The sequence below is a fragment of the Calonectris borealis genome, chromosome 16, assembly GCF_964195595.1.
Source record: "Calonectris borealis chromosome 16, bCalBor7.hap1.2, whole genome shotgun sequence".
Lineage (NCBI taxonomy): Eukaryota > Metazoa > Chordata > Aves > Procellariiformes > Procellariidae > Calonectris > Calonectris borealis.
The window spans coordinates 19,166,905-19,236,289 of NC_134327.1; the positions used below are offsets into that span (position 1 = coordinate 19,166,905).

Genomic DNA, 69,385 nt, shown 5'->3' on the forward strand with positions numbered 1-69,385 from the left:
AAGCAAGGCAAGGTTTGTAGGGAAAGGAATATCTATTGTCAGATCACCTATTATTTCTACTCATATTTATTATGCCAAGACCGCTACAACCTCAACATGGGAAGATACTGATGTCTGTTTGAACTGGAGACTAATACACGGTGAAGAAGAAATAAAAGACTAGAGGTGGGTCAATGAAAGCTCTTCTCTCTTCCTGCCACCTCTGCCTTGTGCATCTCCTCAGACTACCGTGGCCACAGCAATACTTCCCAGCAGAGCACACAGCCAGGCCAGCTCTGAAGGATGCACACCAAGGCAGATGGTCACCTGGTGTCAGCTCAACAGAGATGGGTGGAATTATATCAGTTGGTACCAGCTGAGGATATAGGGACATAGACCTGGGTGGATGGACGATGATACACAGTAGCTCCGGTCAGCCTGTCCACTCCACCCCAGGTCCTGCTGGCAGGGCAAGCTATAGTCTTGGTGGACATAGGAGGGGAAAGTGGGTGTCTCCAGGTCTTTCCTGCGGGGTCGCCTGGACTGTGCACCAGCATAGGTAATGGGCCGGGGGTTGCGAAGTCTGTCCCTTTCTCTCTGGTGGACACAGCTCTGCCACCAACCCGCTGCCAGGGCCCGACTCTTCCCCATGGCACTGCAGCATCGCATGGGTCCTGTCCCAGGCGGCAGCGCTGGTCCGTGTAAACCAGAGGTCACCAGAGAATCAGGCCTTGCAAAAGTTCATTTGTTCTTCCTGGTGGAGCTCCTGGGGCTGGTCCCTCTGCAGCATTGGATGGTTTCCACTCAGCCTGCCCATACGCACACTGGGAAGAAGGACAGAAGACTCTGAACTCTGGTTCCTACCGGGCAAGGAGAAGGGCAGAGAGAGGTCTAACAGCAGCGCATTTTCAGAGAGCGAGGAAAAGGCTAGGCTGGAGAAGGGGGAGAGCTCAGACATCAACACGGGGCAGAAGACGACTTTGTTAAAGGGAAAAGCCTAGAAAACGAGCGCTACGAACAGCATGCCCAGAGCAAGACACCAATCCCCTTCAAGCTCCTTCAGGTGACGGGCACCCACAGGATCCTCCTCTGCTTTGCTCCTCATTAAAGGTTTGTCATTACTGCGTTATTTTTAATACACACGTAGAGAAAAAGACCCACACGCACACCCATGTGTGCACACGCACACACAAAGGGAAACCATTGCCAAAATATACACTATAGACAGAAGAGTCCGTTCACACTATATATATGTACAGAGTCTCTGGGCGCAGTCTGGCAGCACACAGCCGGGCTGGGGCTGAGCGCGGGGTGGGACGGGATCGGTGGAAACCCTTCAGGGCTTCACGCACTTCCCCTTCTTCTCCCGCCGCTGCAGTTTCCGAAGGCGACGCGTCCAGGCGTCCCGCCACTGGATGACCAGACTGTTCTTGTCGGCCATCAGTCCCGGCCGGTCGGTGGAGTTTTCGCTGATCCCCATGACCAAGTACTTCTTGCTGATCTGGATCTTGGGGCACTTGCAGGACAGGTCTTTCAGGTGGATCCACAAGAAGTTGTCGCCGCGCTTGACCCGCTCGTCACGGCACTTGTAGACAGAGAGGATGTTGATGGTGAACTTGGCCCAGTTGGCCACCGTCTCCATTTCCAGGATGTTCACCTGGACCACTGAGAGAAAAGAGGAGGAGGCACAGTGACAGGGGATGCTTTGTCTTGCTCCCCAAAGGAAGCTTTGGCCACGGGAAGTGCTCGTCCCCAGCAGCCCCACCTGCCTCATCCACCACACCATTGGGAGGACTGATTCGGGGACCTCTCCGTGCTGGGTGCTCCCCATCCCCTGGAACATCTGCATCTCCCCCACCCATGGCCAGCCTGTGGCCGGCCCTCGGCTGCCTCTGTGGCAAAGCCCAGCGTGGCCCAGGGAGGGAGGAGGTCCTTACCGTAGTCCTTCTTGCAGTACTTCTTCATGTTAATCTTGTAGTTGCCCTTGGCTGGCTTGCAGTAGGAGTCACAGTCTGCAGAGGAAGAACAGAGAGTTGAGCACTGAGGGGCTTGAAGCATGTGGGGTCCCGACTCATCGCAAGGGAAGGGGGAATGGAGTGGAGGGGACGGCAGCAAGACCCAGCCTGGCAGAGGGCGGTGGGTACTCCACGTCCCAGCGCCCTCCAGAAGGCTCCTGAGCCAGGGCCTGGGCTGCTACTGGGGATGGGGGTCTGGTGAGCCCAGCTGCCCCCTGGCAACTCGCAGGGGCTGGGGGCTCAAACCCTGGCACGAACACCACATCAGCTGGGAAGAGAAACCAGGTGGCTTTGGGCCCATCAGGCAAGCTGTGTCTCCTCCTGACTGACGGTGACAGTGTCCTGCAGGATAAATCAGCATAGGGGCAGTGGAGGGAGCCTAGGGATCCTCCTCCAGGATGCAGAAGGGAATGGATGGGAGAAATGCAGGTGAGGTGGTGGTGGCCACCAGGGAGAGAAGGCAAGGGCCATGGCCAAGGAGAGTCAACCAGGAGAGCTGTGGCCCTGCAAACCTGGGCGACGTGGGGAAGAGGACTCAGCACCAACCCCACCACCAGCCCCGCAGGGAGGGGACCCAAAGGAAGGTCTGACCCCATATCAAGAGGGTCGTGATCCTCAGGAGCGACTCAGCCCTCAAGGGCCAGGGTGGTGGGAAGCATCCTCATGAGGCAGCCCCTCCAGAGACCTGCGCCTTGTCAGTGTCCCAAAAGTGGGGAAGGGGACTCAGGCTGGGGGAAGCAGGCGGGTGAGGGAAGCGGCTCTGCTCTGGCAGGTCTCTCCTGCTGCCCGAGCATCCCCTGCTCAGGCTGCTCCAGCACAGCCAGGGAGGCCACCAGGCTGTCCTCCGCCCCACACAGCATCCCTCCCTGCTCTCCCCCAGCTCCAGGCAAGGCTCATGTCCTCAAGGAGGCTTTTTTTCTGTGCATTTCTAAAGACCTCAGATTTGCATCTCAAGCAGAGGGAGGGCAGGGAATGCCTCTTTCCTTCTCCCCAAAGGCTTTGATCCCAACAATTGCCCGAAGCAGCCCTGTTCTCCTCCTTTCTTTCCCCCTGCCATCTTCCTTTGAACATCTCAATTTGTCTCTTTCCAAATGGCATGTTTTTCTAAGCCCATCTTTCTTCTTTTCTCTCCCTCTCGCAGGTTCTCTCTCTGGCTTGGCCCCACGTCCCGGGACAGAGCCAGCAGTCCCTGAAGTTGTCTTTGTTTGTGGGTTGCCACAGCGATCACTGGGGATGGAGGCGAGGGTCTGGGGGAAGACACGGGAATAACAGCGCCCTGTGCCAAGGGGAGGAGAAAAGAAGAAAGAAAGAATCCCCGGTGCACAAACTCGCCCTGGGCTCTGCTGCTTTCCTTTCTGTCCGACTCCTTTTTATCTGGGACTTTGTGCCGCCTGTTCCAAATTTGTCATCGATAGAAGTGGCGCAGCACGAAGCTGATTCTTGGCAGAGGGGGGTGAGCCCTGATGCCGCACTGCCCCTCTGCCTGGGCTGGCAGAGCTGCCCCAGCCCCGCTGCATCCCCGGGGACAGCGGTGGTGCCTGGGGGGGCGGCGCAGGGCCCCTCTGTGCAGGGTGGCTGCTGAGTGCACTGAAGAGCTCAGCTGTGGCACTGAAGGTGCCCCCATCCGCTGCATCCCTGGGATACACTACAGCCCCGTCCTGGACCTGCTGTATCCCCTGGGACACGCTACAGCCCCGTCCTAGACCCTGCTGCATCCCCTGGGATACGCTACAGCCCCATCCTGGACCCTGCTGCATCCCCTGGGACACGCTACAGCCCCATCCTGGACCCTGCTGCATCCCCTGGGACACGCTACAGCCCCATCCTGGACCCTGCTGCATCCCCTGGGACACGCTACAGCCCCATCCTGGACCCTGCTGCATCCCGTGGGACAGGCTACAGCCCCGTCCTGGACCCTGCTGCATCCCCTGGGACACGCTACAGCCCGTCCCTGACACACTGCTCTGTCCTTTCCTGCTGCGTGAAGGGGACTCTAAAAGGGAGCTCCCGCCTTATTTTGGGGAGCGCCTGGCAGGACAGGTGACCTTTTCCTCCCCAAGCAGAGCAGAGGCAGCTGTCGTCTGCCCAAGCAACCACCCTGGCATGGGGGGGCTATACCAGGCACTTTTTGGGGACGGGTGCCACCCCATTGCAGGGTCCACCCCAGGTCCTGGCCCTGTGCGAGCCTTCGGTGAAGATGCAGGATTGTATGCGTTTGCGGTGCCCTCACCGCTGGAGCTGGGAGCCGTGCCACCGCAGCAGTTTGCCAGCGCCATGCCATGCAGGGCCAGGCAGCGAAAGGAGGCGGCCAAGGGGCACAGAAATCATCCTGCAGCCGGCATCAGTCGCGGCTCCGCCATGGGCCTGCCCACGGACACCGGATGCCATTAGTGGAGGAAAGCAGCACGAACCGGGGTGTCCAGGAGGATGGCCAGGGTGGCTGCTACACGGTGCTGAGGCCACACCGGCGCTGAGCCCATGGGTGGTGGGGTGATGGGTGGTGGGACCGGGCTGCAGGGCAGCCTCGGCCAACCTGCCACCCCCTTGCTTGGCGATGGGGAAGAAAGAAAAGGAAGAAAAGCAGAAAGAAAAACAGTAACTGCCCTGGGCTCCTGCTGATGATTAACGTCATATAACTGTGATTCAAAAGAACCAGAAAATAGTGTTGGGAATTAACAGTTTGGGGTTAGTTTGGGGATTTTTTTTAACCTCGGCTTTGTGCTGAGGAACATTCCTCAAATATAAAATCAATTCCTGTTCAATTTATGTAAGAAACTTGGGAAGAAAAAAAAAAAGACCGAGTAACTTGAAGCATTTCCCTTCCTCGCCTTTGAGCACATGGTCTCCATCGTCGCACGCGGGGCGGGTGTGGGTGCTGTGGCTGGGGAGTGGCCAGGAGGGTGCTGGGGCTGCCACCCAGCTCGGTCTCCACCCGGGGGACAGCTGGGTCCTGCCCCCACCTCCACAAACCGCCTCTCCCTGGGCACCCCGTCCTGTCCCCGCAGGGTCCCCCCGCGGCAGGGCTCTGCTCAGGGTCTCACCTCTGTGCCTCTCACCGGGACATGGCTATGGACCGCAGCTCCATCCTCCCATGCCCCCTGGGATGCTGCGTGGCGGTACCGGGGGACGGGTGGCAGCTCTTCCCACAGGCAGGCCCCAGGGAGCCCTGCCAGCCCGGCTGAGGCAGCACGCTCTCTGTCTACCCCATAAAACCATCAGGAGAAGCTGGATGGCCATCGGAGAAGCCGATTCACAAGTGCCTCTCCCCTGGCAGCTCCCAGAGCATCCCCCACTTTCCCAGCTCCTTTTTAAACTTCCCGGACGTGGCATTACACGTGCTGCAGGGTAGTGGGAAGATGATCAAGTTTAGCCTCCGCCTGCAGCCACCCTCCTGCCCACCCCTCCTGCTGTGTCCGTGCAGCCTGATGGGGCAGCCGAGCCCCGTGGAGGGGCTGAGGGATGGCAGAGACGTGCCGCAGCCCGAGGTTGTGAAAGTGCACCCACAAACCCTGAGATGCTGCTGCATCCCCTGGGATATGCTACAGCCCCATCCTGGACACTGCTGCATCCCTGGGATACACCACATCCCTGTCCCAGACGCTGCTGCCTCCCTGGGATATGCTCCAGACCCAGCCCAGCCACACTGCTCTGTCCCCTGCTACGGGAAGGGGCCTCCAAAAGGGAGCTCCCACCCTGTGCCACAGCTCGGTCCCGTTTATGTCCCAGGGGAGCTCTCAGCCCCTTCGCCCCACGGGACCCTCCACAGACACGGGGGGTGACGACTGCCGCGGGTGTGTGCCCACCGAACTGCTGCCTGCCGATGCCGGTCTGGCACCGGCCCGTGGTGCAGGCAGCAGCACCCCATGCACGGGCAACGTCTTGGCTGCTGGCGGGGGGGAGCCGGCACGCGGGAGGGATGGATGGAGCGGGGCAAGCACCGGGCGATGCCGCACGGATGTGGAAAGAGGCGGATGGCGACTGGTGAGCCCAGCACGGGCATCCCCCGTCTCCGTGGGGAGAGCATGTGTGAGAGGCGGCAAGTTTGCACATCTGGTTTACTTCTCCTCGCCTTGAAAAAAAGAAGGAATATTTTGTTTTAAGAGAGATGTAACTTAATTAGGTGTTATGGCTGCAAATCTTTTACTGCTGACTTTGAATTCCTTTAAAGCCCTGTTTTGCGCTCCACGAGTTTTGTTAATTCTGCTAACGGGGAACAAGGATTTTTTTTTTCCCCACTAAGTGGAAAATATTTTAAGATAATAATAATAAAAATCATGAGAAGTGGACCCAGGACACTGCCGAGCCAGTCGGCCGCTCGGGCAGAGAGATCAAAGCCGGACCTCAAAGGCTCTGGAGGGTCAGAAAGGCAGGAGAAAGCTGGGAAGAGCGATGCAGAGGATGGCAACGTCAGCAAAAAGCCCGGACGCACCCGGAGACAGGACCCCAGGAGGGAGGAGGATGGGGAGAGGAGGGAAGCCCAGCACCTGAGCACAGTGGTCCCGAACAATGTCCCCCTGTTCCTGCAGTCCGGCACCTGCTGCCAGAGGCAGGAAGGGAGGATGGGGAAATGGAGGGAGAAGGGACTCGGAGGCTGCCTGGGGTGGGAGGACCGTGGGGCGCTGAGGGGCTGAGTGTCCCCTTGGGGAGTGCCCTGCTCACGGGGGAGCGGGGGGGCTCCTGGGGCAGAGTGATGCAGGCAGCGGGGCATGAGGGTGCAGGCAGCGGGGCAGGGTGCAGGCAGCAGACAGGATGCGTCGCCGTGGCCAGCCCTGCCTGCAGCACAAGCATGCTTGGAGGCAGGGCACCCCAGGCAGAGTTGGACAAGGCAGGATCACCTACCCCATCTCTGATCCCCCCCAGCGAAGGGGACAGCAGGACCCCAGCCGGGTCCCCTGCTCCCCCGGCGCAGACTCTGGGCAGAGGCGAGCTACTTTGCATTAAAGGTATTTGAGCTAGAAACCAGAAATCTTAAAACAACAAACCCACAGATAAAACTAGAGGCAGTTTAAGGCAAACCTGCTCCACTAAAACAAAGTAAACACCCGGGGCTCCAGCGAGTGCCATTTATTTTTATGCAGCTGAAAATATCAGACGTCGCTCTAAGACTGTTCCTATTTATAAAGCACTGGAGGGGAGTCACCTTGATTAACTCTGCTCCATGTGTCACTCTCTGTTTGCAAGAAAAACGTCCAAATTCCCCTTTCCCCTCCCATTTTTTTCCTTTTCCCAAAGCCTAGTGTTCCTGGCTCCCTCCCTAGCAGCAGGCAGGGCAGCAGGAGCAGAGGTGGTGGTGGTCTGCCCTGTCCCACGCAGCCTCCCCAGCAGTGTTACCATCACAGACAGCTCGGCTCTTACGGTCATCCCATCGTGCAAGACATGCGCTGCACAGAGGACCGGCTCCCTCCACTGCCACAGTATGGAGCGAAACCTCTGCCAAATCCATGCAGGGCTGCTCAACTCGCGTCCCGATAACACCTCCCGTTTCCCGGAGCCTCTGTGGAGCAGGGCCAAGAGGGCTGAAACGTGCCTGTGGGCGCTGGGTTGGTGCCGGGCTGCGCTCCCAGCTCCTGCATCGATACATGGGGTCCGCACGTGCACAGGGGCCAGCGCTGCTCTGCGAGGAGCCGAGCTACCAGCCTCCTCCCATGCACCTCACCCCTCCATCCCCAGCCGCACGCTCTACTCCTGCCATAGCTCCGTATCTTCGACACCTCTTGTCCCCGTCCCTCTCCTACAGCAGCACGCTCGGAGCTGCACACGTGCATGCATGTGGCTGCAGGGGCCATGCTGGAAGACGTTCCTGAAAGGCTGAGGAGCACATCACAGGCATGCACCAGCCTGGGAAGGGGCTGCTGGCATTCTCCACACCCCAGGTGGGGCGGCTGTGAGAAGGACAGCTGGGGAGAAGGGTGCACGCAGGGCACCGGCTCTCCGAGGAGCGTGTAGGCTGCCCGGGGATGGACGTATCCTGAACAGGGCACAGGGAAGCTCCTCATTAAATATGGGCGTGGGGAGCTGGAGGTGTCCCTGCTCTCTTCCCAGGATCATGCGCCATGGGATGGGGATGGTGCAGGATGCCTATTCCTCCACACTGGCATGCGGGAGAAGATCAAGGTCTGGGGGACAGCAGGGTGAAGGGTGGCCCAAGGAGGGAAGGGGCTGCTTCTTTCCTTAGCTTCCTCCCCTCAACCTGGCTTGGGATCCCTACAGAGGGACAGACAGTGGGATGGCTAGGAACAGCCACGCTACAGTGCCAACAGAACTGCGGAAGGAGAGGAGGGGAGAGAGAAAAGCCCTTCTACAGCCCCCTCCGACGTGCGGCCACGCGTGCCTCTGAAGAGCTGGCCCGGCAACAGCACAGCCCATCTGCTGCCCCCACCGCTGGTGACCACCGTGTAGGGCACAGAGTGCCAGGAGGATAGATGAGACGGCAGAGCCTGGCTGATGGAAGAGGGGCGGTTGGGGAGGAGATGCAAAGCAGATGCTTTACCTGTCTGCCATGGCATCTGCTGGGCCACATCCTGCAGTGCCGGGGAGGGCTGAGCGTGGCGGCGGCGGCACAGGGTCCGGAGGCTGGCACACCACTGTGTGGTGCTATCGGCATGTGCCATGTCAGGGTAGGTGCTGAGGGCACCTCGGTGGGGCCCTGGCAGCCGTGGCTGGGCTGGAAGAGGGGCCCTAACCCCTTGGTGCGGGCAGCACCCCGGCACCCACCAGTGCCCAGCCCCAGCCGAGCCTCTGCAAGAGCGCGAGCAAACCCGCAGCAGGCGCGGAGACGCAAGCCTTGCTGCTCCCGCCTGGGGAAGCCAGGGTGGCTCCTGAGGAGCTCTACGGACAGTGGCAAAAATGCCTCCCTCGCCTGTGCAAAGCCTGCAGCCTGCCGATGCCCCCCGCTCCCGCTGGGTGACAGCAGCAGTGACATCGACCCTCCCATGGTCCCATCAGCCCGCAGAGCCGGGACAAGCAGCTCAGACCCAGACACTTCACTCCTCCGGACCTGGATGGGGCGAGTCCCATGTCACCCATGTCCCAGGGGAGACCTGGCAGCCCACGCCCCGGCACAGGGGCTCCTGAGCCTCCCTGCCTCCCGGCAGCCTGCCGGACCCCACCGCCCCGGCGCTGCTCAGAGAGCCAAGGCCCTGCGGAGGTGAAAGGCACTGAGAAACCCCTTGCACTGGCACCGATAAAAGGAGATTAAAAAAAGCCAGCCCCCAAGCACCCACTGAGCCAGAGGTGCCGTACGCCACAACCCCTGCCGTAACCTGCCGAGGGGCGGCGTGGCCCTGGCAGGCTGCACCCCCGCTTTCCTCCTCCTCAGAGATGGAGAAACCCTTTCCCTGAGAAAGCCCCGACAAGTTTTGTCGGTCCCTTTCCAGAAACACACAGGATTTCAAATCTCAGTCACTTTTTTTGCCAAAACTGTTCGCCAAAATTGTTTGCCATCAATCTTTTTGTCAAAGGGTTTGGCGGGGCTCAGCCCTTCTCCCTGGTGTGCTGGGGAGAGGGGAGGTGGGATGGGACGTCTCCGGGCAGGGCTGGGGCCGTGGCTCAGAGACACGGAGCACTTACCTGCTGGCGCCTCCGTGCTGGTGACCAGGGAGGTGGGGTTGATGGCAGGGATCTCTGGAAAAGAAAGGGAGAGACGTCTTAAGGAAAGGGGTCCCCAGCTCTGGGGGTGACACCCGGACAAAAGCCTTCTGCAAGTGGGGTGCAGAGGAGATTTTGTGGGTCACCTCCAGCAGCTCACTAAGAAAGATGGATGGGATGAGTCTGACCTGAATATCACAGGCCATTAAATAGACCCGGAGATGCCCAAACTGAGCTCAGTAAATTGGGACAGGCTGAGACGCTGCAACCCCCAAGAGCCGTAAGTCACTGCTGCAGAGGACACATGCTCCAGGGGTGGACAGACGAACGGATGCTCGGCTGATCTGAGCGTGCTCCACGCTGCACAGCACAGGGATAAGTGTGGGCAAAGACAACACTTTCTCGGGACTCCTGGGGGAAATTCTGTCCTAACCCCAAATCTGGGGAACAACAGAGGGAGAGGAGCCAGCCCCGCCAGCGGATGCTGCAGGGTGGCAAGTTGTTCCTCTGCTGCTTGGGTCAAATTCAGACCCACTGCAACAATAAACACGGTTTTACGCTGACCACAGGATCTGGGCTTGCCCCAGACCTGACCATGCTCAGCTGAAGACATGTCCCAGCAGAGCTGTTTCAGCCGGCTGGAAGCACTAACCCAAGGGGTCTTTCAGAGCCTCCCAGGCTGGGGGTCAAAGCATGGGTGCCCCCAGAAGGTGACCCAAGCTTTCTGCCTTGACCACCTCCTGCCCACCACGTGGACGGGCAGCCCCTCGGCTCAGCCTCCCACCCACCGCAAGCCAGCCCAAGGAGAGCATCCCCTGGCACCAGCGAGGGTCCCTGGGCGCAGGGCAGGGCGTAGCGGCACTCACTGATGCAGGGGGCCACTGGCGAGCGGCTCTGCTGGTAGCCCTTGGCACAGCGGTTGCAGGTGAGGCCGGTCACGCCGTCCTTGCATGGGCACTGCCCCGTTGTCTGGTTGCAGGTCTTGCCAGCTGCACCGACGGGGTGGCAGTCGCAGGCTGGGTGGGAGAGAAAAGGTTACATGAGAGGTGACGCACAATGCAAATCCCAAACTGGACCCAAAGTGCCACCCCTGGAGAGGCGAGGAGGAGGTGGGTCCTTCCAGCGCGCCACTGGAAAGCAGCTGCTGGGGCCAGCACAGCCAAGTCCCACGGATCCAGACCACGGCCCCATGTGTGCTGCGAGCAGCACGGGCAGGAGGTTGAGCAGACGAAGGGCTTGGCCAGGGTACGGCCTCTGCGGATGGGGATGTTCAGGATGAGCCCCTGGAGACCCCACAGCTCACACAGGCACCTGCAGCTGCCAGCTGGCATTTAAGGTCTGGACACCAGCGGAACAGTTTTTTCCCGCCCGCTTTGCAGGCAGCTGCTCCGGGGACAGCCCGGCACGCGTGCAGGCGGGAGGAGGGATTTCCACAGGCAGCCCTGCGCCCGCTGCCAGCCTTGTCCTGGGCAAGCAAAGGGAGCGGGGCTCACAGGGGGCCATGCAAACCCTTGTTCATGGCCAGGGTGGGACTGAGGGCACTGCAGGGACAGCAAGCGGACAGACACACGCCCGAGTCTGCTCTTCCGCCACCTCAACCCCGGGGCGATGCTTCAGTTGCAGCAGTAAAAGGCATTTTCTCCACTTGCTCCCCCACCTCTGAGCTTTCCAGTCCACAGAGCTGAAGCAACACTGAGCTTTTACACAAACCTCGACCTTGTTTTGGTTTTAGGACGGTCTGAAGTGAATCTTCATGACGCTTCCCACACTCATGAGCCTCAACGCCCACCCTGCCTCCTGGACACCCCAGCCAAAGGATGTCCCCATGGCTTTCCAGCACAGCCTCTCCAGGGGAAAAGCCTCACCTGAGGTGGGTGAAAGTTGGGTCTCCATCCTCAGGACAGACCCAAAGTGACTCTCCATCACAGAACACTGGATGACAGACCCACCAGGGGTTGCCTGCGAGGAGGGGTACGGGAAGGAGATGCTGACTCAGGAGAGGACCTTCCCATCTGCCTGCCCAGCGCTGGACTGGCTACAAGCTGGAGGAGGTTATCTCGGCCTCCATCAGTGTAAGAGTTGAACGTGATTCCAAAGCAAAACAAAAACATCCCCCCCCGCCTGCCCCCGCAGCCCCCTGATGTTATCGTTTCCCTAATTTTCACCAGATGGGACTGGTGGGAGCACCACGGCGCTGCTCCTCAGGCCCCCTCCCGCACAGCCAGAAACCAGAGCGAGCAGCCTCTAATGGGGACCAGATGCTTCATCCTTATCAGATCTTGGCTCAGACTGGAAGCGGACGTCTTTCTGACAAGGATATTTTGGGGGCTCAGCTGTGATAACAAATGGCAGCAAGCGAGGGAGTCTTGGCATGACGTAGGGCTGTCGGAAACACAGGGTCTTTCTTCAGCCACAACAGGCTTGTCTCCTGCCAGGGCGGCCGGCTCCCCCCAGTGAGCTAGGCTTTCCCGGCTCTCCTGCAAACACCCGCTGTCAGGTCATCGAGAATCGCCAAAGGTCCTGAGATCATGGGATGGTCCAGCCCTGGACTGCGAGAAGCAAAGCCAGCAGCGATGGTGCAGTGCTTGGCCAGCCTCGGATGACCCATGGGAACAGCACTGCTGCTTCACCTGGAGGAGAACATCGGGTTTACCACCCTCTCTTGAACCACCGTGCTCCGGGACATTTCAGCTGCTTCAGATGCATCTTGATGGTCTCCCTATGCCTACTCCACAGGGCTCTTCTGCGCGGGCTCGGCTGGATTCTGCGGCACTTGGAGGAAGCAGGTGCCTTTGAGGAGCTGGCAGGTACACCTCTTGGAAACCATCCATTGCTTTGTCTCTTTTCTGCTAGCAAAGGCTTGGATTTCTGTTAGGGGGGCTGGGCACGAAGCATCACCCATCCTCATCACCACCCATGCTGGAAAGAGTGGCCCAGTGCCACCAGCATCACCCCGGTGCTGCCCTGAATGAGGGGCTCTCAGCCCACCTCTGGTGCTCGGAGTGCTCCCAGGGCCACAGCTCCTATCTCCAGCCGGCCAAGTCCAACCCACCCCAGAGCAGCTGGGCACAAGCCCTGCCAAACACCCGCTCGCCTGAGAGACGTAACCGTGCAGGGAGAGCTCAGAGGTCCCTGCAGCCATCCCTCCTGCTCTGCACGCACAGCGACAAGCAGTCCGTGCCCTAAAAAATTTATGGCCAAAGGCACGCTTCCAGCAAAGATTTATACAAGCGCTTAGCTTCACACATTGTGGATAATCTCTTGGGCCCCAGCGGTGTATTCCTGGTGTAAAGTCTGAGGATGGACATAAATCTCAGCACAATCAGGATCCCATTCATCTAAGCGGATCCCTCCTCATGAGGTGGAAGAAGGCTTTCAATGACTCTTGATGTTTTATCTGGATCAGCAATTAAGGCAGTTTTGCTCATCTCACATCTGCAACAGAGAGGTGTCTTTGGGAGAAGAGCTTGGTCTCTGCCAGACCACCCTCTGACCCCTCACCCTTCCGTGGTGGGATTTCCTGCGGTCCCACAAAAATCCATTGCTCCTTCCCACTCCGATGGGAAGAGTATCCCAGGCAGCACTCAATGCTTACCCTGACCAGCCCCACATCCCAGCACGGCCGCATCCCACCACTCCAGCTGTAGCATCTCCATCCCTCCTCGTCCTCACATCACCCACAGAAGGGGGCTGGCCGGGGGACCCCATCCCGGCACCAGGGAATGCGGGCGCCGGGAGCACAGCACAGCTCCATGCCCGCTGCCCACACACCGAGCCCTGCTGCTCGCAGCCCTGCCGGTTGCCAGGATCTGGCCCATAGTGCTTGAATGGTGGATTAAGTCACTAGCTTGGAGCTTAACTCATCGAGCTGTGCTTGCCAGAAAGCATGTCTTGCACCTAATATTGAGGGTATTTTTGCGTCTTAAGGCTTAGCTGCTACTGCTTCACCAATTTTCATTGGAGAAAGCTCACGGTTTACAGCTTTGTTTAAATTACAGGGATTAATGCACAGCCATTCTTTATTTGACTTTTCAATTACCACCATTGAATTAATCCTCTAGGTTGTTCTGCCTTTTCCATCCTCCCAGCTTTTCCGTCTCACAGCGTCCAGCGGTGACGCCGGCTGCTGGCGGGCTGGCAGCTGGAGGGAAGAGCTTGCCTCCCTGCTCGCCAGCCGGTGGCCGAGGGTTCTGCGCAGTTGCCGGCAGGAGATGCGGGCTTGTGCAATCTGCAGTTGATATTTTTGTGCCTATTTCAAAGATGTTGCATCCATGGTTGGATAGTTATTTAGTAACATGCTTTGGGGTTTGTTTAAATAAAATGTAATAGTTCTTGGCCTCTGGGCTAGTATTTCACCTTCTGAATACGAACCGAGCTTCGTTCCTAGTGCCTGCAAAATCTGCCTTTGCTGGGATGCTCAGCTTCTGCCCTGGACCAGTGCTGCGGTGGGTGCAAAGACCTTCATTCAAAGCTGCAGATGTCAGTTCACGGCAGCTTGCTCCACGCCTGCTTTTAAGATCTGCTGTCACAAGTCTTGCTTTTCCTTTTCTTTCTTTCTTCTTGCAGGAGTGTAGGTACAGGACACATCTTTGGAAAAACCAAGCCCAAAGTGTCTTGTCATCTCCATGTATTTATATATCTCTCCGGCAGCACCAGCTCCCATTCATGGCACCGGGCAGGCAGGCTCCCAGGTGCTGGTCCTGCTCCAAGTAGCTCCCAATCCCAAAGGATCCACCACTGGATAAGCACACAAAAGGGGTGGAAACGCTCTCTGCTTTAGTGAAGGAGGGGCAGCCAAAGAAGCAGAAGCATCAGGGATTTTATTATTAACTCGGTTCCCTGAGGCAGAGCCAGGAACTGGCTCCCAAGACCCTGGGTACCGCCTTTACTGCCAGATCCTCCTCAACATATGCACCGTAGCGGGGGACGGCCCTTGTGCACATGTTCATCTGGCTGGGCTGAACCTTTGCAGCATTTCCAAACCATGGGCAAACCTGCCAGCCCTTTGGAAGTGGCACCTCCAGACCGGGCTAGCAGAGACCTGCCCGTGGCTTGGCACAGGGACGAGCACGGGAGGGAGGCTTGTCTGCGAGGGGGGACCTGCCGCAGCACCCCACTCCTCCGCAGCCCGGGCATCGCTCGCTGGCATTTCTCCTGCACAACAGCATAAGCCCTCGCCCCGTCCCACCAGCTCCTGAGCACCCCAGGATGCTCTTGCCCATCCAGTTCCCTCCAGAGGAGCCACCTGGAATCTGAGATGCTTTCCATCACCTTAATGCTCCACAATTACTGCCCTGCGAGGACGGTGGAGCAGGACTTGCCCTGACAGACCGCAGGCTGCTGCCTGCATTAGGCAGGCGCAGGCAGATGGAGGCAGCCAGGGCCCCTCTGCTTCCTGCGTCCTCAGCCCTGACAACGGAGGGACCTGAGCCACAGCCTGGGGAGGAAACGCTGCGCCCACAGCGTCCCCGGTCCCACAGACCCGTACCCAGCTCCGACCCACACGACGAGCCGGGCCATATTCAGTTACCCTCTTCCCCGCTTCCAACACCTAGCCAAATCCTGCTTGCTTTATTTATTATTATTTTTTGGTAAATGCTCTCTTCCCTGGCAGAAGCAGAAACTGCGACCTCAATGCCCAGCACAGAGGTGGCACTGGGGACCCAGGGTCCCACAGGGAGGCAAATGCCTGCAAGGCTTCCACTTTGCTTGGGATTTTGTCAGATAATTTTGGTAGCAAAAGTAGAAGGAATTGGTGAACCGAAGAGGAGCAGAAACCCCTCGTTTAGGGAGGAGTGGGGAGGTTGGGTGCTGCCCGCAGAGGATGCGAGGCGAGGTGCAGGTGGCATAGCCACCCCAGTGCCTCGCGAGCCCTGGTGCCAGTCAGGGTGAGACGGGGCTGCCTGCGAGCCCCCCTCTCTGCAGAAAAGAGAATTTTGCTGCAGCTGCCCCAGTCCGGCGGTGCTGCAGCAGGAGCCGGGGGTTGCTGCCATCCCTCCCTGGCCTCAGTCAGAGCCAGGACCCCTCCCAGGAATGGGACACGACCCGGGATGCTGTGGTATAGACCTTTGGGATGCATGCCTTGTCCTGCCTCCTCCTCTTCCACTCTCCCAGTGCCTCCCAGTGTCACCCCAAGGATGCTGGCACCTGGCACAGCTTTGGGACCTGGCTGCCACCTGGCATGAGCCCCGTCAATGGGAAACCCTTGCTGCTGCCGGGGGGCTGCCATGCCCATAGCCATAGCTGTGACACAGCTTGGTCAAGGCCGTGGGGCTGGGAAGCAGCGCGTGGTCCCCTGGGGACATGGGCTGCTGAGGTGGGACTGTCAAGTCAGCTGCTCGGGTTATTAAAAATGATTAGCTCACCATTTGCTAACGAGCTGGCTGCGGTCAGGGCTCCCACTGCCAGCGCCCGCTCAGCTGCGCTCCCGCTGCCGCTGCGGTGTCGGTCAAACGTGGGAAGTTTTTCTCTTTGCTCTGTCCTCTCGACTGCTCCCATGGGAACAAGGATGGGGAGAGGCAGGGGCAGCTCACACAGCACCGGCAATGGAGGGATTTTACCTATTACCTCCGGGACCCAAATGAGCCATACCTACAAACAACACCAATGCACCTGAGAGGGGAACCCCAAAGGCCAAATCCTTCAATTCACGTCTGTGGCCACTATGTTAATGGTCTGAAACCAGCTTCAGCAGTTCCTGTAGGCCCTACGTAAACACGCTAGCATCATGTCCTTGCAGCAGCGAAGGTGCCTGGTGCCCACGCGGCTGCACAATGCACTGGAGGAGGACGCTGTGCTCCCTTCTGGGAGGTACTTGCAATCTGAGCTGGAAAAAAAGGGATCAGGGATGAATTCCCGGCCTCAGAGCAGCCATGGCCAACCTCCTGCTCGCTCCAGCGTTTCACCTGGATCCTGCCAGTCCTTGGGGCCGCGCAAGGTGTTTTCTTATCTCAACTTCTTTGGTGAAACTATTGTTTTGAGGCTTCACAGAGGAAAAAGGCTCCTGGGGGAGCTGAACAGGGAGACATAAGTGAAACCAAACGGGCTTGGCCAGGAGCTAGAGGAGGGAGAGGAGAGGAGCAGGTCCCATGACATTTGGCACAGGCTGGGGACCTTGCAAGGTCAAGCTGCAGCTTGATGGCTTGGAGCCAGCATGGCTCCTGGCCAGCTCGGGGACAAGCCACCCTGCCTGCAGGCACTGGGAGCCATGGTGCTTAGTATGGCCCCAAAACCAGCCACCCCATAGCCGAAACACACGCCGTGGGGTCCTGCACCGCAGCCCAGCAGGGAGATGGAAACCTCCGTCAGCATCCCCAGCCCTCCAAGGCAGGGAAGCCACCGCGGGTCATTTTGTGAAGCAGCTTGAATGCTTCCAAGTGTGTCCATGGCCCAGACAACGACAGTGTCAGAGACGGGTTTCCAGCACATTTAGTCATGCGCCTCCTCCAGCACCTGCACAGCATCCCTCCAAACACCGACTGCGGAGACCGTAACTGCGGCCACACCAGCACCCTCCTGGGATGGACAGGGCTCCTGGGAGCCTGCCCGCTCCCTGCCCGTCATCCTCCCCATCCCTCGAGGAGATGCTGGGCTTGAAGTGATGTCCCTGCCTGGTGCCCTTGGTGTGGCAGAGGTGACCAGGGTGACAGAGGCTGGAGGTGACCTACAGCTGCCAGAGGCAGCATCCAGGCTCCGAGCAGAGCAGAGGGATGTCCCAAGGATGGGAGGGAAGAGCAAGAAGACCAAGAAAGATTATACCACGCATGGAGACCCCCCAGCTTACCTTTGCAGGCCTTGCGGTCCGTGATGGACTTGCTGAGGTCCCGGTAAAAGCCCTCCTTGCAGTAGTGGCAGTGCCGCCCCGCGGTGTTGTGCCGGCAGTTGAGGCAGACGCCGCCACTCTTCCTGCCCGAGAGCTTGTACAGCTCCATGTTGAAGCGGCAGCGCCGGGCGTGCAGATTGCAGTTGCAGGCTGCAAGGGAAGGGGAGAGGGTGAGGGCTGGAGGCGAAACCTGGGAGCCCCCCTGGGTGGGCTGGAGCTGCCCCGGTGCCCTCCGCTGCTGCTGGGGGCTGGGGCTGCCTGCGCCGGGGGAGCGGGACGGGCAGGGCAGGGCACAGCTGGCCCCAACGTGCCGTCCAGATGTGCAGTATCCGCCGCCCCATGGGACCGGTGCCGGGAGGTCAGGGCGGAGAAGAAAGGGCAGATGTAGGGACGGGGCACCGCTCGGCTGAAGGCAGACAAGTGTGAGATGGAGGGGTGCAGCCGGGGGTCCGGCCGCGCCAGCCGGGCACCTGCAGCCCCGCCATCCCCCCTGCCCTTTCCCTGGCAGCCGGCTCCCATGACAGAGCCTGGCTGGCCTTTCGGCAGGACCTTGTGCCAGGGGGTGCGATGGCATTGCCCCTGCTGCCTCACAGGGTGCCATCCACAGCGTCAGCAATGGAGCCCCCAAATTCCTTATATTTAAGGCTCTACCCTGTGTGCATGCGCACACACACAAAGAAGCCCACATAGCAACCCATGCGTGCACATGCACACATGTGGGCACACACAAATGTGCACAGGCACACACACAAGCTCATGTGCACACGTGAACATGCATACACACAAATGTGCACCTAAATATCCACATACCATTACATGTGCACACATATGTGCACACATGCACGTGCATACACACAAATGTGCACAGAAATATCCACATACCGTTACATGTGCACACATATGTGCACACATGCACGTGCATACACACAAATGTGCACCTAAATATCCACATACCGTTACACGTGCACACACGCAAATATGCACACACACGTGTGCACAAACATGCATGCTCACACATGCAAGCATGCACATTCATACGCATGCTTACATGTGTGCATACATACACATGCACGAATATGCATGCACAGATGCTTGCACATGCGCACACACACACGCACACTATTTTTTCATTAGCCACAGGAACCATGCAGCCCCCCCAGCCCAATTCCACGTGTGCGAGATAAAAAGGCAAAGCAATGCCCGTTCCTGCTTAACACTCTTGCAAAAAGATAATGGGAACAAGATTTCCTTTGGCAAAACGCAGCACCCTCCTCCCCCAGCCCCGGCCCCCTCCCCGCGCCGGTAAATTGAGGTTGGGTGAGAGTTTTTCCAGGCGTACTGTGAAATTCATTAACGTGTCAGCCCAGATTTAACTGCTTAGGCCTGGCTTGGCGGTCGTGTGAAGTTGCCTCCCCCCCGGCCGGCAGCGCCGGTGGGAGCTTCAGCCCGCGCAGATCAAACGCTCCCTCGCCCGCCTTGTCGCTCTGGCCTCAGAGATGCTGGGGAAAGAAAGCCGGAGCAAACCCCAGCCCTAAAAAAGAGCCTTTTCGGAGGCTTAAATGAGTTGAGCGAAAGGTTGGTGCCGGCCTCGGTGCTGCCGGCACCATGCACTGGAACCTCAGATCCCCCCGGAGCTCCCCTGCGTTATGAGATTAGTGTAAAAATCACATGGCAGGCATCAAAATAACACTCCAGCGTGGCGGTAGGTGCTTTTGGCGGCTTGTGCCTTTTAAGCTCATTGTTTTTGCCCCGGCGCTGGTGAAAAATAGGGACTTTTGAGGCAAATTCTGACACGGGGCTGGACGCTGGGATGCGGCGCCTGGAGGGAGAGCAGCAAATACTGCCCGTGGTCCCAGGCAGCCTAGGACGCTGCTGTGCCGGGGACGCTGCTGTGCCGGGGACGCTGCTGTGCCGGGGACGCTGCTGTGCCGGGGATGCCGACACTCGGCCAGGACCAGGAGAGATGCCCCAACATGGAGGCTGCTCTTGCACTCACCAGACAGGGACAGGGACAAGCCGGGGCGGTTTGTGCCGCTGAACCGAGGCAGCTGCACGTAACTGCGGCAAAGGAGCAACTTTTTTGGGGGTAGAAGGGCCTCATCATTCCCTTGCACCACTGAAAGGCCAGTTGGGCCACCCCAAAAGGCAGCTTTGCTGTCCCACTGGGAATGCTCAGGGCCACCCCCGTGAGCCCCCGGCATCCTCTGGGTAAGGAGAGGGGACGGCAGCCCAGAGGGGAGGTGATGGGCAGTGGAGGAGAAAGGTCAGGTAAATGATTCGCCGCCCTCGGCGCGAGTCCCTCTCTGCCTCCAGTTTAATTGGTGAGAGAATAACTGACCGGCGCCTTTTCGTGGCCCTGCGGCGGGCTGGGGGCCCTTTCCCTAGCCCCAGGGCCACCTTTTCCTGGGAACACGCTGCAGATGCTCCCGGGAGCCAGCTTTTGGAGAGAAACCTCCTCGTGCTGCCCAGCATCGTCCCCTCTGCCTGCAGGCAGCCATGCCCCGGCTGGGTGTCAGCAAACTGCCGCCGGCTTAGCAGGAGCCAAGCCGGGACTTTGGCGCGATCCCGGCCACCAACATGGGGACCTGGCTGGGCTTGGCCACGCCGGGATGGGTGGCTGTCCCCTGCTCGGGGACAGGGTCACACCAGCACGTGTGACCGTCCCCTCACCCCCCGGCGCAGTGATCCGATGCTAATCGGGGCGGACGGGTCCCCCCTCTTACCCGGCTAAATACTTGCACTGTTCCTCAGCGCTGACTCGGTTGCAAGCTCTGTCTGTCTCCCGTTAATCACTAATTAAAGGCTTGAATGTTCCCTGCTGTTTGGGGTATTAATAAGAATTTAATTGCACAGTTTGGGGCTAATTACGTGGTAGCTCGCTTCCGCCCTTGTACAGTATGCCCAATTAAACAATCATATGATCAATTAAACAATCACAAGATCTAATAATTTGCAATAATAGACTAATTAAATGTTGACACCTTGCAATGGAGGAACCTTCTGTCCCCCTTTTGATGGTGTTTGAACCCCTGCCCAGGCCCTGGCCGCCCCACAAGCTCTTCTCCTCCGGGCTGCTGTGGATGGAGGAGCCCGGGGCGACGGCACGAGGGGGTTTGGGGCAGGGACCCCGGCACAGGACGGGCAGCGCCATGCACCGGGACACACGCATGGCAGGCGATGGAGCCCGCGGTGCAGGAGGGGGGCTCGCCACCCCTACAAGTTCCCTGGGAATAATTAGCAAAGGCAGCCGGCTCAGCGAAACCCTAGACCAGCCGCTGCTGCCAACCCGCAGCAGATTCGAGCTACGCCCCTGCTTTGGCTGGAGGAGAGCCCGGCCGGGACAGTGGGGCAGGACGGGGCTACACCTCTGCCCCAGGGACGGGAACCAAGACCAGAAAAGCCCCTTCCCTCCCTCCCATCCACACTGCCCCTCCATCATGGGGAAGGTGTTTGGAGAGAGGGGCCGGGGATCGCACCTCTACTGCCAAGAAGCAGGAGGAGAAGCAGAAGAGGGGAGCCCTCCGAGGGGCTGTGAGCTGAGAACAGGGGTGCAAGGGACAAGGCTGAGCCACTCCAGCCCCATCCCGGGAGGAGCAGGACTCAGGATGGTCAGACAAGTGTTAATCTCCTCCAGCGTGGTGGCTGCCTCCCCCCTGCAACCCAGATCCGCTGGGATGCTGCACCCCATGGGGAGCAGGTGCTCAGGCAGGGGTGGCAGGGGGATGCTGCCCGCTTGCCCACCTCCAAAAGCCATCACCTACCCCGAACCACTCCCCCCTGCTCTCCCTGGGGAAGGACCGTGGCCGGCGCTGCTGGAAACCTGCTGGTTTCCAGCACATCTGCTGGGGAGAGGGCGAGGAGCAGCCCGCGGGGGGGGATGCGTCAAGGGAAGGGGCTGCAGATGCGACTGCCAACAGGCCACCGGCAGCACAAATCCTGCTCCATGGGGTAAAACAGCCCAGGCCAGCTCACTGGGGAGATTTCCGAGATAATTTTTGCATGGGAAGCACCGAGATAGAAAAAGAAAGCAAACATGTACAGGAAGGGACAGAAGACACATGGGATCCTCTAAATCCCATCACCGCTCCGGGGATCGGTGTTTTCAGGCACCGGCATCCCGGATCGATCGCCACAGCCCCCCAGCCCGAAGCGGAGGGAGCAGCAGCCAGCGAGGTCTGCTCAGGAGAGCGCAGCCCCTTCCCTGCCGAGCCCCCCAGATCAAAGTGAGCCCCGTGCATTATCCCGGTGCTCCGGGGAGCGCTCCCGCCGCGGCGGCCACAAAGGGAACAAGAGCTCCCGCATTACCAGCGAGTGCATCAATTACTTCCAGTGGCTGCCTTGTGCTAATCCGCTCCCCCCCTTCCCCAGGCCGGGTGTTTCGGGGACAGCCTGCCGAGGGGGTGACCGGGCTGCCCCGAGCAGCTCCGCGTCTGCAGGCAGGGACCGGCAGCAGCGGTGGGGAGGAGGAGGCGGGAGTCTGCAAGAATAAAGCTGATGTATCACCTGGGGGGGATCGGGATTTCGGCGATCGTGCTCCTGCCAGCCGCTCTGCCAGGATTATCCTTCACCGAGCCTGATCCGGGCTAAAAGCTGGAGGGACACATGGGTGGGGACACGTCTCTCTTTCCTGCCCTTCTCTCTCCCCTGTTTCGGGCAGGGCACACCAGGTACACTGAGCATTCCAATATTGGCAGGGCAAGCTCCCCGCGGGACACGCAGCCCTTTTGGGGTATCGGAAGAGCCCCCCATGCCCGTGGACCGATGGCACCGCTCTCTAACCACTAGGCACAGGGCCACGCACCCTGCAGCATGGAGCTGGCACCATGCCCTCTTGCCAAGCTGGCAGCGTGGCAAATCCACTGTCACCTTCCCGGCTGCGACATCCCCAAACCTGCCTGCTTGCCAAAGTCACGCTGACCCCCGTAACACCGCAGACGGCGACGTCTCCACAAACGCCACGGCCACCCTGCGGCAGCCGTGGTGGGGTCACACCCCACGCTGATGCTCAGACCTCAGGCATCACTGGGCTGTTTCACCTCTGCGTTTCCCCGCACCGTCCAGAGGCAGAAATTCTTGGGAAATAAGAGAAGTTTGTCCTCACCTCCAGCTGTGTGGATGGACATACCAGCACTCTGACATGGTGCAGGACACCAATTTGTCCCCGTGCTGGAGCAGGCATAAACTCCTGTGTACTGGAGGGGGACAAACTCCCATGAAGGGCGCTGGGGAGCACAGAGCCAAGAGGTGACATCCCAACATGACCTGAGGCTGTACCAGCCCCAAGGCTCCATCCGGATCCACTTTTGGGGTGCTGCAGCCCCCTGGCCCTGCCCCTCAGTTGGCGCTGGGCTCCCAAGCTCCCGCATGCATCCATCCACGCTCCTCCTCACCCCTCCCCAGCCACGTACGACCATCCACCACCACAAGCCAGCATCACCGATGCCCGGCCGCAGGACTGGAGTCCGAAACCCCGCAGCCCCTGGGCTGAGCAAAGGGAACATCCCGGGCGGCCTCTCCTTTTAATTGGTGCTAATTGCTGCGTCTGTTCGTGCTGGCTGGGGAGATGTCATTGTTGAAAGGCACAGAGGGGAAGGCTCGGGGAGCTAATCCAGCTTTCAGCCGCTAAGCCCTTTGGAGGCGGGTGATGGAGAAGCTCTTTCAGGTCCCTTCAGAGAGGGCACAAAGCCCGAGAGGGGAAAGGGAGAAAGAAGGGGAGCGAATCAACAGGAAAAACTACTTTCACACGCAGCTCGGGGAAGGGTCTTTGTGCGCGGGGCTTGTCAGGAGGGAGCTTGAAGGGACCGCGCTGCGCCCCCCCCTCCTCTGCTCTCCCTCGTTTATCTTTTCAGCCCCATCTGCCAAAAGGGGGATGCAGCTGGGGGCAGGGATGCTCAGGAGCACGGCCCTGCGGAGCAGGGCCCTCACCCTGTGATGGACAAGATGGACAGACGGACAGGAGATCTGCGGATGCTCCCCCAAAATGAGCTTCCTCTGGTTTAACCCCTTTTGTGCTGGCAGAGCCACCTCTGCTGTCATCGCTCTGTGTAACCGGAGGATTCGGCGGCGAGGAGGATGCGGCGTGGGGTGCCACAAGGGAGGCAGCCACTGGGTCGGGGTCCTCCCTTTGTCTCAGGGGTTTCCATGGGCTCGCCCACCAGCCAGAGCCCTCCCCTGCCCCATCCGCCAGCAGCTGGAGGCAGCAGCCACGGGCAGGGTGTGGAGTTGAGGGCTTTTTTTCTTCCAAGTTTTGCTCCAAAACTCATCTTTCCGAGACAAGAGGGAAAACGCAAGGGCTGACACATTCCCACAGGGCATGAGGTGGTTTAAAGCACTGGCTCCGGCACTTGCTTTGAATGGCTGCCTTTTTAGCCATTCTTAGAAGAAATCCGCTGTAACGTATATATATTTAAGCCGACAGCTGGGATCTCAACAAGACATCGATCACAAATACTAACAAGTCCCTCTGACCTCTGGCACATCCACTGAACCTTTCAGGGGCTGATTAATGGTACGGCTTTCCCTTGTCTCCATCCTCCCGCCGCCCCCTGGGACCCGGGCTCCGGTCCAGGAGGAGCGAGAGGCTGTTTCTCCCTCTCCCAGACCTTCACAGGGCTCTGGCATCCCCCAACCGCATCCCAGATCAGGACAAAAGGCAAAATCCTCCACCAAAATCCCACAAAGAGTCATGAGCGGGACAGCCAAGCAATGCCAGTTTGATGTTTTGGAAAAGTTTCATTTCGATGACGATATTTTTAACTCATGGAAACCTGTGCAAGGATAGACAAGGTAAAACGCCAGGCGAAGCACCATGCCAGACCGAATGTGAATGATAAAATGTTGCATCGAGGTATCTCAAATATTTCCTTAATCTCTGCCAGGTTTTGCTGCCTGCTCCCTGCCCCAAAGCACGTCTTGCAGGGCCGCGCCGTGACTCCCCCTCCCAGCCCAGGGACAGCTGGTTTGCTGCCCAAGGGAAAACCCCCCAGCCAGGCATCCCGCATCCCACACCGAGGTTTGCTGATGATCTGGAAGGCACCGGTGATTTTTTGGCGGGTTTTAGTGCTTTGGCTCATGGCCAAACCACCGCACCTCCAGAGGGGCACCCGCAGCAGAGACTGGGCAGATGCTTGAGCCTTTCCCAGCCCTGCGGCGATGGGGATGTTCCCCAGCATCTCCAGAGAAGCACGCTCCATCGCTACGGCTCAGCACCCATCACTTCCTCCCCCAATGACCCGCTTTGGCATTTCAGCCCTGGGGGGAAAAAAAAAAAAAAAAAAAAAAATTAAAAATCACTTACCCAGACACTCGTTGGCCTCGCGGGCGCTGGCCCGCTGCCAGGGCCGGTCGTAGTGGAAGGGCTTGCAGCGGTCGCACTCAGGACCTTCTGTGTTGTGCTTGCAGTCGCACACCAGCTTCTGCTCCTTGTCCTTCACGCAGCGCGCCGCATGCCCGTTGCACTTGCAGCGCCCACCGACCTGCAGCTCCCCCACCGCGTAGTAATAGGGGGTCGAGCCGGTGCCCCCCTCCTCCTCGCCGGCATCCCGACCACCCAGGTCACGGAAGAGATGCGGGCGGCTGAAGACCACGCGGATGTCGGTGGCCGTCACCCAGTCCTGGAGCACGGGGCTGCTGTCGAAGTCCTGGGCGGAGGGTCGCCCATCAAGGGTGCTGAAGGCGATGAGCCCGCCGGTGAGGGGGTAGAGGTCGGTGAGGCCGTCAGTGCAGAGGGCCTCCTGCTCGTTCTGCTTGGTGACGGTGGCTTTGCTGGGCTTGCCGTAGATCTTACGGCACTGGGAGGAGTAGTACTGGTACGGCACCCAGGTCTTGCCGTAGTCCATGGACTTGAGGATGGCGGTGGACTCGGGCCGGGGTGAGCAGAACTGGAGGCTCACGTAGACCACCTCAAACTTCTTGCCGAGGGAGAGGGTGAGGGTGACGTTCTGGGGCGAGTGGTGGAGGGTCTCCGAGCGCCAACACGTCATGTTGGAAGCGGTGTTGAGGTCGGTCAGGTAGGCGGGTGGGTGGGCTCGGCGGGGGTCTGAGGCATTGCAGTGCCGCGTCGGGGGCTTCCCGCATGTGCTGGAGGCTTGAACCTCCTTCCCGAAGGCGGCGTTGACGAATTCAGGGATGCAGCGGCGAGGAGCACCGCTCTCGTCGTAGCAAGGGTCTGGGGGGGTCTGCTGGGCCACGAAGGGGTTCACCGTCTGGGAGAGGCCCAGCATGGCGGTGGTGAGCAGCAGGCGCAGGAGCTGCAGGACCTCCATCCTCCCGGGGCGAGGGAAGCGGCTCCTCCCTGGGCGAGAGCAAACAGAGTGAATGGCGCCGGGAGCGGCATGGCCGTGGCACTGCCCATGAGGGGAGGCTGATAGGGGATGGGGATCATCCCCATGTCTGGCCCTCGTCCTGTGCCCACCTTCCCACCCCACATCTACTGATGCAGCACCCTGGGAGCAGGGCAGGGAGGCAAGTACTTTGTGGTGCCTTACCCACAGCAATCCCTCGCCGCTTGTGAGCAGGAGCAAAACACTGTGGGAAATGGCAGAAGGAGCTGAGCTTTGGAAGGAGGAGGTTGAAATCAGGGTCCAGCCCTTCCCTGGCCTCCTACAAACTGTCTCGGGGGCAACAGGAACGCCCACGCCTGCCCGAGGCCCTGGCTGTCATGCACAGCTCAGAGACCCCCGTCACCACACAGCTGCCGAGCAGAGGTGGCGGGGAAGAGCTGGGGAGACCTTTCAGTGCAACAGTAGCCGCAAACCCCAAGTCATCCAACCGCAGCCCGAAACAGCTCCTGCCAGTGCGGGAGAAAGGAGCAGCAGCAAACACACCTTGCAGGGTGTTTTGCAACAGGCAGGAGCTCACCAGGATGAAGCCCCAGGGCTCCTGGGTCCAGCACCACTTTCCCTGCCGTGCCACAGCCCTGGCAGCATCCTGCTGGCCATGGGCTTCTCCGAGCTGGGGGCTGGATCCCCTCCAAATCCCACCACTGCACTACCCAGTATTCCCACTGGCAAAAGGAGGTTATTCTGGCCTCACCCCCAAGAAACCCGGGTCTGGGTCTGGCCTGTCTGTTAATGGAGGGAAAGGCAAGGACCAAATGCAGGGCTTGGCTGGGCTCCTCTCCCAGCAGCTGCAGCACAGGCCAGGGGATGCTGGGTGGCTCCCAGGGGACATGGTCCATCTCCCACATCGCTGGCTTTGAGGGTGGAAGAAGGACCGGAGGTCACGTACCCTCCCACCGCCTCTGGCTGCAGCAGGAGCATCCTGAGAGATGCAGATCAGGCGTGCCCCATCCTGAGCATCATGCGAGCAGCCATGGCTCACCCCTTCGCCGGAGAACAGCCCTGAGTGCTGCAGTTGGCGGCAGACCCCTGAGCTGCCCGGCTGGGCGGAGGGCATCAGCCCTGACATCCCACGTGCTTGGCTGGAGGGGCCGTGCTGAGCACTGCCCGCCCCAGCCACCAAGCCGGGTTCTCTGGCCTCTACCAGCCCGTGCCACGGCCAGGGCAGGTGAAGGGGATCCCCCCATCGTCCCCTCTCACACTAGTAAATCCTTGCGGGATGACCTGGGTTTTGCACTTCACTCTCAGGAACGAAGCCCGGTGCTGGCAGCACGACCCAGCATGGCAGATACTCTGCTCCCCATCTACAGCCCCCAACACCGCTCCTGCCTGTCCAGCTGCCCACTCCGGCCGAAGGAGGCTGGCAGGGGACAGCCTGTTTGAAATGATCCAGGATTTTTGTTTTGTTTTGTTTTTTTCCCCTTTTGCAAAAAAAAAAAAAAAAAAAAAAAAAAGCCGTGGCTGTGGAAGAAAGCTGCCTCTCTCCTGGCTGCCAAACCACTAATGGGGGGAAGCTCCTCCCTTCCCAGTCATGCTCAGCCGGGCAGCCAGCACCAGAGCCCGTGCCCGCCGAGGAGAGAGCAGGGAGAGGGGTCTCAGCCCATCCCTGGACATCTCTCCCAGGACAAATCCTGGCCCTGCCACCTCCGTGCTGTTTCCTCACTGTTTAATCCTCTGCTGATGGAAAAGGAGATGCCCACTGCTGAAAAATTGGCGGCTCCCTTGGTGGTCTGCATCGCCCCCAGCTACCCGGCAGTGCTGCAGAGCCTTTCGGTGACATGCCAGCCCGTGGCTCGGTGGCTGGGCAGCCAGCAGGCAGCAAGACAAGGGATGCTGTCCCTTGAGCGCCCGGAGCGCCGAGAACCCCCTATTCGAGGAATGTGGCATGCAGGCAAGGGCTGCGGGAGCAGGGAGGGGAGCAGCAGGGACGTAGCAGCCACCGCAGCGGAGGAAGCACCAGGTGGTGAAGAGCATCCCCCACTGCAGGCAGTGAGCCCCGGCCCCGCTGCAGGCAGCTGCCTCCTGGGCAGGAGGCGAAGCCGCTGTAACCCCCCAACGCAATCCTGACGGGACCATCCCCAGCACCTGCTGGTGCTGAGCAGCGGGCAGCGAGCCAGAGCCCGTGCCAGCCCACAGGCAGAGTCCTGTACTCACACCCAGCACAGCAGGCTGTGAAATGCTGATGGACCCCCTTGCAATGCCCAGCAAGACCTAGCCACGCACATACCCGTGGAGGCCAGCACAGCCCCCTCAGTCCTATGATGCTGCCAGCTCCCCTGTCATCTCCATCCCACCATGCACCTCACAGAGGGGCACTCAGCCGGGTGCAGCCACCACCACCCCCAGGGCAGCACGTAGCATGGGGACAGCCCCGTAGGAATACCTCTGTGCTGGGAGGAGAGAGGAGAAACCCCCGGGGATGCCTCAGCAGCTGCATCCATCCACCTCAGGGCGACTCAGGGTGTACCCTGCCAAGGAGAAGTCTCCTCCACCCCCCACCTCCTCTCTGCCACATGGCAGCAAGGGGACACGAGTAGGGCCACGCTCAGGTGTGCCACCTGCAAAGACCTTTTAATTCCCCGTTCGGTAAGACATGAAGGTGCTGGGAAACCCCTGCCCAGGGGAGAGAGACAGCACCAGCACCCAACGGCAGCAAGGGGAGAGCCCAGAGGTGAAGATCTTATGAGCAGGGCTGAGGCAGCCGGTCTAGGACCCAGGCTGGGGTTACTGCTGCTTTTGGGGCACATGGGGAGCACGAGCATCTCCTGCCCGTCCTCCCTGCCCTGATGAGAAACTCCGTCCCTCCCACCAGCCGCACCAAGGCACAAACCCAGAGATTCGGTGCCCAACTTTTGAGGGCTCTGCTCCTGCCGGGGAGCAGCCGCCAGGGAGCCAACGCTCGCCCAGCGGCGCATCGGCGCTGCGGAGGCAGGGCATGAATGGAAATCATTATCATCCGTGAGACCACACACAGGCACGCACGCTCCGCGCTCAGCTCACCCCATTATCCTGCTGAAAGAGAGCCGGGGCCGGTGGTCTCCGTGGGCCTCACCTCCGTATCGGAGAGGAGGGCAAGCTGCAATCTGCTCCCTTTTATGCATATTCAGTGCGACCCCAGGACTGCCGGCAAGCTGCCAGAGAGGCCCGGGAGTGGGCCTCTGTCTGCCCCCCCTCTCCACTTCCCATCTTCGCTGCCCCCGGTTCAGATCAAATGGAGACGCTGCTGACTAAGCAGGGAGCGATGGGACGAGCCCCTTGGCACCAAATCCAGCCCAGCACCCGCCTGGATCCAGCATGAGGAGTGACATAAGCGATGGGGTGCGTGTCCCGGGGACAGCATCCCAAAGATGTCCCCCGTGAGGCTCTCGGGTGGCCGCCAGCTCCCGGCCACCAGCAGCACCCGCGAGGCTGGGGGGACGCGGCGGCGGGGCTCACCCTTCCCGAGGAAGCAGCCGCCCTCCCGGCTCCTCCCCAGAAGCGGCTGCATTTTTGAGGTGGGCGATTTCCTCACTCCTCTGCTCGGGGAATGCTAACAACCGTGCGGTTTGGAAGGAAGTCACGCCGCCGTAACGCTTCAGAAGTGCTTTAAAAAAATTAGCTACCGCATCCAACGCCTCCACACCCCTTCTCCCTACAGCAACACACTTCCCCAGGCGACCGGCGGCGTTTCCCCGCCTTGCGGAAGGCTTGTCGGGGCGATGCTCCAGCCCGCCGTGGGTTCCCCTTCCCATCGCCTTCCCGGGAGGCGGTGCTGCCGAGAGCGATGCTGGGCACATATGCACACCCAGAGCTCCGGGTCTTCTGATGCTGAGCCTTTGGGTGGGTGCTTGGTCCCCAAAATTGAATGCACGAGGCAGGTGCAGCAGGTGAGCCAGGGCAAAGAGAGCAAACTTCCCCAAATACGGATGCTGGTGCCTACAGCAGGCCCAGGGTCACCACCCAGCAGACCAGGGGCAGCGGCAGCTTTGCAGAGGTAATTACAGGATTAAGTGGAACAACACGGGGCGGGGAGGGAAGGGGGTTATTAGCCAGATTTGATCCCAGGACCTTTGCGGCCTGGGAGCAGCCTTCTCTAATTAAAGCGGAGGGGGAAGGTGTAAGCAGCCCGAGCGGTGCTCCGCAGCCCTGCCACCGAAAAACATGGGTTTAGAGGGCAGGCAATGGCTAAAGCTGAGCAGACAGCACTGCCTGTGAAGGGAAGGGGAAAGCCCCAGGGGATGGCAGGGAAATGGTGCTTCCCTCCTGCCAGGGACCTGCGCTGCTCCCCCGGGTCCTCTGCAATGCCGCTGGCACGGTGCAGCGGGCTGGGTTTCTCCTGCGGGCCAGGGCAGCACAGTGCAGGGGTGCTCAGGTCACCCGAGGAAAGCATATGGCCTTACTCGGAACTGGTTGAGATGGGGATGCCTGGTCCCCACAAGGTGCTGCATCACCCTATGCACAGGGACGAGGTCCTGGGTGCCAGCACGGGGCAAGGATGGAGCCACCCACCCCCCAAGTACTTGAGGGGATCCAGCAACTAGATCCAAAGTGCCCGGATAGGGCCGATCCGTGAGGACTGCTCATCCCCGAGCTGCGCCATCCCCAGTAAAGCCTGCCAGCACCTCAGGTACCCTCTGAGCAGGAGGGCACTGCGGGGACAGGAGGGGACCCAAAGCAGAAAAGGAATGATGAGCTCAGAGTGGCTGTAACTGGGCACAAAAGACCGGAGCGTGTCCCTTAACCAGGGTGTATCTGCTACCAGACCTGGCACGTTCCCACCTTGATACGGGCCCTTTCTAACGAGGGCATCCCCGCTCCCTTGCCACACGCGCTGCAGGAGCGACCCACTGCAGATCTGCCCAGGCCCCCTGAATGGGACCCACCTCGGGGAACTGCCGGCGTCCCCGGGTCCCCGCCACCTCCCTCCCCTGCACGGGCACTGGTCCCTCACCCACTGTGCCAATGCCAGCTGGGGGACGCTTCGTCCCCCCACCCAACAAGCAGAATGTATCAGGACCAAACTGTGCTCTGGCCATGGATAAATCATTCCATGTGTTGCTGGGACAAAAAAAACACAACCGAGAATTATTTAAAATGAAAGGAAAAACCCCTCGCAGCCAAGGCGCTGGGATGGGGCTCGGCTTTCCGGCAGGAGGGAGCGCGTGCGGCAGGGAGAGGCCGGAGGGATGCGGCACGGCGGGCAGTGCTAATCGCCTTCCCAGCCGCTAATGGAGCAACCCGTGCCCACTTGGGACGCGGCTAATGGCACCGAAGAGATGCCTCGCTTTTCTTTACCAGCTCCCTCCTCTCTTCTGATATTTAAGTATCAGAAACTTCCAAGCACGTACGGACCCACATCCGCGGAGCCGACCTCTCTGCGCATCCCCTCGGGTTTTCAGCCCCTGCTCCCCAAAGTATGCGCAGCTCACGTGGGCAATTACAAGGCAGCATCTTCCTGCAGCAGGCACTCCCGGCGACAGATATTGCAATGTACTCTGGCAGGCCGGAGCCAGAATTACACAAGCCATACGATACCCCAGCGGTGCCAGGAGACACATACAAATTACACTGCACGCAGGAAAGGATGGGCCAGATTCTGACCTCAGCCCCTTTGGCATCAGCCAGAAGTAACTCCATTCAGATCGGGCCAAACCAAGACGTAAGCGACTCCATTCAAATTTACACTGGCATACCTGTGGTCAGAATCTGGCCTGGCTTGAATTAGTTGCAGCCTGACATTACAAAAGGCAGAAACAGAGCCCAGATTTCCTAGGTTATCGAAAACAACCAAAAAAAAAAAAAAATCCACCATGAAGCAAACAGTCCCCGGGCTACTCAACCATGTGCACGGAGCTGTCAAAGGCTGGATGCTTGGGTGCGTCCCTGCTCACACGTTTCGGTAACTCATAAGCCACACTGACCATAGGAAGGAGGGACCAACATCCAGCACGGCGTCCTGCTGCGTCCCCTGTGCCTGCTCTGCTCGCCAGCAGCCCGGAGTAGAGGTGGTCCTGCTCCCGGGAGGGGAGATTTAAGCGTGGTATCACCCACATGCTGCGGAGCTGAATCCGTTTTGCTGCAAGGCTTCGTTGCATCCCCCGGCCAGCGCAAGCTGGAGATCTCCTCGTGCTCCCAGCGCAACAGCAGCTCAAGGAGGCACCTGGAGCCCCTGGCCTTGCAGGAGCAGAAAGCATGGCTGCCTTGATGCTACCCTATTTATTAACCTCTACTGCTGCTTGACTTGTTGCTTTACCCAACTCTAATCCCACCCCAGCTCCCTGAACCCCTTCGCACGCTCCTGCCACGCCGCTCGGCTCCATCGTGTGCTGCCAGGAGCATCCCTCCAGGGGCAGAGCGTTTTCCTCCCGCTGCTCCCAGCGGACGCACGGGACTCATGCGGTCCTGGCCCAGAAGTCCTCATCGCTTCAACCCCTTTCCACTCCATATGGGAATAAAGTGATCTGGTTTCCATAACGTCCCTTGTTGCCTTTTCACAACATGCCGGGCACAGATGTTGAAAATAGTCTGGATGAATATTTAAAATGGTATTCAGAGATGACAACATTTGGCCGGCTTTGAAAGATCTCTCACATCGGGTAGAGGATGGCTCACGACAATGGGGCCGGAAACACGCTGCACTTTGACATCTCTCCCCCCCCTCTCCGGCTATTGGTACGATATTTCATGCCCCTGGTGTCACACAGCCTGTTATTGCTTGAGTGCCAGCCAAGTCTGCAGCTTTGGAAGAGGCCGTCACGTACGTTTTTTAAACATCACGGGGCAAAGCGGAATATGGAAAATCTGTCGCGTTTCCATACCGAGCAAGTGTCCTGCGCAGGCTCAGGGAGGGGCTCGTGGGGGCACAAAATAATTGCTTCCTTATGGAGCAGGGCCTGACTAACAGGGTGGGGGAACAGGAGGCAGAGGTGCCGTGAACACCCTCGGCACGGCGGGCTGCTTCCCTGCTGAAGGAAGATGAAGCCATCTCAGCACGTGCCCCAAAGTCTGCGCCGATGTTCACCTCCTTCAGGGCTGGGAAACCCTGCTCAGACCCACACCTCCACCACCTGCCACCCAAGGTGGGACCTCTGTTCCAGCCGGCCCAGGCTGAAGACACCATGTTCTGGTGTCCAGGGAGCAGCAGCAATGCTCCTCAGCCTAGACTCCCAGCAGCTTGCATTTCTGCTGGGCTCCTCGTTTCAGGCCACAGCGTGCTCAGCTGCATCCCTAGGCCTGGCTTCTTTCTTCCCCAGGCTGCAGACTCACCTCGGCTCCTTCCCAACCTGCCGTTACACCTGCCCTCTTCTCTGCAGAGACCTGACTCGTGTTCCTCTTTCCACACGCAGGCGGAGGAGGAAGGGATGCTGGGACCTCCACAGCCCGCCCCGCGCTTGGACTGCTGGACCTCCTGTCCCCTCACCAGCTCACTCCAACCAGGTGGTCAGAGAAGCACGGCAGCTCCCTCTGTTTTATAAATGGGATATTGCAGGGGGAAAAAAAAAAAAAAAGTTGCCCTCCATCCATCCAAACGCCTTGGAGGGTGTTTTCAGAGCATGGCTCAAGCCACATCCCTGCTGCACTGGTTACAGGGAGCTCCAGCCTCTCCTGGCTTTGAGAGCAGGCAACAGCAAACTCGGCCGGGGAAGAATGATCTGCGTCATTTCCAGCCGTCCGGGGTTTGCACATCCAGGTCTACGCTCAGTATCATCTCAGACTGACTACAGGTCCAAGACAAACGGCACGGACAGAGGTGGGGATGCTCAGCCTGGCTTACGTCCCATACGTTCACGGGGTGAGCTCACCCGAGAGAGGAGAATCCATGCACGAGTACTGCCCGGCTAAGCAGCAAGCCAGCAAGACCACCGCGCTGCCGGAGGACCTCCTGCTCCTGCCCACGGGGCCTTCCTCACCCACCCTGCTCAGAGAGAGCCAAGCGAGGCAGCAGACTGCCGAGCGCCACGTCCCCCATCACGCCAGTTATTCCTTATCCCAAGAAAGGTATTTCCATCCACCCACTCTCCAGCGGGCCGGGGAAGCTGGGGGAGGGACAGCGTTTTGAAGAAACGAGGGTTTGGCAGCTCCGAGACAGAAAAGCAAAAGCAAACCCACCAAACGCCGCCCAGCTTCCCTTCTCCCTGTGCCACCACCCGCTCACACATGCCCTGGCCAGAACCACCGGCCCTCACCCTGGCTGTGGTTTGGGGCAGGGTGCTGGGGGGTGCCTGGGTCTCACCCAGCCTGGCCCCAGGCCTGCAACGCAGCTGAGTACATCGTGCGGCAGCTATTTCCAGAGGGAACCCACCCTCCGAGCCACCCCGCACAGGCAGCTGTGCTGGGAAGGGACCAGCGATGGCCCCAAGCCTGACTTGGTGGCAACGGCGGAGCCACCCCGCCAAGGTGCCCGGTGGCTTTGTGCCGGTGAAGACCTTCTGAGCGGATAAAGGCCTCTGGCAGGAGCTGCGGGCAGGGGAGAGCACGTGCGTGCCCCGTGCCTGGTCAGCCGGAGCTGGCACCGCAGGCAGCAGCCTGGCAGGGCTCCCACCGCTGCCCACACCCGCACCCGCGGTGGGGCCGGGGTTCAGCGCCTCGGGAGGCTCCGGCCCCCCCGGCAGCTCCGCGGCAAGGGCTGGGGGGGGCTGCGACACCACGAGGCTTCGTACAGCGCCGAGCACCCCCGCGTCCCCCCCGCCGGCTCTGCCGGGGCGGTGGCAGCGAGCCGGGCCGGGACAAAGCGCGGAGCAGCGGCGGCCGGAGCTGCCCGGGGCCGGGAGCGGGGCTCGGCCGTGCCCGGCTGCGGACGGGCGGCACCCCCGGCCCCGCCGCGGGGAGGTCCCGTTTTCGGTGGCGAAAGGATGGAAAGGGAAGGAAAGGGAAATAAAGGGGGGGGGGGGGGGAGGGAGGGAGGAATAAAAGGCAACGAGGGAGGGAGCGGTGGGGAGCAGAGCGGGGAGCTGCTCGGCCGGGGTCGCCAGCGCCGGGAAGTTGGAGGAGCAGCTTACCGCGGCCGGGCAGGTAGCGGGGTCGGTCCGGGCAGCAGGTCCGGGGTCGAGGCGGCGAGAGGAGCCGGGGCCGCGGCAGCAGCAGCAGGGCGGGCGTGGGGGCAGCTCCCCCTTCCCTTGGCTGATCGCAAGACCAAAAAAAAAAAAAAAAAAAAAAAAAGGGCAAAAAAGAAAAAAAAAAGGCAATAATAACAAATTGCCGGGGGGTGGGGGGAAGAGAAAGCAAAATAAGACGAAATAGTGCAAAGCGAGAGTGCTGCTCCCGGCGGTGCGGGCGGGTCCCCAGCGCCGTGCCCGCAGCCGGCCGTGCTCCCGCCCGCTCCGCCGCACCGCCCGCGGCTGCTCCGGCTGCGGGAGGGAGGGAGGCGGCAGGGAAGGAGGGAAGGGAGAAAAGGAGAGGAAAGGGAAACCCAAAAAAAATTTAAAAAAAAAGAAAAAAAAAAAGAAAAGCAAGAAGTGGAGAAACTGAGCCCCGACCGCTGCCTGGAAGCGGAGTAAAAAGGCTCCAATAAATCCCGGGTTGAAAAGAAGGGAAAAGTCACCTCCCCGAGGAAATCAGAAGCAGATTTCGAGCCATTTAATCACATGCAGGGAGGTGTGTGTGCGTGTGTGCGCCGCCCGCCGCGGCGCTGCCAGCCCTGCCTCCGCCCTCCCGCCGCCGCGGCCGCCCCGCCGGGAGCGGAGCGGGAAGGGGCCGGGAGCGGAGCGGGCCGGGAGGGGAAGAAGGGGCCGCCCCACCGGCGGACAGCCCTCCCCGTCGGGGCACCGCCGCGGGGGTCCCCCGGTGGCCGCGGGCTCCCACCTGCCACCCGGCCAGCCCCGCCGCGACCCCGGGAATTTGTTTTGCCCGAAGCGGGTCCATCACCCCGGGCGTGCTGGTGGCTGCCGAGCAGCAGCCCAGCACGCCGAGGGCTCAGCCGGTGCCGCAAGGAAGGCAGCCGATAATCCTCCCCCTGCTTCCCAAAGCAGAAATGAGGGATTTACCAGGCGGGGAGCAGCCTCCTCTTACGGAGGAGGACGGAGTCTCTGCTCCATCCCGTGATGCGGGGGCTTTTCACGTGCTGCTGCACCAGGGCCGGCCTTGGCCTCTGATTTTTGGTCGGGGGGAAAGAGAAATGGGGGCATTTCCACTGCGAGAGGCTGCCCAGCACAGCTGCCTCCGGGCTTCCCCAGGGGGGTCTGCTCCCCGCCATCCCCAGGCCACCTGCCAGCGGGGCAGGAAAAAAGGTGAAACTAATTTAATCAGCATTTGTGTGAGGCGGTGGAGAAGGGCAGAAAACCTGGACCTGGATCCCCTCGCTCACTGGGGCCGTGTTCACAGCACTGCAGCCCCCTCATCTTCCAACCTGGCCTGGGGAATGTCCTTCCCATTGATGCCCTCGCAATGGATGTGAGGACTGAGGAGGGTACTGGAGGTGAAGAGAAGGATAAGGTGCCAGTGTGGTGCTCACCCATTGCATTCAAGGCCCCCACCCTGCATCGCCCGCTCCTGGAGCACCCCTGGTTACCCACATCCTGTTGCTTCCGGCAGCAGGTTGCAGGAGAAGCGCTCTCCCCAGCCGGCTGGCAGATGCTTGCTGAAGGAGGAGACCCCAGCTGGCTACGAGTCCTCAGGGAAATGCTGTTTGCTGCTCTCAGCCTTGTTGCACAAAATGCATTTTCCCCCTACTCCAGCAGCAGGGACGTGGATAAACAAGAGCAAATCCACCGGGTGACAGGGCAAATCCACCGAGACCCAGGCCACGGACAGGGGAACCTCGAGGCTCTGTAAGTCCAATGCTGTGGGTGTCCTGCAGCCCCACTGTCTCTCTCGGGGACACCTGCGCATTTGGAGAGCCAGGAGGCCAAGCCACAAGCCACAAAGCCCCGGCAGCCCAGATGAAGATCCCAGAGGGGAAGCAAGTGCAGGGCCAGCGTTTGCCTTGCACGGGGCCAGATGGAAGCGTGGGGCAGAGTGAGGCCAGCGATTGTCAGGGAAGTGCGGGACTATGCATGGGGCTGAGAACAGGCTGGGATGACCAAGGCAATGGGGCGAAAGGGGGTACGGCTCCACGATCCTGAGGTGACACAAAGCAGGAGGTGTCCCAGGGATGGATCTGAAGGTGTTTTCCTCACCAGAAAGCACAAGGACTACCATGAATGTGAGCTGTGATGCTGAGCCAGGCTGGCCTGGCTGCTCCAGGGTGGTGCTGAGCTGCAGGGCTGTGCCGCCACCCTCAACCTCAGAGTGGTCTCAGTGCTGCTGTTTTCTTTCACGCTCAGAGGACAGTATTGGACCCCCTTGTCCTGGGACCCAAACATGACATTAGAGGTGCTGGCCACCATACGGGCAAGTCCTGGGACTTCTGTCCACAGGCCTCACATCAGTGAAAGCCCAGCTGAGAAGGGCAGAAGCTGTTTCCTGGTTCCCCATTTCCACTGTTCTCTGCACATTCCCTCTTTGCAGGATGGAGAGCCCGAGAGAAAAATATGAATCTAGGTTTGGCAAACAGGGGGATGGTGAGGACATCAGTGGGGCTGGGACACTCACTGTGGTGGGAACTGGATTGCTGAGACCCTGCTGGGTGTCCCTTGGCATGCCAACGTTACCATGAACAGGGTACCCAACGCTCACCGCATTGCACTAATTCCTGGGCAGATTAGCGAGGGCTGGGAGGAGGAAAGGGCGAATGCACTGTGTGGTTTTTGTCACCCTGGTGTCTGCAGGAAGCTCTGTCCCCTGCAAGCTCCTGTTCTTTGTCCGCATCCATTCCTGCTCCTCGTGCTACATGAAGACTCGTCGTATGGTGCCAGCCAGGTTTCTCATTTAATGAAGGATTGCTGGAAGGACACAGATATTCACGAGCTGCTGGAGCACAAGCTGTGGCTCCAGCACTGCGTCAGCCAGGGCGGATACAGAATCACAGAATGGTTTGGGTTGAAGGGACCTTTAAAGATCATCCCGTCCAACCCCGCTGCAGGGACATCTTTCATTCGATCAGGTTGCTCCAAGCCCCGTCCGACCTGACCTTGAACACTTCCAATGATCGGGCATCCACATCTTCTCTGGGCAACCTGTTCCAGTGTCTCATCACCCTCATACTGAAGATTTTTTCCTCATGTCCAATCTGAACCTATGCTCTGTCAGTTTAAAACCACTGCCCCTTGACCTGTCGCTACAGGCCTTGGCAAAAAGTCTCGTTCCATCTTTCTTACAACTGCCCTTTACATACTGAAAGGCCGCAGCAAGGTCTCCCTGGAGCCTTCTCTTCTCCAGGCTGAACGACCCCAACTCGCACACCCTCCCTGCGACCAGTATCTCACATCCTCCCGCAGCACAGGCGGGCGGCCGGTCCGCTCCTGCGGAGGACAACTTGGCCTTTGCTTTGGACCGGCAGAGCGCTCCGCACCACTCGCAGCTCGGGCTGCGAGCAGGGCCGGCGCCCCCAGCTCCGGCGCGGCGGGGGGAGCGGGGCGGCGGCGGGAGGGGCGATGCGCGGCCTTCGCTTGCCCTCTGCTGGGCGGGCCCCGCCGCGCCGGGCACCCCGCGCCCCGCCCCGGGGGAAGGGGCGAGAGGGGGGGCCCGGGCGGCGGGGAACCGGGCTCGGCAAAACGCGACTCGCTGCAGGCGATGAGCCCGACTGTAATTCAGTGTCTGGTCCAGCCGGGCAGACACCAGCTCGGGTCACCTCCCTGCCCTCCTGCCCAGCTGCGGCTGGGGTAGGACAAGGACAAGCAAGGCACGGCGGTGCAAGGGCCAGGCACCCCAAGGCTGTGCCACTCGCCAGACCCCGCAGCAGGACGGCCACAGCCCCCAGCCCCGCCGGGGCAAGAAGGTGTCGGCACCAGGCAGCACCTTCCCCCTTGCTGCTTCCACATCCCAGCACGTAGGAAAGGCTCCGAGAGGTGGAGGTTCATGTTCCTAGGCAGGCTCCTGCCACCTTGCTGGGTGGGCAGGGAAGAGACACCATTTACCACCTTTCCTGAGTCCTCCTTTAATCTCTTCACTGGGGACGGGAGACATTTGCTGCCAGAAGGGAGGACTCTTTCCTTTGGCTGGTCCCACAGGCCCCTGCCCCAGTGCAGTGAAAGAAGAGGATCCCATTTTAGCCTGGGTCGTCTTCAGGGTGATTCCATAATTCTCATGTTTCCCTTCTTTCTGTGCCATTTACTCTTCAAAGGGCACCTTACCTGCCTCCTTTGCCAGGCTACCAGTCTCCTGGCAGACACATCTCCCTTCCCACACTGTGTTCAGAGCCTGTCCCCCCAACTGTCCCCAGGAACTGAAACGTGGTCTTCCCAGGGCATGCAGAGAGTTATGAATACCCTGCCTCATTGGGTGTGCTTTGCACAAGCCATCCTGCCACTGCTCCATCACGCCAGCGTCTTGGGACTCGCCTGTGGCTCACCAACCCAGGGCATCTCTCCCCTCCAGCCCTGAGCCTCCTGCACACCATCAGCCTTCCTGCAGGCCCAGCAGACCCATGGTGCGTTTGGGTCCTTCCTCTGGCTCTGCATGGCCGGAGAACTGAGACCTCCCAGGCTGCCTGCCCACGCTGGGGCCCAGGTGCAGGCAGTGCCTGGGGTTCGAGCACCATGGGGGTACTGGGGCAACCCAAAGGGGCCTTTCCTGGGGACCAGTAGCACTGCTCTGTGCCATAATGACTCTTCTTTGCCACCTGGGAGGGTCGATGGGGGCAGCTCACAGCGAGGTTTTCAGGTCTGGGTGCTCCTACGAGCCTGCTTAAAATCGCACGACATTGCCACAGGCAAAAACACAGACAGACGCAGACCTTTGCCTTTGCCTGCCGTCTGCCAGGGGAAAGCTGAGCATCTGGGGCTCAAGTCTCATTTATACACGAGCCATTTCACCACTGACATAAATACCCGTTTCCAAGCATAAGCAGACACAAGAGCCAGACCCCGGTGGGGACAGGGATTGTCAGTTGAAAGATGTGCAATGAACATGGCTTGGGAAAAAGAAACAAGGTGCAACATCACAGCAACATCCAGCAATGTAACACCAGTGCAGAGTGATGTTACACGGACTTTTCCCTGCCCCGACCCTGCCCACCCCACTCAGAGGATGCTGTACATTAACATTGCACAGGTCAGGCAGGGAGCCGGAGCTTTAGCTAACAGCACAAGACCAGGCTGGGGCAGACCAAAGGCCAGCCTGCCCTGCAGCTTCCCCAGCGAGATGGAGCCGGGGGGAGGCTGGAGGGATGCTGAACCTGCAGCAGCCTGTGCTGAGGCCACATGCTGGTGCCATCGCCCTTCCCAGCCTTGGGCTGGGGGAGGAGGGTGCAGAGACCAGGAAAGATGTGCAACACCTCCCCAAACACCCTCTGTGCCCCCAGCAAGCTGCAGCTCCGCAGGCACCTCAGGTCCTGCTCTTCCAGCAGCATGTCTCCAGGTCCGCATTATCCCTCTGTGGCTGCCCTCGCCCCATGACGAAGGGACTGGCATGTCCCTGCTCACGCTAACTGCCATGGTGAAGACGTGCCCTGGGCAATGCTGAATGCGATGGTCCCCAGACCCTTCACCGCAGGTCCCCAGATGTAGCAAGCAGCTGTTAGTGGGGGGAATTGATTTTGTGCCTCTTTCCCTCTCTCAGCAGCTTTCTGAGCTGCAAGCCCTGAGCCTGGCCCTTTCCAGCCACGCTAAGGTTCATTTTTAACTATTCCCATTCCCGCATCACCGCTGTGACTGCGTGTGCAGATTGGTCAAGAATTTTGTCACCTCACCTTACAGTCCTCTCTGTGGCCACCCCCTGCTCTGCAGTGACTGCTACGGCAGCCGGCATGTGCCTTCCCCACGGCAGGCAAAGGGACACGCGTGTCCCGAGCCGTCCCCAGAGGCGCAGCAGCAGCAGCAGCAGCAGCCGCGGGCGCCGGTGGGGAAACCCCCGGCTCCGTGGGCGAGCGGTGGCCCCGCTGGCAGCGCAGCCCCTGCCGGGCAGCCGCGAGGTGGTGCCGTTTCCCCGCACTGCGGCCTCGCAGCCCCGGAGCAGCCCCGGCTCTTCGGGGTTTGGGCGGGGAGAGGCTCCGGCAGCCTGGGAGCGGGCGGCTCGGCAGGGTGGACTCATGAAAAACCCATCCCCTGGGACACTTGCAGCTAAATTTGTGTTTTCATCATCGGGAGGATGCTGTGCGGTGCCTTGCATGCCTGCGCGTGCAATTGCGGGAGCCTCCGGCACGCTCCCTGCGTGGCTGGGTCTCTCGGGGAAGCACGGCCGCCCACCAGCAGCATCTCTGCTTAGAGAGGTTATGTGGATTCAGAGCAAGCGTTTCTCCTGGAAAACATCTCATCTGACTTCTGAGCGCTGCTTTTCAGGGGCCCGAACACTGTCCACAGGCCTGAAGTCAGCAGCAAACCTTGGCTTTAGCACAAGGAGCTCTTTTAATAAGCCTCATCAGGTACCTCAGCACCTTCAGGAGCTGGGGACCCTGCTCCTGTCTGCTCTCACTTCCCAGCTCCAGCCAGGCGCCCACCAACCTTGGGCTTACTGCAGGGATCTGGAGGCGATGTCCTCATGCGCTGGAGGAATCTGAGCCGTGCCGGCTGGTGGATAACACCTCGTCCGCAGCGCTGGAGGAGCAGGCGTTCACCATAGAAAGCGGCTGCTGATGTTGCAATCGGAGCACAGCATGCTCCTGGAGCCGCAGGGGTGTTCCCAGCGAGACACCACGGGAAGAGGTCCACAAACCTGCCTGGCAGATGGAGGCTGTCCTGTGTGAGCCGGGAGCAGCTCGCTAGGCTGGCTCTGGCATGGCTGGTGTGGAGATTTGGCTTGTGTCTTGTTTGCTCCAAACCAATTCAGCCTTTAGTGTTTGGGTAGATCTGGGCTGGGATTCCAGAAAGCCTCAGCAGTTTGGGCTGTGCCTCTGCCGCTCAGTTTTGCGCGGCGCAGAGGGCCCTTGGTTTGCTCCCAGCCTGCTGCTGGACCACGAGTCGCAGCATGGAGATGCCAGCCCAAGTCCCCAAAGCAGCAGGGCTTGCTGCTGCTCAAACTTGCCTCGGGCAGCATCCCGCAGTCTCTGCTAGCAGTCTGTGGCTCCAGAACCTGCTCAGTTGCGAGCAGCAGCACCTTGCGTGATGTAAACAACTCCCTGGTTCTTTGAAGTGGTGGTGGGATTTAAGTGCCTGCTTCCTTGCCCTCTTCAGGAGTGCTGGCACATGGGCAGGCCCGTAGGGATGAAGGCAATTCCTGGGAGGCAGCAGCAGGAGTGTGAGCACCTGGTCAAATTGATGTGCCGGCAGGACCAGCTGCCTGTGCCACTGCCAGCGTCTGCACACCCAGCGGACACCGCGGAGCACATCCCTGCTCCCAGCAGCGGTGGGGTGGAGCACGACACTCTCCCAAAGCCTGCGCGTGCAATGGGGTGCGCAGGCATTTTCCAAGCACGGCTGCCACCGAGTTGCCAAAGCCACTCATTGAGGCACCCAGCATGGGCCAGCATGGCCCTGCCCTCAGCCCCCAGCGTGGCACTTGCTGGGGCTACAGACGGCCAGAGCGCTCACAGTGGGGTTCGTGCTGCTTCTCTGTGGCCACGCTCCTCCAGCTCCAGGTACTGCTTGGGAAGGTCACCTCTTCACCCAGCCTCTGCTGATGGTGGGGCTGAGCTCCTGCTGGAGGAGAGCCCAGGGGGGTCCTCTGGCATGGCCGTGTCACACCGAGCAGGAACTACAGCTCCTGTTGAATCCGCTAAAGGTCTTCATTCAAAGCTGTCCTGGAAATGAGTCTGGCTGGAAAGTGGTGGGGTACCCGGCCCCCAGCCACAGGGCGGGCTGGAGGAAGCAGGGCTCCGAGGGGAAGGGCTGGGGTAAAGGGCTGGGAAGGAGGGACCAGGGCGAATAGGGAGAGAAGGAAGGCAGGAGAAGGAGAGGAAAAGTGGGAGGGAAGGAAGGGGAAAGAAGCTCATAGGAAAGCAGAGCGTGAGGGGGGAAGAGAAGAAAGACGGGTTGGGGGGTTGGGGGGAAGAGACACACAGAGACACAGAGAGTTTTGTAACAACTTAAATTCATTCCAGACAATGTCCAAGGAGCCCTGGCAGCACGGGTTGAAACAAACCCTGCCTTTGATTTTATGAGTTCATTATATGTTGTTTGGGACAGTGATTCACGCGTCTTGGCTGCTTCACATTTTCCCTTGTGTCACAAATGAAGAGGGGACCACGAGATGGATTCTTTGGGTGGAAAATATTCCCTCAATTGTTAGGTAGACGTCTCTGTGCCATGCAGAGGTCCCGGGAGAGTGGTCTCCTGGGCTGCCCCAGCTCCCTGCACAGCACACACAACCTCTGTGCCTTGTGTCTCGCTCCCTCTTAAAGGGAAAGCACTGGGACCAGCTGGCAGAAGGAGGCAAGAAGATGCCCCGTGGTGGCCATGCATGTTCTGCACCCGTCCTTCGCTGCAAAACACAGGATGGGCCAGAGGACGGCCACCTGGGAGAGCTCAGATTCATCTGTGGAGGAGATGCAACCTCCAAGGATGGTCCTGTGAGAACAGTGTCCCAGAGCCCATCTCTCCTGAGGGTGAGGGAGGGTGACGCCAGGGCTGCAGCCCCAGGCTTGGGGACCTCGCCGTGGTCACACTGCAGCACTGCCGTGGGTGTTCCTCACCTCCATCCCCATCCCAACAGCATCACTGCGCTTACTGGTTGTTGCTGCCTGAAGGTGCGAGGCGCTGGATGAGGTCCTGGGAAAACCATTCAGGAACGGGTTAGTGGCTTTCCTAGACCATTTTGGTTGGATATATTCACAACCCTAATATAGGCCCTGGTCAGAAAAATAACAAATCCTGCCCGAGCCAACACCAAAGTTTGCATTGGAGCTGATTGAAAAACACCGATGTCTTGGTTGGGTATTGTTACTATTTTTAGCTTCCTGTGTCATTTCAGGTTTTCCAGTGAAAGGAAGAAAAAAACGCACTGATTTTTAAAACATGTTGTTGGTAGAGAAAATACAAGCCTCAGAAACTGAACACCAAAAGCTTTTTGCCCGGCATTTTCTGGTTTTGATTTACAATTTCTCTTCCAAACCCAGACAAAGTTCAGTAAAATTTTTCATTTTGACCAGAAAGCCATTTTTACGGTGTGGTCAGTTCTAGCCTGAGCCCTGGGAAATGGCAGCGCTTCTAACCTGAACATCCATGACCCAACCAACCTGAACAGCCATGACCCAGCCTGCAGAGCTTCCCACGCTGGTGTATCTTACACTGACCAGCGTGAAGGTACCATGAAGATCCACACACTCCTCATCGGGGCGTGGAAACTTTTGCACAGATCTGGATTAGCTCGTAAGGAGAGCTGAGACTCAATTACAAGCTTGCACCAGCGCCAGATGAGCTTCATGTTGACTCCCAGGCAGAAACGCCATGCAGAAGCCCACCTTGAGGTGGGCTGTGGCAAACAGGACAAGAAGCACTGAAGCGGGGTTGCTGAAAGCTTGTAGGCCGGTAGGGGAGGACTGATAGCCCAGCCTCGCAACCACAGAGATGCCTGTTCCGAATGAGTCCCAGAGACCCGGTTACCCCATGCTCCTTTCTTCCTTCAGGCCTGGGCTAAGGCACAGTCCTGCGGGGAGTCTCTTCTGAGGATAAAGTGCAGTCTTTATTCTGCTGGGATTGCAGGCCAGCATCTTTCCCCAGCACAAGCTTCACTTCAGGAAAATGAGGGGTTTTTTGGTTTGAATGTTGTTGTTTTTAAAGAGAATTCTTAGGAAAAACACTCACTGAGATGGATCAGCTCATTTTCAAAGTTATCCTGGGGCAAAAGACAGAGGGTGTGGGCTGCGATACACACCCACATCTGTACAATAAGGAAGGCAACAGCGCAAAGCAAAAACAATTGCATGAAAAGCTTTCCAACAACAAAGTTTGCAAACCCGCAGAGCCCAGGCTATTTCTTGTGGTCGGTGGGTAAGAGTTCCCAGATAATGGGGCCTGACAATGGAACAATGGGGGCCGAAAGACGCGGCTCATGATTAGGAGTTATATAACAGCGGCTGGCATTTATTAATAACACTCGTGTTGTGCTTTATTTTCTTAGTTAGCACTTTTCAGGTTCAGAGCACTTTACAACCCCTGGCTATTCCATAGTGGATGCTCGGCACGAGGTGACTTGGAGGAAATGTTGGCCTGTAGCAGTAGGAACACCCTTCACGCCTGCTTCTGTTGTAGACCTTAAAGGGGAGAAGGGGAAACGCTAAGTGATGGGCTTGCACTGACTATTTGGGACCTCTCCTGTTCCCCATAGTCTTACTGGTGGCGTAAGACCACAAGGAAACATCATCTGGGAAAACAAGGTATTCCTGGGATGAGTTACAGAACCTTAACATTTTCAAAATGCTCTTTTTCCTGGAGAATGAGCAAAGCCGGGACTTTCGCTGGGATGCAGGAGTACGGTTGGGTGTGATCCCAAAGGAGAACCAGCCCTGGAGGAGCAGTCCACAGCCAGCCTGCAGCGATGGCATCTGCCTCTTGGCAGAGCTTTGGGAGCAGGAGTGAAACGTCCCACTGGAACAAAGACAACCCTGACGGCTGCCTTGGGACGTGCCGATCGAAGCAGTAACCATGGCTCCTCTTGGAGGATCTACTCGGTGCAGTCTGGGCCAGGCTGGAGGCTTTCTTTCCCCAGCATGCACGAGACCTTGACGCAGAGCAATAGTCATTCTGCCCGGTGTAGGGGATGAGTGGTCCAGTCTGAACAGGTTGTCTCCTTCTGGTCTGGGCAGGCTATTTATTGCTCCTCTGACTGTTGCTCGTGGTATGTGCTGACCGCTCAGCCTGCTCATGAAAAACAAGAGAATTCCCGTCCAAGCTCCGGTGCCAAGCAGGCAGCGACGGTTTTCTTCTGAGCAGGCCTGGGAACCTCTTCTCAGCCCTGGGCGGCAGATGTCTCAAAAGCAGCTCAGACCTGGGAGAGTTGTAGCCCGGGACCGGGCTTTGGACTCAAACACCCAAACAGCTCATGAGATGGTCCCCTGGCTTGTCCAAAAGCAGAACTAGCACAAATAGGAGCGAAACCTGCCCATGTGCGTGCAGGTGAAAGCGAAGGGGTCCTCACAGCCCCACAGCTCTACTCCTTGTCAGGAGGCGTGGGAGAGCTGCAGATTTCCACAGTAGGACACTCTGCAAGGAGAAGGAGGCAGGTTTTGCAGCTACAGCAAGGGATGGGGCCTTGCGCTTTTCTCCACTGGTTCTTGGAGTGCACGTGTTCCAGCGAGCAGTCCTGAGGCATGGAACTTCACACTTCCAGCAGTTCCTCTTATACGAAAGGCCTGTGGATGCTAAACAAAGCCAAGGGCAAAGAGCCACCCTAGGGACAGCCCTATGACAAGACCAGGGAGTCCTGGGGAGGTGCCCGCGCAGTCTTGGCTGCAGTTCTTAGATTGCTGACTGATGGCACAGGGCTATGATGCTGAAGTGCGATTTCCAGAGCACAGTGAGCAGTAGCCAAGCTGATGAATCCTGTAAGGAGGAAATCTCATTTGTTCGTGTGATTTCAATCATTCACATCTGCCCAGGCATGCCCGCCTGCACAGGAGAGATCTTGAGATAACAGATACCATGACCCTGCTTTTATTTCACCTGGTGTCTCAGAGGCGCTGGCAGCATCAGGAGCATTTTTTGCACTTGTGACCCACCCCCCCATCTAGGCAAAAATTGCACGCACTGCCAGCTAATGCTCTTTGGTGGAGAGCATATTGCCTGCTGCACTCCAAGTGCCAGAAGCGCTGTGCAGGGACTCTGCTCACTGGCAGCCACCCGCCAGTCGGTGGCTTATCATCTCTTCTTAGTTAAAAGTGTTTGGAAAGGCAATGGCAAGGTAACCCCCACAGACTATCATTGCATATCTTCTCAGCCCGTTGCTGTCTGCGTGCCAAACGGTGTGTGAGACACAGACAGCAGGATGCCAGCTGCTCGGCATCCTCCATGATGTAGCCAAGGGGATGAGTACAGGGCTAGCATCAGGTGTAACTGGTGACACATGGGGACCACAGAGAGGGGGCCGGGGTTGCTCTCAGGTCTTCAGCTGCAGAACGTGTTGCTGATGGTCGTAGGGGAAACAAGGGCATCTCCTGGGGTTCCTCTCTCGTCATGGGTCTGGCTCAGCCTTGGGAAAGAGTCCCTGTGGCTTCTTCCTGCCCTGTATGGCTTCTTGCAGGGCTGGGGCGGACGACAACCAGGCTGGGTCAGGCCTGGGAGGACCGCACAGCTGCACGGCCGTGCGATGTGACATGGGTACTAACGGGGATAGTGCCCCTCGAGCCCCCACCTCAGGACATCTGGCCCCGATGATCTCACCCGCAGGCTGGCCAGGACGGCGGTGCGGATGGGATCCAGCTGCCTGTGCCTGACTCCAGGTGAGGCAGGATGAGGTGAGACTGGCTGGATGAGACAAGCAGTCAGAGAAGATGATGAGAGTCATTTCAGACCTTTTAAATCAAGACTTACATGTGCCCTTTGTCTCTGAAGTTGAAATCGGGACCCTCCCAGCTTCAAAGATGGTGGGCATAAAAGGCCAGATTTTTGTTCCATACCTCCAACCTGAAAGCTATAGCTAGAAACATCTAACAGCACACTACTTGCAGGCAGAAAAATCCTTTTTGTTATGCGCCCTGTAATGCTTCACAGAAAATGCTTAATTACAAAGGATTTTCTTTGGGGAAGAAAAACATACTGACCCAGGCAAGTTGATGAGGAATAAAACATTCTCATCGCGCTTACTGGCAAAGGATCACATCCACCATCCAGCCTGAAGTGACCTTTTCGTTCCTTTTTTGCCTTGCGTCACTGCGACCACATAAGCACCATAACCTGAATGTACAGAGTCTGGGGGTTCAAACTGGATCAGAAGGCTCGGATGCTGTCTGAAGGAAACCTCTGGAATGCCTCATCACGACTTTTCTTGCTACCATTTAATTTGACGGGAAATTGTACAGATAGACAAATAATATGGTTTCAAGGTAAGTTTGGTCTGAAAAAGTTTCCTGCCAACAGCAAAGCCAGTTCCTGGGGCTGCTCCTTTCTGGCGTGAGTCTCTGCACCCGCCTTCCGTGCCTTCTCACTTCCAGACAAGGTGCATTTAACAGTAGGGCTCTGGCTTAATGTCATCTGGCTCCAAAGCTGGTCTCTCATTGAATAGCGACAACTATTCAATGGCCCATCTTGTATTTCTTGATTTGCTCTGCCTGGTTTGAGGTTTTACCCTGTTGGAGGTTGGGTTTTTCGGACTTGTCCTTCTGAGCATGGCCTACACCTTGGAGATTGAATTGAAGAGCTTTTAAGAGAGGAGAATGGACTTCATGTTCTCTGAAGCTGTCCGTTGCATTGGGATTTCCTGGCCTTTCTCCAATGGCTCTCCGAGGGCATAGCAGGGCCAGCCTCCCTCCTTGCGATCTCAGTGTCCCAGCAAGGAGCAAAGGAAGCAGGATGGTAGCGATGATTGGAACTGCAAGTCTGTAGGGTTCGTTACTAGAAATTACTGCCATATTTACCAGTGCACTCCTCTACGCCCAGGATTAAGTCCTCGCATCCCATGCCCAGAGCACATGAACAAGTGCTCTTATTCTCTTGCGTGTGCGCATCCACAAAGACATCTCCCATTCACATTACAAAGGGGTGGAAGTTTGCAGATGGCCTTTCTTAGGCAGCAGATGTGCCGCATAGTGCTTGCCAGCACTTTTTGATGAAAAATGGCATCAAAATATGAAATTTTGATGAAGAACAGAGGAAAAAACCTGACTGAATTTTCACGATTCCTTTCCTGACTTCTGGCTCGCTACAGAGTTGGTCAAATGTTTCTAAATTCAGCCATGCTTCAAAATTTTTGACCAAAAAACACAAGGATTTTTTTAGAAAAACGTTTCTCAATTTTTCCCTTCTGGTTTGGCCATGTGTCCTACTCACTGAGAGGAGACTCCAGTTGGTTTTTCTGACTAGAACCACACTTTAAAGAGCGCAGTCATTCCCTTAATTGGGGCTGATAAATCTTGCAGGCATAGATGAAGATAGATCACATTTTGAGGCCAGAGTACAAATTCTCAGGGTTGAAACATTTGTGTGGTATTTGTTAAGCAATTTGAAGGCTTATTGAAGTAACTGAGCTGGACAACAGGGCTGGACCTGGACCAGGACAACAACTGTGTACAGACACTCGGCGCGTAAGCAACAGAGATGGAGGGGCCTAGATGAATCCCACTTCACTCGGAGCATTCACGGAGGCTATCTCCTTTCTTCTACGCAGGGTATCTTTGGTTGTGCTTCTTCCACCACTCCCTTTGGGAGGATGGAGGGCTGCTTAGTCACTCCCCGTGGGAAGCCTTTATATTCAAGGCATGCTAAAGTTCCTCATGAAGAACAAATTCACTTCAGCCCAGAGGAAAGTTGTGGAGGGTTGTTTGCTGGCCAGTAGCTGCCACTGCTGCTGCAGTGGCCACAGGAAAAGGCAGCTCCTGCAACACTGGGGTGGCCTGACGGGACCTCCAGGGTCGGCGATGGCTGGTGAGACGCTGGACTTCCCAGAGAGCTGCGGCGTCTCCAACACGCGACATCCAACCCCGACTCAAAGCTTCGGCCCTGAAGGTCCCCATCTGCTCCACGGGAGAGCACAGCTCCCTCGGCGGGACGAGCTCCTCTCCGACGCTGCCGCACCGTGCCTCTCCCAGACCACTCGGCAAAGGCTTCGGCGTGTCCTCGCCACCAGCGGCTCCCTTCCGGCAAAGCGGGGCCCGAGGCCGGCTGCTCCCTGCTCCTCGAGGCCGTGAGCCCTGTGGCGGGTGCTGGGGCTCTGCCAGTCAGCACCCGTGGCCCCCAAGGGCAGGAAGGGCCGTGAGGGCCCAAGGGCAGCCCGCGGGTTGCCACACGCTCCCTGCCCCACGGTCCTGCCCCATAGGCCTGGGGAACCCGCGGCACGGCTCGGAGGCGCGCCGGCCGCCCGGGCGCAGCCCGCAGGCGCCAGCAGGGTCCGGTGGGGGGGCGGAGGGGAGGAGGCCGTGAGAGGGCCCGGGCGGGAGAGACCCCGCGGCAGGACCCGGCGGGGTCCGGTGGGGGGGCGGAGGGGAGGAGGCCGTGAGAGGGCCCGGGCGGGAGAGACCCCGCGGCAGGACCCGGCGGGCGGGGCGGGGCGGGGCGGAGGGGCCCGCCGGGCCCCGCGCGGCCGCCAGGTGGCGCCCTCCTCCCGGGTCACGGCGCCCGCGGCGGCGTCGCCAGGCGCCGGCCCCCGGGTGGGCCCTGCCCGGCCCTGCCCGGCCCCGCCGGCCCCGGCGCCGAGGAGACGGGGGCAGGGAGGCGGGGGGCCGCGGGGCCGAGGCAAGCCCTGGAGCTGGGCTGCACCCCCCCCCCGGGGCAGGGTCCTTGTCCCCAGGCGCAGCCGGCCTGCACGCCCGGCCTGCTCCCCTGAGAGCCCCGGGGCAGGAGGAGCCCTGGCCCAGGCCCGCTGCGCCGCCCATGCCCAGACCCTCCCCGAGGGACCCGGCCTCTCTGGAGCCCAGACTGAGCCGAGTGCCGGAGCCCCAACACAAACCCGGCTGTCGCAGCTGCTCCCCGGGGCCGCCCCGGCCTTCCCAGCGAGGGGGCACCCGCCCTGCTTCAGTCCCAGGGCAGGCCGCAGCAGTGTGCCACGGCCCTCACCTCGGGACCGCTGCCCGTGCCCGGCTGGGGGCACCTCCGCCTGCTTTGGGGTCACCTGTCCCCCGTTGGGACCACCTCCAGAGCAATGTCTGGGAGGAGGTAGAGCCCCCGTGTTCCTGGTGAGAAACCACACCGCAGCCCGGTTGAGCAGCCAGTGGGCAGCCTGGGCTGAAGCCACCTCCTGGTAGAGCTCGGCCGAGGGCTCCCGTTGGGTACCACAACGCTACACGCACCTTCACCAACGTCCTTCATTATTAGCAGCAAAGTCCAGCTTGACGGCTACGCATTGACCTACACGCTGCCTCCTCTGGCTCAAAGAGGTGTCCAAGAGGATTGTTGGCTGCAGGTCCTGGTGGGAAGGGAGGAGGCAAATGTAGGCTCTTTCCTAATATATGGTCAAAAAGTGGAACACCAAGTCCAGCTCAGTGCTTAATCTCAGCTCCAGGATGAAATATGGTCCCTGAGCCAAGGCTGGAGGCCCAGTCCTTTGTTAGTACCATCTCCTGGAGAGAAAGTGTCTTTCGGCAGTAAATGGGATGGAATCAGACCAGGCAACGCTTGAGGACACAGCCAGCCTCAGAGGGGATCTGATGGCTCTTGCACAACCCTCCGAGAAGCCTATAGTCCTGAACACCTGTATGTGATTCCCCAGAGTGAGCCAGCATCCGTGACAAGGAGCTCTCTTTTTCCAACACCGTTGTTCTCTTTTCCCACCACAGACTCAGAGCCTGCTCCCCAAAGGCTGTCCTGCCCTGGCACCCGGAGATGCAGCCTTTTCTTGCCTTCTCAGCATTCCTGCTGCTCAGCTCTGCCTCCTGCTACCTCCCCAAAGGCTGCCTCCAAAGCAGCCAACGCTGAGACAGAGGAGCTGCAACATGGTGCGCCCTGGACATGCTGCTGCTCTGCAGGTGGAATCGCCATCCTGGGAGCTCCAGGGTCCTCACTATGGACCCCCAGCAGCTCTGGCAGCACTGGCTCCCAAGCCCCGGCTTTTCGTAGTGGCTTGTAAGACTTCTCTGGGGGGAAAAGGTCCAGATCCTAACTAATGGGGGCGGCCAGTGAGCTTGGCTGGTCACCTTGCTCTCTGCTCTCCAGCGTGGGGAGATAACTGGTTTGCAAGGACCATGTTTGCTAGTGACAAGGCACATGACATGGCTGACCTAGCCAGGAACTCTGTGAGCAACCATGCCCCAGATCTGGCAGTTACCCAAAGTAATACCCTTCACCTCCAGCTTCCAGATCCAAGGAGGGGCCTTTCCCATCATATACTCTGTCGGCTCTCTGGGAGTGTGGGCTTCTGCGAGGGCTCCTCTTCCTTTTCAGGACATCTGTGTGATGCTGGAGAGCAGGGTCTCTTACCACACCCTAACGGTTGTCCGTGGGCCCTTGGTGGCCTGTGCCCCGCTCCAGGGAGTTTGGCAGGAGGCCGAGGTTCTCTAAGCAGGGCACTGAACCTCCTCAGGAGGAACGGCGGGGCCTGCAAGCTGAGAGGAATCGGTCCTCCTGAATTCACTGCACCTACGCTGGGCTTGGGCACGACTGCACCAGCCACGTCCCACACATCTGTTTCAGGGCTTGGGTGTCTCCCTGGCAGACTCATCCAGTGCAAAAAAAAAAAATATGTAGACTGTTTCGCTATTTGCAAACTAGCCCTGCTTTTTTGTGAATGGATTCATTCACCAGCTGCCTGAAAGAGCCATTTTAGCCAATGGTCAGCTTGTGAGTGCTGCCTCCCAGCTAGTCGTGATTTGCTCTTAGTAGCTCTGCCTCTCTGATTGGGTTCCCAGGCACCACATGATGTGGTCCTTCTCCTTGACGGGGTGTCTGACATTTTTAAGCAGCATACCAAACAGCTAACGCTGAAGAGCAACCATGTCTCCTGGATGGTGCTGCTGTTAATGTTTGTTTTTAATCACTGAGGGAGAAGGGTGGCTCATGCACATTTTTTGCGGATGAACCAGCAGTCCGTCTGACACCTTTGGAGTGACAGTGAGTAAAGCCCTAAATACTCCCTGCATCCCCTCACGCGCATGCTGGTGAGGGGTCAGGGCCCAGCTCCGCCGAGCAGCGATTGGGCATGTGGTTGGGTTAACAATACATGGAGACACAGACAGCTACGGAGAACTGCAAAGGAGCGGGGAGAAAGGCAGCCTGAGGTGGGTCTTGTGCAGAGGAAGCAGACCCCCTACCCTCACACCCGGCAGCCCTGAGGGGATGATGAGACAAGAGTCCACCTCTGCCCACCCCATGGGGCACACCTGCAGTCAGCATGGTCCACCCTGGCCTGTGCTGGCACCGTTAGCCTCAGCATTGTTGCATGTTTTTCATCATGGTGATTAACAAGGAGCTGGGGATGCCTGGAGGAAGCAGGTCCAGCTCACCTTGAGCTCCTAGCCAGCAGCGGTCGGCAGGATGGGCTCACCAGGGACCTGCTAATGGACCAAGCAGAGCCTGCAGGGAGACTGGCTTTCCCTGACAGCTCCTGGTGGCCATGCCGAGCTGCGAAGGCGAGCAACAGCAAATGCTCACGCCAGGGGAGGAGACAAGCCCAATTTTGCATGTTGAGAAAAGTCCCAGTTTAGCCTGGGCTTGAAAGTTTGAGGAGGCCAATTACTGCCTCCAGATCATTCGTCTGCCTTTCTAGGAACGATGAGTGATGGGCTTAGATCATCACCCAGGCCCGAGTCAGATATCTCAAGAGCTGGCATTAGACGTCTGCGAGCTCTGGCCCTGTGAATATGGGTCACCCTGGCAGAGCCGGCACGCCGACAGAAACTGTATTCCTGGAGACTGGCCTTAGCTGAGGGGACCTGAGCTAAACGGGGCAAGGCGGCATAGGAAAATGGGGGTGAAATACCCTTTGGCAACGGAGACAAAATAGTTAACCTGCTGTTGGTGTCAAAGCCAAACCAGCATGTGAAAGGCAAATGGAAAAGTGCCTCCGTACCACTGAGTCAAATGTCAGAAGCGATCCTGAGCTCATGCTTTCTCCCAAGACAAACAAGATCATCTAAATCTGGGGTTCATGCATGGGAGAGCAATTCACCAGGTGACAGAAGGGCCTTGACACACAGAAGGAAGAGATGGAGACCTCTGTGGCCCCGAGAGGGCCTTTCTGCTCCAAGCCGGGCTTTGTAGGGACTATAAGAAAGAGATCTGGACGTGATCCAGCCAAGGGGGCTGCCGCAGCACAGCACGTGGTGTCGGAGCAGGCGAGCTCTGGCCATCACTGTCGCGCCAGTGGATGTGTACCTGCAGTGCATGGGGCAGCCGTCAGGTCCCATGGAGCCTCCTCTGCCACGTCCACTCTGCCCTGCCCAAAGGAAGAAGGGGTTAAACCGCTGATCCTCCTGCTAACCACCTTCTGCTTAAGCCCCAAGACTCAGCACAGAGAAGGGAGACTGCAAAGTGTGCAGCTCGCTGCGGCTTCGCAGGGCATGGACACGGTCCCCCTGCAAATACTGAGTGAATGCAGGGACCGGCTGGGTGCCCAAGAGCGGGCGTGCACACGCCTGTCAGTGTGTGGCCACAGCCGTGCACATCTCTTGCCAACGTGATGACAAGTGTGACTCAACCTAGAGGATGCCACCCAGCCTCGGTGCTCCAGGCCCATCTCCCAGGCCATCACCCCAGAGCGCAGGGGGAAAGACCCATGTCTTCAGAAGTTGGCACCCACCACATCTCGGGGCTCTGCCGGTTCTGCCTGTTCTGCCCCCTTTTCCCCCCCCAGCTTGTCCCTTAATCACAAGCAGCTTGGGGAGACAATGAAATAACCGCACCAAAGAACCAGGCTTGTTCCCCTTTGTCTTTCGCTCCTTTGAGGCTGCAGACGAGGCGAGCCATCACGCCCACAGCCCGGCCATCACATGTCCGACTCATCGCCTCCCGGGGCAGCCAAACAGGAGGTGCCTCGGCACGAGGTGACTGTGTGTCGGCACGAGGTGACTGCATGCCAACGCCATGGCGGGCTGGCGAGGCAGGGCCTGGCGAGCTGGCACGCAACCCATGGGGCCGCCCTGTGCTCCCTACCCCCTGCCTGCACCGAGCACCTCGGCTCTCGGCTCTCATGCTTTCGCCTCCAGACAAGCCGTTGATCTCAAGCGGGACCACTGAGTTCTCCCCAGAGACGGAGGCAGCCCCCCTCCTCCCTCCGGCACATGGCTCAGAGGCTTTTAGGCTGGTTTTCGCTGCAGTTCACACAAATCTCGCCTTCCCCATTCCCACCCCCCTTCCCCGCGCAACTGAACTCAGCCATTGAGCCCAGCGAATGGTTTATTTCCCAGGTTAGCACAAAGCAGGGGTCTCTGTGTGCCCCTGGAACCAGCAGAACAAAACGCACAAAGACGTTAGAGGGCCATTTGTAACCAAATCCCAACACACCAGATACTGTTGGGATTATGTCAGAAATATTTTCCCAGAATGCCCTCCCCCCATGCTCCCTCCTACAGATGTTCAGCCCCCACACCACAGATGTTGTTCCTCTTGCAAAATGAGCTTTCCCCTTCCTCTCCCAAATGCCCCTGATGTTTTGCACATTGCCTTCGCCGAGGTCTCTTTTCCACCCTGCCCTCTGCATCCCCCCCTTCCCCGGTCCCTCGCTGACGAACGTGCAGAAAGGCCAACCTGCCTCCTCGCGCGGAGCTGAGCGGATGGCCACAGGGCTCTGCGGGGACATCAGCTGCTGGATGTCACTGTCCCTCTCGCCTCGTCCCCACCATGCCTGTTAGAAAAGACCTCTCCCTGTTTTGGCTTCTCTTCGTGCGCGACCTCCGGGCTCTGCAGGCCTGCTCCAGGTGGGCTTGCTGGATTGTGGTCCCCTCGGAGGAAGATGGAGGGATGCGAGCCAGACCCCTCGGAGGGTCCCGGCGCCTTCCCACGGGCTCGGTGTCATGCCGTTCTCCTCTGCCGCACGCCGAGCCGAGCCGGAGGGGGACGGGGTCTCCCCGCCGCTCCGCAGACGGCTTGGCAGAGCACGGCTCCTTGCTGGCAAGGGCCTTCGGCAGCAGTTTGTTCCTCGGGGATGCCGGGCGCGTTTCAGACACCGGAGGGAACGGCCAGACCTTTCCCTCCAGCACCGGCAGCCCACGCGGAGCACGCAGGGGGACGGCCTGGCAGCCCGTCAGGGCCCCACTCCAAGCCCTATGACAGACAGACAGACAGACAGACAGATCTCCGTCGGGAACGGGCTTGCACTGCCAGTGCCCCCGCTCACCAGTGCTGGGCTCCTCCCCAGCCGGCCCGGCTGCCGGCAGCCTGCCCGTGCAGAGCCGTCCCGTCTCTCCCTTGCCCTGGCTCCATGAGCTCCAGCGGGAGAGCAGGGGGTCCCGTCCGGTCCCAGCGGACAAGGGCGGAAAGCTGAGGGCACGCAGCGCCATTGCGGGATCAGCGCTTCCTCCTGACCCCAGCACGCACCCGGCCACGCCGTGGGGGAGAGATGCCAGCCCCGGGGCTCCATCGTGGCAGCAGGGCTGTGCACAGGGCTCGTCTCCATCCTTCCCTCCTGTGCTAGTGTAGCCACAAAAACATTTGTTCTGACACACACGGGGCTGCCGAGCTGTGTCAGGCACTTTGATGGCCGGGGCGGTAACCTCGACCGCTTCCTCTGCCAGCGGGAGAGCCGAATCCAAGAGCCACAGAGCATGTGGGAGCCCGGGATGGGCGACACGAAGCAGGACTCTCCTGAGGACTTCAGATGACACCTCCTGTCCAGGACATCGCAGCTCTTTTATGCATTATGAGCCACTTCTGTCCCGTCTTTTTTTTCTCCCCAACAGGTTATATACGCAAAGAAAACCCAGAGCGGAATCCCAGAGAGGCATAAACTGGTGGAGCTCTACCAACCTTCGGGGCGTCTCGTGATTTACACCGGTGTGGCCCAGCCAAAGCCCTTTACTCATCACTTGCTCCGAGCAAGAATTCGAGTCTCCGCTGGTCTCCCAGGGAGCTGGGGTGCCGCATGGGTTTTTTTCTTCAAAGATAGAGTTTATTGCTAAAAATGTTTTGATCAGTGATAGCTCATATTTACATTGATATGTTTTTAAAGGAATATTCAAGTAAACATTTCCAATAGTTTCTGGCATAATCTCTAGCTTTTTTTCCTATACACAAACGTTAAAAATAAATAAACTGTACACAGAAAATTTCCTTTAACATCTCTACACGACTATATGTATTCCCACACAACAAAACGATTCCACTCTTTCATAGATTTGTACTTCTCTTTAAAATTTCCTCCTTAATTAATTGTTATACACTTTTAAAAAAAAAAACCCTAGAGAGCTTGGCAAATTAGTTCAAACGTCAGTGACAAGGTCTGAAGAAGACAAAAAAAAATACAGCACAGAAAAACAACCATCTTCGGGGATGCTGCCGTTCTTACTTTTCTTTTTTTTTACCCTCCCCCCCCCCCGGTTTTCCTTTTGATAAAACCATCTTTACAGGAAATTTCTGCCCTTCCCTTCAGTAGGGAAATGCTCAGGTTCTGTGGGGACGGGTTTAAAATGTGGTCCTATGTCTTTAAAATAATAATAATAACAATAATAATTATAATAATAATAAAAAAACAGCTGCAATTTCCCCCCTTCCCTTTAAAATCTCTCTATTTACACGGCTGGTAATTTTTTCTTTTTTTTTTCTTTTTTTTTTTTTTTTAGTTTTTTATTTTCCTTTTGTTAGAAGGCTATATACGTATAAAAATAGACATCTGATTGTAGTGCTTTACTGTGCCTTTGGCCTGCCCTGCAGTTCCTGGGTTCGCTTTTCCCCTTTCAAATAAAATAACATTAAAGTAAGTCAAAAAAAAACCCCAGCCCCCCCGGTTCCTCCCCCCCCCACCTCACGCTGGGAGGGTGGGGGAAAAAAAACAACCCCCTCCCCCCCCCAAAAAAAAAATAATCCAAACGACAAAAGGCGGCAGTGCAAGGGGCCGAGGGAGGCTAGCAGGAGCACTTGCACTCGGAGATGAGCGGGTACTGCACGGGGATCCAGGTGCAGTACTTCTGGCTGGACCAGCCCTGGCAGTGCCAGCGCAGGAAGGTCTTGGTGACCGACTTGACGGGCTTGCAGAACATGCCCTCGGGCAGCGAGCAGGACTTCTCGGCGAAGCAGTTGCCCTCCTTGATGTAGCGGGGCCAGAAGCGGACGCCCAGGTCCTTCCAGGTGTAGAGGACGGGGCAGTAGGTGTACGCCCAGAGCCACTGCAGCACCTTCCGCCGCGCCTTCTTGCCCACCCTCAGGCGCGGTCCCTGGGGCGGACCCAGCTCCAGCCGCCGCAGCTCGGCGGGCAGCGCCGCCCGCCCCCGCCCCGCCGCCGCCTCGGCGCCCGAGGCGTTGGCCGGCCCCGGCACGGCCACGGCCATGAAACCGGGGTCGAAATGGCTGCCCAGCTTCTTCCTCAGAGTCCTCTCGTCCAGGTCCTGCTCCTTGGGGTCGTACTCGGGATCCGGGTGCTCCACGATGTCTTTGACGGGCAGGTTGTCGCTGGGCGAGGGTCGCAGGCGCAGGAAGGGCTGCCCGCCCGCCGGTCGCAGCAGCCCCAGGCAGGAGCAGAGCAGGAGCGCCCGGATCGCCGTCATGCTCCGGGCGGGCCCCCGCCGGCCCCGGCTCGGCGCTGGCTTCCCCGCGGGGCTGGCGCTGCGGGCTCGGCTCCTAGCGCTGCCCGGCGGCGCCTGCCAGCTCCCGGGGACTCATAAATAGGCAGAGACAAAAGTCCGGCGAGGCCCGTTACTTTAAATAGCTCGGCCGGGGTTGTGTGACAGACGCATCTGAGGCTCGCTCCGCGCCCGCGGCCGCTGGCTCCCCGGGGCTCCCCGCCGGGCCGGCTCCAGCCGCGGCCGAGAGCGCCGGGGGGTCCGTGCCTCCCCCGCGGGCGGCGGCGGGGCAGGGCAGGGCACGGCGGCGGCCGAGCCTTCCTCCTCCTCCTCCTCCGCCGCCGCTCTCGCTCGCTCCCCCCCCAAAATTCACAGCGGACTCGTCTCCATCGCCATGGTGACAGCTGGGCCGAGCCCCACGACAGCTTGTCTAGACGGTGTGACAGGGTTTGGCGTGAGACCGGAGCCCGAGAATAAAACCCTCCTTTATAGCCGGGCGAGCCGGGCGAGGGGGCGGGGAGGAGGGTCACGGCGCCGCGGCCCGCTCGGGCGGCCCCTGCGCGGGCACCGCCGGGGCGCGGGGCTCAGGCGGCGGCGGCGGGCGGCGCCGGCAGCGCCCGCGGCCCGGCCGGGCTCCTCCTCATGGCGAGCGGCTGGGGCGGCCCGCGGCCCCCCGGGGCATCCTCGGCGTGGCGGGGGGGTGTCCCCGGCACCGGCACCGGCGCGGCACGGCGAGGCGGCGCGCCCCGGCTCCCGGCGCGGTCCCTGGCGGCGCCCGCCGCTCCGCGCGGCTCCTCGGCGGGGGCGGGCAGGGGCGGGCTCGGCCGCCGCTCAGCAACCCCGGCGACCCATGCTGCCGCTGCTCCGGGGGCCCGGTCGGCCCCGCCGCCCTCAGCGCATCCAGCCGCGGCTCCGCGCCTCGCCCGCTCCGCGCCCTGCGCTGCCGGCTCGGCTCGGCGCGTGGCAGCCCGGCCCGGCGGGGCTCGGCTCGGCTCAGCTCGGCTCGGCTCGGTGCAGTCCGGGGCAGTCCGGCTCGGCCGCGCCGCGCAGCCCTCCCCGCCGCGCCCGCCGCCCGCCCGCCGCGCACTGCCGCGCCGCCGCTCGCCGCCCAAGTTAAATACGCGCCCGGCGCGCGGCCGCCCCGCCCCCGCTGTCACTTTCGCCGCGCGCTGAGTGACAGCCGCGCCCGCGCCGCCGCCGGGTCCTGCCGCCGCCGCCGCCCCCGGGCGCAGCCAGCGCCGCGCAGCGCGTCCCACCTGCCGGCCCCGCGGCGAGCGGGGGTCGCAGGGCGCTGGCCCGGGCTGGGGCGCGGGTGCTGCAGGGACACGCGCGCAGAGGCGCCGGGGCCACGACCCCGGCCCTGGGTTCGACGCATTGGCCCCCAAGCCAGAAGGGCTGGCCTCGGCGTCCTCGCTCTGCGCCAGCCCGGCCTGGTCCGGGCAGCGGCACAGACCTCCTGGGCGGCTGGGCCCTCGCTCTGCCTCTGCTTTCCACAACCACTCTGCGGCCCCACCATGCCTGCTTCTCCACGAGAGCCCGTGCCACTTTCAAAGCCCTCTTCCAGCTTCATGCAGAGCTAGAGGATGAGCAGGGCGCCATGCCCCAAGAGCCCCTCCTGGGCAGGACCCCTGGGGCAGCACACCAGAGTGTAACCGCCAGCATCGGCGTCTCGGCACCCTCTGCAAGGGAGGCTACAGCCTTCCAGAAGCGTCACTCTCGCTCGAGAGAAAGTGTCCCTGCATCCCTCAGCGTGACACGGTGTGATAGCAAGCTGGGTTAAATCAGTGGCTCTTTCTTCTCCCCCTTCTCAGTAGTGTGGGGCTAAATCTCTTGGCGGAGAGCTGGACCCACAACCTTTGAGGCACAGAGGGTGGGAGCCTGGTGTGTGTCATCACAGCGAAAACCCAAACCCTTCTCACCTCCTTTACCTCCACATTGCTCGGCACTGAGCTCACACTTGAACCATGTCCAGAAATTGGACACACAGCTGGTTCCTCCAGGCTGACAGTGTGTAAGAACATTCCTGCCCATGCCAGTCACTCCCTCCCAAAGGCATGAGATAACCAGCTACCCACTGGGGCCAAGGCAGGGCGCGGGGGGAATGAGGCAGATCGCGGGGCCAGTTTCTCACCATGATGTGCTTATGACCCACCAAGCAAAGCAAAGGGCTGCAATGGCAGGCCAGCCAGGAGCGCCTCACCACTGCACGCTGAGCACGTGTGGAGCTGGCTTTGCTCAGCAAACCAACGAACCGAGCGTTTCCTCCAGGTCTCTGTCTCTTCGTCATCTCAGAAATGCCAAATGTTGGGTTCAGACAGGAAAACAAAAACCCCCAAAAATGGAGAGGTCAGAGATCCAGCCCTGAGTCTGCATAAAGTCAGAGCATCCCCTGGACTTCAGGGAGACAAAGCTGCCATGCGCCAGCTCAGGAGCCGGTCACAGCACGTCCTGGTTATTTACAGTGCGCAGGACTAAAGTGCACGGTTTAAACGTACCCAACCTTTCTTCCCTTGCTCTGTATTTCTGCTATCATGATCCCAAACATGCTCGGTTTGCTGAACTCTGAGCTTTTCTTCACTCCTTTGGCTCACACACACTGTGCAAATAAAATCCTCAGCTCTTTTATCATTAGCTTTCAAAACAATTTGCAAAAGAGATGAGTATCGTTACCCCTCGATACTGAGTATTATCAGTAAAACATTCTCATTACCAATTTCCTGACCCCATCGCACGCATGCGATGCTCGAGCCGGTCAGCCTCGATGCACAGGCAGATGTGCACTCTGCCTTCGCTCGCTGCTGGGTGGGAAAACGCGGGTCTTTCAGCAGTGTCAGAATTAAAGCAAACACAGTAACGAGAAGCAGCTCAGGGCAGAGACACCCAAGAGTCAGGAACGGGGCAATTACTCAGTGAGATGTACTGCTGTTGGCACTGCTGCCTTAGTAAATCCTGGTGAGGGGATTAACATCTGACTGTAATTGTAATAATAAAATCCGACATGTATACAGCATTTTTCATCCTGAAGGATCCTAAAGCACTCAAGTAACTTAATTCCTTCAGCTGTCTCCTGGACTTTATAAACATGCTTCTTAATCATCCTGTGCCAGGCGAAGATGGCTTTGCTCTGGGCATGCTCATGTCACTTCGACAGGTCCCCCGTGGGAGAGGAGAGGCTCTCCAGGGTGGGCTGGAGAAGGTTTCCCTGTCGGAGGCAAGATCCCTGGGAAATGGTACTTGGCACATCCTAGGGGCAGCGGGGGGAAGGCACCAAGGTCTGCAGGGGGCTTGGAAGACCCTCCCAGCCTTTCTAGCAGGCAGCCCGTGGTGGGCTAACCACTGTGCTCTTGTGCTAGCTGCTGTGAAGCATTTCATTTGGCGTTCTTCTGAACTTTTCGAGGGGTGGGGGGAATAAAGACAAGCCCATGGGCAGGAGTTTTAAGGCTTAATTCTGCCTGCAGGGTCCACCAGCCAAACGCTCCTTCTCCAGCCCCTTTCCCGTTCTCTCCCCCTCAGGACCAGAGGCACTGGGGCAAAATCCTATTTAAGGCTGCGTGTGTGGACTAAAAGGCTGAGCAGTGCTATGCATTCATATACCTTCCCTCTTACTGCTCTCTGTGGGCACACAGCCCAACGCACAATCTAGCCTTTAATTAAAGGATTTAAAGTTGGAAAGGGTACATATCACATACAGAAAAGCCTTATCAAAATAATTCCGTGTAAGAAGAAAGACGTGATGTTAAAAGCACCTTCTGAAGGCTAAAATGGTTACAAACTGCTTATTTTTGCTTCTTCCCCTTATTTGGCATCCTTTTGCCGTCTAAAGAAGACCTGAACAATTTTGTGACAAAAGAAAAAGGGCATTTCTATCTCACATTTGAAACTTAGGCGGTGCCTATTCTGTTTTCACTGGAAGGCTCCACAAGCAAGTAAATTCCTAGTAGCAGCAAAACATCAGTGATACTGTCTTAGCAACACAGTTATTCAGCTGACAAGGTTTTTTATCTTTTAGCTTGTTTCAGGCAGCACTAATTTAACTCAAAGCCAGGGGTAAAGATACAGAAGAAAATTATCTTTGTTACAAAGTCATTCCTATTCCTTCAGCTGTATGCACAAAAGCTTCAAATCCACACCTTAAACCACGAAAAAGTCTCCTGCCCAATCCAGGAGAGCAGGAAGCCCACGCTTGGAAACCTAAAAAGTCGATGAGAAGGGAGGAGGGGAGAGGAGAGGAGAGGAGAGGAGAGAAAGGAAAGAGAAAGAAGAGAAGAGAAGAGAAGAGAAGAGAAGAGAAGAGAAGAGAAGAGAAGAGAAGAGAAGAGAGAAGAGAAGAGAAGAGAAGAGAAGAGAAGAGAAGAGAAGAGAAGAGAAGAGAAGAGAAGAGAAGAGAAGAGAAGAGAAGAGAAGAGAAGAGAAGAGAAGAGAAGAGAAGAGAACCCAACTCCCAGCTAAACGTCCTTTGTCTCTTTTGGGTTTTCCTGTTGCTTTCTATTTGCTTGTTTAAGTTTTCCAGGCCCTCTTTATGCTTGAGAAATAATGCTGATGGGCTGGCTTGGCAAGTATGGGGAAAGGCTTGGGTCTGACAAGACAAAAGCCCTAATTTTCACTTAAGGAACCAAAAAAAAAAAAGGACTAAATGACAGTGCACCAGGTTTTCATTAGAGATATGTTTATTTTCCAGTAGAAATACATTACCCTGCTCTCGTCAGTGTGTCTAAAGGAGCGGTTCCCAAAGTATGCCATGGCAAGTGGTTGGCAGGGGTCCACAGAGCAGCCTCCCGCAGCAGCTCACGGGCTCGCCGGTTCCCTGCGGTCTGCTGCAAGCAGGAGGAATTCAGAGGCTGAGAGCGGCTGGCTGGCCCCAAAACCTGGTGAAGGCAAGGGAGGCAGCAAAGCCCACGCAGCCGCCCGGGGTGGCTGTGACTCGCACCTCTGCGCAGCGGAGCTCAGGGGCAGGACTCAGGTGTCTCTAGCCGGCCGGATTCCCTTGGGGCAAAAATGTCACCGTAAGGGTCAAATGAATGGGACATGGGGACACACAAACACACACAGTGTTTCTCATTTTCAACACAGATGTACTGAAGTTTAATTTCTGTAAGCAGTTCGGTAATTCTGATATTAATGAAGCTATTCACCAGCTCACACGTTTCTCTTCCCGTCCCATCAGGGATGGGAAGAGAAATGGGATGGTAAGAAAGGTGGCCCCAGCCATCTTCTGCTTTAGGGTCTTAAATCTGTGCAGGTCTGGTACCTGCCCTGTTCACCCCAGCTCCCTCCTCCACAGCCACGGGCCACCAGCCCCGACAGAAGCCAGTGGCTGGGGGCTGTCCAGTGCTGCCCAGTGCTGCCCTTCCCTAGTGGGGCCATTGGAGGAGCGTCTGGCAAAGGTCTCCTCTGAGAAGCCGAGCTAACAGCACCCGGGTGAGACCCCACAGCCATGCTCCTGGGAGCTCAGCACCGCCCCGGCACTTACCCTGCACCAAGTCCAGATGTGCCAAAGAGCTGATGGGAAAAACCCCACCCCTGAAGCTCCAGGGAGGGGATTACTTCTGTCTCAGAAATACATTTTCTTTATACCAAATAGGGTGGCTTTGCTATTCTGAGCTTCCTGGTGTCCTTTTTTATCCTTATCTTGAGGTATTTTTCTGCTTTTCAAACTCATGATTTTCTTCCTCTTGGCACCATGGTGTTGTGCCCTGTCCCTCGCTGCCTCACTCATTCCTGATCCAAATGGATTTCCTGCTGTATGCCTGGCCCCGTATCTCCCTGTTTTTCTGTGCCGCTGTACCTTACAGTCCCCATCAGCTGCCTGGAGTTGGTCCTTCGATGTTTGCACGGTGGATGCCCACGCTGTGCGCTGGCTGCAGCACCTTGGTCTCCCATACCCGATACCACTCACTCCAGCCCCCCCTTTCCCTGCTGTCCCTGAGAGCCCAGCAATTGCTCTACCGGTTCCAGTTAACAGTCTGCCCAAATCCTGGCGCATTTCCAGTAGTGCCAGATGTCCTAAATGCTTCAGAAAAACCCACCCTATCGCCATTACATGTGAAGAAGTCCAAGGAGGGTTTTCCTCTCTCTTCTCTTACAGCTTTGGGTAGATTACATCCAACCTGCTGTTGGATGTTGGATGTAAAGCCTAGACAACCGGGACAGGTGATGCCCAGGGTGGTGGAGAAGGCTGCAAAATGTTTGGTTGGTCTCAATCCATAGTGACTGTAACATGTACCACCTGATGCACCTTACTGGCTAGGCTGGTGGCCTCTGCGCAGCTCCTTCTGGGCAGATGTTGGCATCGCAGGAAGGAAGAAGGAGGGTTGTTTTACTGCAGCCATCGGCAGTTTTGTTGCCATTCGCCCTGTAAATATTCAGATGCATCAGTTGTTTTGGCCCAGTGCTCGTGGGCAGGAATTTACAGAAGGAAAGTCTCCAGTGGAGCAGCTTGATCTTCCTGACCCCCCTCTAGCCCGAAGTGCCCACTGCACAGCCCGGGGGCTTGGCAGGAGCTGGGGTGTCAGGATGGAGTCCTCGAAAACTCGCCAGGGTGAGCTCTCCTTTCCCAGGGGACCTGCAGGAACGCTCCTCGGTGGAGAGACCAGGAATGATCCCTGGACAGCCGCCAATGTTAAAAAACAACAACATGGAGCTCTGAGATTTCTACCCGCTTGGCATACATCTGTCACCACATGTGTTGACACAGAGCAATGCTGCCACGTCATCTTGTACGTGGCAGTCGCTGTCAACACTAGTCCAAGGCAGAAAGAACTGCTCAGGGCAGCTATTTTTTGAAAATGTCCTGAATAAAAGGGCTAGAGCATGCCGTGGGGACACGGCCCGCCGCTAAGGGTGGCCATGCCAGGGATCAGCTCTGGCTCAGGGACTCCCGAGCCACTCTCCAGGGAGAACGTGTTGCTGCCAGTGTAAACCAAACCCAAATGACCAGCCCCAGGCCAACCTGGTGACGCAAGACTTTGCCAAATTTGCCACCCCTTCCTTTCTGCTCTGACAAGCCCTGCCTTTTGCCCTGTGCCACTCTGAAATGCAGGGAGACCTGGCAGCCATCGACGGGGACTCTTGCCATGCAGGTGAACAGGAGAAGCTGCAGCCCTGCACAATGCACCCAGCCATTGCCCAACACAGCTACGAGGAATCTCCTCCAACTGCAGCCGGACCAAAGATCCAGCCACAGCCCATCCCCAGCTCACTCCCCATGCGCCTCTTCTTGCAAACATCCACCCCCCAACAAACACTTCACTTTCCTTTTGCTGCCTCTTCTAGCCTGCCCCAAGCACTGGCTCAAGCTCTCCCTCCCATAGGGCCCTGGCAGGTTGGGTCCCAGCAGTCCCAGCCTGCCCTCAGGCCTTCTCCCCAAGCCAACGCTTGAGGAGCTCCAGGCGCTTTCCCGGGTGCAAGCCCATGTCCCACCACGGTGAGCTTTGAGGCCAAAGGGAGCACCACAGCGATGATGTTCCCAGGGACACCAAGTTGTGCCTGTAACTGATATGTGATGGAGGGACCCAAGGGAGCTCCAGCTCAGGTGGCAGCCAGGACAGGGCTCAGCGCTGGCTGCCGGCCCCCCCGGGGCACACAGGGAGTACTCAAGCGTTTAGTCACCCGCACTCAGCTCTGCAGAGGTTGAATTGCTGCTGCACCAGCTGATGTACTGGTACCCCAGGACACCTCCGTGCTGAGGTTCCAAGGGACCTGGGTGACCTGCCACACTGCATCATCTGCAGCCCAGCTCTTCTCCCCAGCCTGGCACCCCCAGCACACACCGTCCTCCCCTGGCAAAGGGGCTGTGTCTTGGGAGTTGGGCTGAAGGCAAATGTGCATGGACGGATTTTTTTCATCTTCTTGGTTTTTTTCATTTTCAAGGTTTTTTAATCTTCAAGGATTTTTTATCTTCTTTGATTTTTTCATCTTCAAGGGTTGCCCCAGTGGGTGGCCTCAGGAGGCAGAGACTTGCTCCCATAACCATGCTGTGATGCTGCCGTGCCCGTGGGACTCTCTTGCCAGCTGACGCAGCGGGCGGCTCGTGCCCCTCTCTCCAGCACACTGTGGGGTCTCGGTGCACCGTGCTCCAAACTCACACACCTGCACAGCCTTTGCTGGGTCTTTCTTAGAGGGCCACTCCGACCTGTTCACCAGCTTTGAGGAGCTACATCCCAGAGAGTTCCCCAAGAAGAGGCGTCTCTTCCTGCTAGCACTCACCACCCTAGCGGGGCACAGGCATCAGGGGAGAGCAGGGCTAGGAGGGTCAGACAGCTTAAATCTCCAAGAGTTAGGGAACCTCAGTGTCTTTGAGGAGCTGGGCCCATTGCTCACCGAGCCAAGGTCCGTGGAGGCCAGAGCAATCCTAGGAGCTTGCGTGCAAGGTTTAATACTGCCAAAGCCTGGTACTTGTACAACAAGGGGCAAGCGTCAGTCAGGGTTTGCTTCCTCCTGCTTCATGTAGCTCCAGGAGGGACATTTCTCACTGCAGTGATGTGGGTCCCTGCCCAAGAGAAGCTAATGGAAGGCAGCAGGAGGCATGGGCTGACACAGGACAGAAAATGTCAGCAGTGGCCTTGTGCTTACCCTGAGGAAGACACTTTTGCTGTGGGGCTCTCCCATCCACCTTCCCCTCTGACCCGTACCTCCTGCCACACAACGCCAGCAGAGTCGGCTCCGCACCGGCTGTGGGAGGGACAAGTTCCTTTTGTCTTTAAATCCCAGGGAACCCAGTGGCTGGGCTGAGTTTAGCCCCTGAGAGCACTGAGCCGCCTCATGCCGTGACAGAGCCCGTCCCAAAGCCAGGAGGGGCAGAGCAGGGGTGCTGGTGTCCAGGTGATTCTCCTTGTGGAAAAGATTTCTCTTCATGCTGGAACACTTCACGCTTGGTCTAATGCGGGACCCCGGTGCTGGCTCGGAGCATCCTCTGCAGCTCAGTGCTGGAGGTCACACCAGCTCTGAGCTGCAGCTTCTCCACCCAGCATGCGCAGCCGGCTGCCTCCCGCCTCCTGTTTTCTTCCACAGCCTTATTACCGGGCAGCCGGGAAACCTGCTGCTGCAGATGCTCCACCTGGCATTTCTCACTCCAGTCTGCAAATGCAATTTATTTCAGCCATGGAAGACAATGTTACATGTTTGACAAAGGTCTTTCTAACACAAGACACACAGCAGCATCCCAGCTTTCCTGAGTGCAGGCTGGAAACCCTGCTACCTGGTTCAAAACCTGCGGGAACGACAGCTTTCCAGCTTTCCGTAGGCTTGGTAACCCCCTTGGGGAGTTTATATTGCACCCACGCAGCTTCCTCTCGGCTGTGTTCTGCTGGTGTTTTTGTTTTCTCTTGATTCAGTTCCAGCTTTTACTTGTCCCTAAGATGCTGTGGAGATGTAGGGAGATGAACAGGGGCCGGGTGGCTCAAGCACCCTACAGGAAAGGAGCAGGCACAGCCAGGGCGTGGGTGCCAAATCCTCCCTAAGTTCCTGTTTGAAAAAGTCTGTCCGTGAATAATAACTCAACGTAATAATGTCATCTCTGACCGGCTGTAACTGTCCCTTCAGACCCTGAGGAGTGCGAAGCCTAGGAGGAAGGCAGCTGTTGGGGAGTGGAGGGCACGAGCATCCCGAAGCATGGCCCATCGAGGGCAGGCAGGAACAGGCAGGGGAGGGCTTGCAGGACCAGCAGCGCATCCCAGTGCCTACGAAGTGCTCCTCATCCAAAGACCTCTCCAGACCTGGGCGGCTTGGAGGGGAGCTCTGACTCTGCTTTCAGGACCTGTTCACATGGCTGCGGCGTGGTCAGGATTCGGCCCTCCCTGGGGTTTGGGCTGTGCCTCCTGCGCTGCAGCCTGAGCTGGGCTTTGCCACCCTCCCCTGGGACACAGAGCACAGTTTGCGGGGGCGAGAACCTGAGAAGGCGTTTGCATTTTGCCCAGATTTTCCCGGTTAATCGGGACCCTTCAGTCTAGTCGCTTGCTTATTTTTTTAAAGCAATGAAAGAGATTTCCCAAATCCAGCCGGCTCTAAGATTACAGACAGGCAGAGACACCATCAGTCTCTGTCAGTCATTCCCTCCAGCCGGACAGTTAGCAGCAAAGGAGTTCAAATGCACGAGCGGCGGAGCTGAGCCTGGCTCCTCCTCGCCCTCCCGTCCCATGCAGCCCTTCGTGGGTGCAAGGAGCTGCTGCTCTGACCTGGGGCGTTTCGTTCCTGCTCACCCCATGCAAATGCTTGCAAAAGATGCTGCGCAACTAGGATTCACATCCAGAAGCTTCTGGGTCTTTTATCAGCCCCGGAGGGGACCACAAAGGGAGCGAGTCAGCTTTTGGTACAGCTGACACTTTGATGTGGCCTTTGTCCTGATGGACGTTTCAGAGGACAGCAGCAAAGAAGCAGCGGAGGGAAGGAATAACATAAACCCGGATCAGCTGTGAAATGGCTGCTCCAATGTGAGGATGGGCTCTTCAGTGCCTTTCTCCCAGGGAGAAATCCCTCCTGTTCATGCCATCCAGGCTGGCCCCTCTGTGTGCTATGGGCTCCCCCAGGAGAAACAGTGATTTCTTCATCAAAAACTGGTAAAGAAAAAGCCTTGGACCATCACCCTCAGAGCCCTCCAAACCGGGGGTCTCATCTGGGGACAGATGCTGGCAGACAGAGAGGGCAGCACCTGCCTGTGCAGTGGCCGGAGGAGGGGAGGAAGCCCCAGCACCTGCCGGTTCCTGCCGGCGTTCCTCCGCAGGCAGCGTTTCCCCCGCAGGCAGCGTTTCCCCCGCAGGCAGCGTTTCCCCCGCACCCCGTTTCAGTGAGCAGCGGAGGCGGCTGCTGTGCAGCCCATGCCGTGGAGCCAGCCGCTGCAGGGTGGCGTGGGGGCCAGGACACGCGCCACAGCAGAGGGGACACAAGCACCAGTTGCAAGAGGCTGGGAGTGCACTGGGGAGGGACAACTGCATCTGCATCCTCGTAACTGGGCTTTCCCTTGGCATCTGCATGGGGCACCCAGCTTCACCAACTGGGCAGAAACGTCCATAGGAATTATTTCATTTTTTGATGTCTGAATGAAACTTTTCCAGACTTTTCCTTTTCTCCAGAGGAAACTGCTTAATTTGATCTAAATTCAGGACAAGTCTTGATTGCTCTGAAACTGCTTTTAACAAAAAAAGGCAATAAAATATTCATCTAAAAAATTTAATTCAGCACCGCCAGACCTTCCTGCTCCAGCACCTGCCTGCCTGTGGGGAATGCGCAATTTGGAGAGCGAAGGCGAGGAATGGGTCCGAGGAGGTGACCGCTTACAGCACGCTGCATCAGGCACCTGCAGGCAGGGTGGTATGGACGGAGAGGACGTGAGCTCCTTGCTGGAGAATGAGGAAGGCAGCACTTGCTGCAGGAGAGCAGCCCTCCACACTGTTGTGAAGCCTAGACCTGAAGCTGCTCCAGGTCGCAGCAGGGGGTTGGCAGTTTTTGTCCAGTGAGTGATTGATTT

At 58.6% G+C, this 69,385-nt stretch overlaps 2 protein-coding genes across 2 annotated transcripts; both read right to left on the reverse strand.

The window, feature by feature from the left end:
- Positions 1-1,315: 1,315 nt before the first annotated feature.
- Positions 1,316-27,328, reverse strand: NTN3 (netrin 3). The gene is made up of 7 exons (XM_075164895.1): positions 27,315-27,328; positions 24,701-25,677; positions 17,365-17,553; positions 10,448-10,597; positions 9,564-9,617; positions 1,917-1,991; positions 1,316-1,644 (listed from the first exon to the last, which is right to left on the reverse strand). The coding sequence occupies exons 2-7, from the start codon at positions 25,665-25,667 to the stop codon at positions 1,316-1,318; spliced, it is 1,764 nt and encodes a 587-aa protein (XP_075020996.1). The 5' UTR covers positions 25,668-25,677; positions 27,315-27,328.
- A 29,018-nt stretch (positions 27,329-56,346) lies between these two features.
- Positions 56,347-57,909, reverse strand: LOC142089017 (noggin-2-like). The gene has a single exon (XM_075164896.1). The coding sequence runs from the start codon at positions 57,907-57,909 to the stop codon at positions 57,271-57,273; it is 639 nt and encodes a 212-aa protein (XP_075020997.1). The 3' UTR covers positions 56,347-57,270.
- Positions 57,910-69,385: the final 11,476 nt, after the last annotated feature.

Bases quoted from the DNA above. Each gene is read 5' to 3' on its own strand.
- NTN3 (XM_075164895.1), bottom strand. From the start codon at position 25,667: ATGGAGGTCCTGCAGCTCCTGCGCCTGCTGCTCACCACCGCCATGCTG. The intron at 10,598-17,364 runs GTAAGCTGGGGG...TCTCCCACCCAG, and splicing joins GGACCGCAAGGCCTGCAAAG to CCTGCGACTGCCACCCCGTC. The intron at 1,992-9,563 runs GTAAGTGCTCCG...CTTCCTCTGCAG, and splicing joins CAGCACGGAGGCGCCAGCAG to ACTGTGACTCCTACTGCAAG.
- LOC142089017 (XM_075164896.1), bottom strand. From the start codon at position 57,909: ATGACGGCGATCCGGGCGCTCCTGCTCTGCTCCTGCCTGGGGCTGCTG.